Below are 71,291 nucleotides of genomic sequence, written 5' to 3' on the forward strand. Positions count from 1 at the left end.
GTGAAACGTGAAATGATGAGTCATGAGATCACCAGTGTACCTGAGTACACACGGAGAGCCATGTTCACCGTCACAATGATTACCAAGCAGCTGAAGGAGGGTGTGTGCCTAGTGGACGCTACCGACGGGCTCACAGGATCTGCCAGCATACAGTTGCCCCAATATGACGAGTCGGAGCCAATGGAGATTGGCGCCTTGGCTCCGGGTCTCCACCAGATGGGGAAGGTCGCTCCAGATGACAAGGTTCCAGGCCGCTGTTTCCGCTGCCAAGGGAAAGGCCACCGAGCTCGCGACTGCCCGACGCCTATGGAAGTCAGCCTAGAGGAGAGACGCACCCAGCCACGCCGTGACCGTTCTGCCAAGTGTGAGCGTTGCCATTATGCCGGCCACACGGCGGCTGAGTGCAGAGCTGACTGGGACCAGGTAGCTGGCCGCAGGCGCACCGCAGACAAGGGTGCTCCCCCAGGAAAGCCCAGCAGAGTGGCCCATATGGAAGGGAGCGCGCCCCCAGCACCACCGCAGCAAGCAGCCGCACCCAACGCCGCGGGCCGAGCCGACGGGATGCCGCAGTTTGGGACCGTTCCAGCTAGGATCAACGTACTGGGCGGCGCGGCTGAACCCAACCGAGTTGGCCTGGGCTTCAGTCTCAACCACCTGGGGCCGGAGCTTGTGCAACCCAACAACATCGCCGAGCCAGAAGTTCTGAGGCCCCAGCCTTTTAGCCTCAACATGATGGAGCCTGCTAGACCGAGCCTACCCAGCAAGAGTGGAGGGGCGCTACCCAGCGTCACTGAGACGGTGTACCAGGAGGCCCTGGCGGCCGCTGAACGAGAGAGGAAGGAGGCGCTAGCCAGCGCATCAGAGTCGATGTATGGGGCGCCACCCGGCGCCGCCACCTGCGATGACTGGGGGGTGCTATCCAGCGCCTCCAACCTGGTGCCTGGGGCGACAACCGTCGCCGCCACCGAGAGACCTGGATCCTGGAACGAGCCAGCAGTCCCAGAGGAAGGGGTGACACCCGTCACCCCCAGCCAGCCAGCGCCACCAGCCTGCAGGGAGAGCCCAACTACACGCCAGCCAGCGCCCCCAGCCAGCCGAAGGAACCCAGCTGCCCAGCACTTCCAGTCGAGCCAGGATAAGTTCAATTTAACAAATGTATTGTATCCAAACCATTGTAAAACCCCAGCCTTGCCTGTGCCCCCTGCACCAGAGGCTGGGGAGATTGAAATTTGGGGATATAAGGACTTGCCTGTGCCACATGCACCTGAGTTCCTAGGGCAGGGGAGGGACGTGAGTCAGGGCAAGCCTGTGCCACACGCACTTCAGCCCCATGCCACTGGGCATGCCATGGACAAGGGAAGGGACCCCTTGGGGCTAGGGGAGCCGACACCCAGGCAAGCGCCAGTCGCCTGCCAGTCTGTCATTGGGGAGGGTATCGGGGTGCCCCGGCCACACCAAGATAACACTCAATGGAAACTTGTATCTAGCCAGGAGCAGCCCAGCCGTGTCCAGCCCCGAGAGGCAGCCGTGACCCGAGCCGAAGATCCCCAGCCGCGTGCGCGAGGTAGATGGCTGTCTGGCAGCTTCTCACACTGGTGGATGGTCCTGTGGGGACTACTGCTGGCAGCCGTGTGGCCTACAACCAGCTACGTCCTGGTGGGATGGGACTGTGCCAACCCCACCCACGTCACAGCCTACAATAAAGAAAAGATGTGCAACACGGAACCTCTACACCAGGAGGTGCCCCTGGGCCATGAAGTACACGTCCTGCAGCAAGTCAAGATTAGGGAAACAACAGGATACAGTTGCCAGCTCACTGTGTCCCAGTGGACATTCAGGTGTGGGGTATGGGGTCACCTCAAGGTGACCTCGGTCCCCACCCTCATGAGGCCAACCAAGATAGATCCAGAAACGTGCCGAGACCTGGCCAGGAACCGAGTCTACACGCTGCCAGGCAAGACCCAGCCACTGACCTTCCAGCTGAACCATCCCCTGTTCTTCACCCTCGATATGGTGGGCGCCCTCGTCAACAGCCCCGAGGGGGTGGGTTGTGAAGGGGAGGACGTCCACTTCGAGGGCCAGCTGTACCGCAATGAATTAGTGCTCCAGGAACGACGGCTGCTGGTCAAGGAAGAGACCTACGTAGTAGAGGATGGACGAGTGGAGTCCCAATCTGACCACCTGGCCTTGGAATGTCCCCATTCTGAGCTGTCTTGCATCACTGGGGAAGCAACCTATGTGTGGGACCACCTGGGGAGAGATTGCCCCTTGAGGCTGATCCGCAGCCTCCAGCCTAGCCTAGTGATGGATGCGTTCCTGGTTGACCATCAAGCCCAGTTTTTCATCAATATGACCAACCCCACCTCAATAGTGAACTGCGACTTTGAGGCCCATGCCACCAACCACCCAGCATTGTTCGTGGCAGCTGATCCAGCCGCGGCAGCGCTGCCCAGAGTATCGGCCAGGGATGTTGATGTCCCCTTGCAGGCCCAGATCCATGCAGGTTATATTGGATTTACTCTGGAGACACGCATGAAAAGCACCGCAGCAGAAGAAGTAGCGGCCAACTGCTGGAAGCTCCAGCAACTAGACCCGGCCCACCCGGTGCGTGTCCAGGGGAGCACGTTCTCGGTGCTGAGGGGAGATGTTCTACTCCAGCTGACCTGCCAACGCAACAAATATGTTGTCCGTGAACACAAGGAGTGTTGGGACAAAGTACCAGTGGAGCCCACAGGATTTGTAGACGCCGTGACACGAGTGTATAGCGGCCACGCCACCAAGATTCCCTGCTCCTCCACATACCCCCTGACTGTGCACGCGGAGGAAGGCTGGATAGAGTTAACCCCCGATCCTAAGAAGAGGCCACCCCCGCTGGATACGCCCAAGCAGCTGCTGACAGAACCCCTGGATGACTTCAGTTCAGGGGGTTTGTATTCGCAGGCAGAGTTGAACGACTGGCAGCAACTGCTGGCGTTCCCAGCGTATAAAAGCGCCATGCTGACCGGCCTGTCCTATGGCTCATGCGTTCAGCAAGGTAGCTGTTCGGCCACAGGGGACCATGGGATAGTGTCCTACAACATCGACCGACTGGCGGAGGAAGGGGAGGCCGCCCTGGATGTCTGGGCTGGATTCAGACAAGCTATTCACGAGTGGGGAGATGGCGCAGCCATACTGTGCTTGCTGTTGTTAATCCTCAAACTGCTGGGGGACCTGACCATCATTTCCCTGGCAGCCGCACAAGGAGGTGTACAGGCAGCCATGAATGCGATGTCACAAGTGTTCCTGTACCATCCAACTTTGTACAGGAAGGCCTTGGCCAGAGCCCGGCTCACCCATGCCAAGTCCCGGGACTTTTCAGTAGACTGGGATGCCATTCCCATCGGCCGGGAAGCAGCCGAGGAAATGGTGTCCATGCAATCAGCCGATAGCGGGCATGACCGCCCAGGCAGGCCAGGACCGCCCTCTGGAAGACCCCGCGGCCCCTCGGGAGGTCAGGCTGCCGCCCAGACGGTCACCTTGGCAGCCAGTGCCCCAGCCGCTGCCAACAACAACCAGCATGCCCCGCTGCTGACCGTCCCAGCAACAACTGTGCCACCAGCCAACCTGACACCTGCTGGCGCTGAACTACGTGGCCAACCAAAGCCAGCCTCTGCCTTCTATCCCACGTTGGGAGCCCATCAGCCCTGAGAAACACTCACCACTAGGATTCCATTGAATCATTATCAGTTGTATATATCTTAGCCCTAAGGAGCGGACCGAAGGCCTCCACCACTGTCGGAAGTCTGGTAGGGAAACCCTCTCCCAGCCTTCCGAGGGGAGAGTTGTGGTATTCGGCAACCGTGAGCCATGCCTATGGCACCCCTGACCGGGGTTCGGGGAGCCGACCCCCTCCCTCTGTCTAAAATTAATGATTGAATCTGACAAGCTTTATTATGGTTAACGGTATTGTTAATTCCCCCCACCCTTTCCAGGGATGGGGGATCATTATTGCCCAAACTGACTATTGTATATGTATTATAATGCTTTTATGTTATGATTATTTATTCCTATCTGTGTAATTATTGTTTGTTGTATATAGCTTTAGTACTCTTTAGACCTTCAATAAAGTGACAACTGAAATAGATGTTGATTATTATTTGGTGAATGCTAGAGAAGCGTAGCTTCTCTATAGTAAGGTGTCCACGTCTGTCACACTGCCGTAATCTAATTGAACTCCGGTGTCTGCCATTTATCCTCGGCGGATACCACATATAATCCAATAATTTTAATTGACTGGACACTTTTTTCTGCAAAAGTCAACATTAGTATAATTTATAATTTGTTATAGAAAATCGTTAAGCAAACCAAGCTAACAAAAAACTTAGTGCCTTATGGTTTTATAAACCTTCATTCATTAGAAAACAATTTTTATAATCCAAAAGAAACATGTTTTCTAGCCCTATCACTAAACATGGAAGGGCAGAAAATTTCAAAAAAATAACTATAACCATACTTTTTTTTTATAAAAAGGCCTAAAACCATCCTAGGACCCATAAGAAGCTTCACTGTAAAGGAGGACCATATTGGTTCAGCGGTTAGCAAGTTCCTTTGCGGCAGACAAAAAGCTTACTACTTTATATAATAGAATTCAGCGGTTAGCAAGATCCTTCGATACAAACAAAAAATGCTTGCTACTTTATACAAAAGGAAAAGATTTTTTTGTCTGTAGCTTAAGATTTCGATAATTAGTGAACCTAGCTATTTTATTTCTATGTATATTATTTCTATTTATTTTTTAGTCTTAGGGTGGTTTTAAGCTATTCTCATGTCCTATATTACCTCTTGTAATATAGATACAAGGGGAGAAGCAACAATTTAATAATCATAAGTAGTTCTTTTTCAAAAATAAATTCTTAATTTGAAAAATTGACCAGGAGACAAGTATTTTGTACATCGTATCAAAGGCATGTGAAAATATTTCAACAGCACTCAAAGATCTTGGCCACTATCACAGGTAAAAAGGATGAAAGGCTTGTAGATTACTGTTCTCTTCCTTACTTTTTGGAGGCCTCTTATGATTAGACTGTTTGTTTATCATTTAGTCCTTTTGTTATACAATACAATAATTAAAGTACAAGTACATTTGTATATTACTTGATTTTTTCAATGTATCCTATAATATAAAGTTATTATATTTATAAATACAAGTTATTTTAACATTTTATTAATAGAATACAATTGTTTCACTACTAAATAGATCATCAGTTTAATTAAGATGTACAAAATGAGAGTTAAAAATATATATGTCTTTACATTTTGAATCCTTTGAAGAGACTAAATAATAAGCAACAAGTAAGAAATATGTGTTAAAAAAATCTACCCACTGCTTGGGTTTTTACAACTCATATCCTGAATGGGCTTGGGGGGTATTTGCATCTTGATATGAAATAGGGGAGGTGTTTAAAGAGAATTTTTAAAGAGAAAAAATAGGTCATATTTTATCAGAGGCAGTTACAATTTAATACATATTATAAAAAAAAATACTCATTTGGATGTGGATGACATATGTACTTCGAAAAAAGGTATTTGTCTCTGTGTGGGCACTTGCTGAATATTTCACTGTTCAAAGAAAAATTACCCAGTGAAAAAAACACCACTCCATTCTTTTTAAAATCTAAAATTAAAAGTGGACAGTCAACAGTCAAATTACCTCCCCCCTTTTCCCATTTTCATTCTTTGCCTTAGGACTAGAGAAGAAGCCTTTAAAAATAGTTTAATTTGCATATTTATATTTTTAGAGTTTCAATGTTAGACTTAAAAGATGGTGAAAAAGAGAAGCATCAAGTTCTGGCTGATTTACTACAAAATTCTGATAAGGTTCAATTTTTAATAATTAAATATCTTTTTTATTTTAAGTTGTAGTAATCTTTGTATAAAAGTAACAGGATATCTATCTGTCTGTGTCTCCCTAAGATTTCCCTAATCTCTGAACTTATATGGTACTCGACTTTACATAGGTCCGGCCTGTAAAGGTTTATAACTATTATTGGAGAGACTAAATAATCATAGGGCATGGCTAATTATCACAACAAACACCAGTTTGAATAAAAACAAATGGACAGACGAACAATATGGACATCATTAGCCCAGGCCTTCAACACCATGGAAACTGTCCCAATTTTGTATAACTTTTGCGGAACATGTTCCAGTTATGTCATATTTTTCTTTCCCGAAAAAGGGAAGGGGGGAAGAAAATCTCTTCAAAGAGATGGGGAAAACCCCCTTTTCTCCCATCTCTTTTTTCTTCCCCCCTTCCCTTTTTTTTCTTTCCCCCTTCCCTTTTTCGGGAAAGAAAAATATGACGTAAATGGAACATGTTCCGCAAAAGTTATACAAAATTGGGACAGTTTCCATGGTGTCCAGGCCTTCGGCTTCTTGGGGCTAACAAAACTGTTTTTAATAAAAAAAATTTACATGCGACAAATGACTATTATTAGATTTGTGTTTATGGACTATTTGAATGTGATCGTTCCCTACTTCTAAATCTTCTAAATGTTGCTGTTACTTACACTATTATTCTATATCAAACTTAAAGGTAATGAGTTATTTTAATTACTAATATGAATTGATTTTGATAAAGATCCTATCTCCACGAAATTTCTATCCCAACGAAAAATCTTTTCCATGAAATTTCTATCTTTACGAAATCGCTACCCTTGACCAAAGATATCATAATATTGATTATTATGTTAAATGATTGCATTGTTTTGTCTAAGGATTTATTATGCTTAATTTTAATGAGCAATAAAAATATAAATTTTTGTTTTCCTCAAATTATTAATTGTCATACTCTTTAGATTTGTGTATTGTAATGGACTGTTTGAAAATTGTCTTTTCTACTTATGAATCTTAAAGAATAGCTTTATTACACTATCATTTCAAATAGATATAGAATATACGTGGATATTATGACATGGGAAAAATTGTCGTCATCATTTATTGGTCAGTTAGTTAATGCAGTAGAAGGTGATGGGATGGAGTAAAGAGGGTGGATTGGGGTGATCTTTTTTTTAGCCAACTAAACGTTTCACTTTATAAGAGTACGTGATATCTATGTGATAATAAATCCATTGATAATGAAGCTGCCGAGCTCTGAATAGGAAATTTCCGTATAATACAAAGTAGAACGATGTCTGTTTGTCTGTTAGGATCTCGCTAACCGCTGAACCGATCGGGTTCTCCTTTACAGGGTAGCTTCTCATAGGAAGATTTATAACTATTTTCTTGGGGGGTGGGACACCCCGAACCCCCCCAAAAATAAAAAATACCCCCCCCAAAAAAAATTTTTAAAACTAAAATTTAAATAGTGGGGTCGACTACCCCCTCCCCCCCCCATAACAAAAAATTTCCCCCCCCCAAAGAAATTTTTTTTTAGATTTATTATTCTAAAATCTAAATTACGAAAAATTGGTTAAAAAAAAACTCTTAGGGCAAAGTCCCTAGAGGCTAGGGGCGAAGCCGCTAGTATAATTAAACAGAGTTGGAAACTAGAGTTAGATTAAAGTTAGTTAAATACATATGTTTTATCATTTAATATAAATCTATACCTAGATTGGAAGCTCCCTACAAAAATGACGTCATACTGGTCTACCATTGTTCAATTAAAATGTATACTGGCCTACCATTGGTAATTTAGTCTGTCTATTGGCCTATCATTGGTCATTTGTATTGTTTGACGTCATTTATTTAAAAGCACTGTAAACTAGGTTTGGGCCGGATATCTGGCCAACATTCGATATCCGGCAAATTACCGGATATCAGCCGGATATCCGGTATTTGGAAAGTTTCAATATCCGGTATCCGGCCGGAAATTGAAAATGGCTGAATAGCCGGCAAAACCGTATATCCGGCCCAACCCTACTATAAACAGCTTCTACAAGTTGACAAGGACAATACTACTCATTATTAGCGCAGCACAAATATACAAGCCCAAACGGTGTATAACCTGAAGTAATAAACGAACATTCTAAACACCATTCCTTCCCCCTAATTTGAATCCAATTCAAAATAATGGGGATGGGGGGGGGGACATTGCCCAAAATGTCACTTTGTGTGAAAGCAATCCCAAATCAGAAAGGGAGGGGACATTAAACTGTTTATTGCACTAGTCCCAAAAGTCTTATGATAATGTTTTCCTATTCGTTTGCTTAACTACTTTGGTGACTTTGATTAAATTTAAGTGGTTGTTTCAATAAGTTGAGTATCCAAACTTTTCAACCAAAAATTGTAATCTACAGAAAGGGTAATTGTGTATATCATTATTAGTGATGTAAATAAATTTATCGGCCGTTTTCTTATTTCTTTAGACCCCTGCTACCAAACACAAGTTCTCTATTGTATGGAAGCTATACAATTGTCCCGGTACGGTTTTAGGCTGTTTACTTTTTAGTACAACTTAGAGTCTTTGGAAGGTTTTAGGCTATTTTCTTCTTTCCCTATCCGTTCGAATACAGATAATACTAGAATGTTGAAAACTTTATTTATATTATATATCATAATCTCATTTACTCTTGACTAAATCGTACCCTTTTCTTATAAATTCTCTATATCACAATATTTTTGGCAACATTCTCTTTTTATATATAAAATTAATGTTTTTGCTTGTGGTTGTGTTGAATTTAAATGAAATAAAATTTTTATAAAATGCATATTAATTATCTATATTTGTTTTCGTTTTGCATATTTTAATTTGGATCTTACTTAAAACAACCTAAATAAAAGAACATTGAGCACTTGAAATAAATCATTTAGCAAAGTTCAAATTTCAAAAACGCTAATTAACAAAGTTTTAATAAATTTAAATCAGTTGAATCAAAGGTATTTAGATAAAAGTTATCATTTAATGTAAATGCGCACTAAATACTTTGAAAAAAAATATATAAATCAAGCCTGTACTTAAAGGTGTGAAAAATTTTGTGTAAAATTATAATTTCTTTATAGCCAGGTTTAACGAAGAAAAACATGAAAATTTTAAGCTCACTTAGCTAATATCCTAAATCTATTCTATACTAATATCTGTCTGTACCAAAAATAAAATATCTTGATAAGAACTTACTGTTTCAATTTTATTTTTCAGTAAATCTTGAATTAGATTTTAAGACAGTTTTGATTGTCTCGAAGCTCTGACGATATTTGCCTGAGCTGGATCTTTAAATCATGTTAGTGGTGAGCCAGATCGGGATGAGCCGAATTTCAGCCAATCATAGCGTGGCATTTCATAAAATGCTGTGCTCTCATTGGTGGAAAGTTGGCTCACTCCGATCCGGCTCACCACTAAAATGATTTTAAGATCCAGCTCTGGTAATGTGTTGTACTTGGGCTGAGAAACCATCCATTTTCTCATCTCATCCATCCATACATCAGACTTATCAGCAGTAGATTATATTTTAACATCTTTGATATGACGAAGTTTGGTCCAGACTGGAACCTGGCCTGAACCTGACTCGATGCTATTTACACTACTAGCGGCTACGCCTCTATGGGTACTAGAGGGGGGGGGGGGGAGTCTACCCATGCCCATTTTTATATTTAGTTTTAACAGGAAAAAATATATATAAAATTTGGGAGGTCATTTTTTTCTAGACGCGATTTCTCCGTGGAGGGTGGATTACACTCTTCTAAAATAAACCTTACTTGGACCCCTCGAAAACCTACATGGTAAAGGCGAACATATGAGTTCAGATGCACAGACAGACATCTTGTTACTTCTATGTGACCATCGCCGCGGGTTTCAACTATATATGTTTACTTTGAGTTAATATGTCCTCTTTGCAGGGAAAGAGGGGACATTAGATTGTAAATTTTTTACTGGTACCCAAAGTTTTAAAACCACGTCATCTTATTCAATGACTAAATTTTTTTTTGCCACTTTTAATAAATTTTAATTGGTTAATTCCAAACGAGTTAATAATTTCAATATTCTAACATGGGGTAATTTGGTTTATCTTCATTGAAGATGTATGTATATGTATTATGAATTAATTTATCGTCCATTGTCCTTTAAGATCCCTGGCTGTTATAAAAGTTTGTACACATGTAAGAGTGAAATTAACACACATTTATTTTAGTTTTAAATAGAGCTACTATATACTATATACTCTACATGTAATTTAGAAATTAGAACAAGAATAAAAAACGTTCATAAGAAGCACAGTAACAATAAAAAAATTATATTTTAGAAGAACCAATAGTAAAACCTATACCTAAGGATTTATTGCGTTTTTTTCTTAATCCCCCCTCCCCCCATATTTTTAAAATAAATGGAAAATAAGGAAGGAGTTGTTTTTCGTTGTCTTGTTTATTACTTAAAGTTATGTTATAAGGTTCCTTAATTGGTAGCCCACCAGGGTTAGAGCCCCCGCCAGGGATTTGGCATGGGATATCAAATACTTAAACTACCCCCCCCCCCAAAAAAAAAACTTGTATAGTGTCTGAACTGAATAATCAGAATATAAAAGTATAAGAGTCGAAGCAAAATTGTAAGTAAATTTGGTGAAAAACTGCTTGATACAGGATAATGTTTATGGACATAATTACATCTATAGGGCTTGATTATAGAGTTGCTTTGCTTAAAATATTGTTCTTTGCTGTCCCAGGAATCAATATACCAAAAACCAGATCAAACGGATAGATCACATAAAAATTTGTTGATCAAAAAGTAGAAAAATCAACATGTTTAAAATGGACGTACGGACATTCTGGTAATAATTATAGAGTTGCTACGCTTTCTAAATCGTACCTAACTACTAAAGGAATCACCATGCAAAGTTTGAAATCGATAGGACAATTCTAACATGCCTAAATTGACGAAAAAAGCTATCCGTGACGGACGGACGGACCGACCCTAATTATAGAAAAGCTTCGCTTTTAAAAAGCCCCCAGACAGCAGATAAATTGAAAAATAATATTAAGCAAATTGCAGAAGAAAAATCAAAGTTAAAATATCTGGAGTAACACACTATTAAAGTTTTTTTTCTTCCCCTATGCTTTTGAGATTATACCTCATCACTATAAGAATCATCATGCAAGTTTAAAAACTGGACGTGTCTATATATTCGTAACGTACGGACGAACTTACTTTTACTTACTTTTAAAAATGTAAAATACCAAGGGATGGTAGGAATAATGCAGGGATCTAAAGGGATAGGACTATGGCCGATCAATTGATGAACATCCACAATGATGACACACAAAATTACATCTTATGTAGATTAAAATTGATGGTTGTAACGTTTGGACACTAAACTAAATGAACCAACTAATGAAGTCCCCAAGGTTTTTAAGCCAATGAATAAGAAAATGTTATTATAAGACTTTGGGGACTAGTGTAATAAACAGCCTAATGTCCCCTTCCTCCCTGGGTATAACGTATTCCTGCTAATTGAAAAAGTTGAAGCTTTTTACCAAAACTAAACTTTTCAGTTTTACTCCTCTCACACTTTACACTAGAGGGGATTGTTATTCTGGTAAACACAAGCTTTTCAAGCAGCTTATTGTTCCTATAAAAAATGACGTCATACGATAAAAATGACCAATTAAAGGCGTTAGTAAAATTTTAAATGGTTGATTCAACTAATTGAGTGTCCAAACGTTTCAACCACTAATTGTAATCTAAAATTTTGGGCATCACCATTGGGGATGTACATTAATTTATCGGCCATTATCTTATCCCTTTAGATCCCCGATTATAAAAGCATAATCACTTCACAGAGATTTTCTTACCAAAACTATTTTTTTCAGAAGTATAGTTACTATTCCCGAGTTTTGAAAACGGTTTAAGGAATTTTTCCTTGATTATATTTAAAACATAATATTTTTATTTATTCTGTCCTAAGATAGAATTAAGAGGATGTCACTCTGTCTGTGTGTCTTTATGGAGTAAAAGATCTCGCTAACCGCTAAACAGATATGGTTCCACCTTGTAACAAATCTTTATTTACATATATCTTGGGATGATAACTATTTTGGCAGTAGGTACCTCCACCATCCCAAGAGATATCAAACATAATTTTAAATACCCCCTAAAATATTTTGCTTTCTCTATTCAAAACTAAAATTGGTGGATGGTCGACTTTAAACTAAAAGATTTGTTATTAAATCAGATTAAATCACTAGAGGGAGAAAGGGTTAAATAATTGTATCTCCCCATCGCAACCGCCTTGTGCAACCTTTCTATTGGGTCATTGAAAATCAACCAATGGTGTCGCATATATTAACACAGCCAAGTAGCAGAAAAAAATTTAGAAGCAGACGAAAGAGGTCTTTGAAAAAGGAAGGAAGATAGTTGTCCTTATATACATCTATACTATAGATATGTTGTTATTAACCAAATACTAGAGCTATCTAGATTAATCCTTATATAAAATGATAGATTATCTGTTTGTGTGTGCCAAATGATCTTTTTAACCGCTGGACTGATATGGTTCTCCTTTATAGTGAAGCTTACCATAGGTCCTAGAAACGTTTATAACTATTTTGAGGTCGGGTACCTCCAATCTTCCAAGAGAAATCACCCCAAGAAAAAATACAGCCCCCCCCTCAAATATAAATTTGTTTATATAAAAACTATAATGTGAATTGGAGTCCACAAACCCCCCCCCCCTTCCCACAAGTGCCCCTAGATTCCTCCAGGGGCGTAGCCGCTAGTATATCAGCTTTAATATAAGTAATACACACAAGTATTATTCAAAATTTATTAAATCAAATTTGAAATTAAGAATCAATTCATAGAGTTTGTTCTAAAATAGTTTTATATAGAAATTAAATAATTGAAGATCATAAAAAGTTGGAATTATTTAACCGCTGAGGTAAGCTTCGCATCCACTCTCTACTTGAGACCTGAGGCACTCATACTGCTCCACCATGGTCAAGTATTTGGTCAGAATAGCTATCTCATCCTCAGAGAAGTTGTTGGCACAGCTGATAATAAAATGAGTTTATTTGTTGATATAATATGGTTAACTATATTTCTCGTATTCATTCGAATCCTGTGGATAGAAACTGGTTCTCATCCATACGAAAAAACTATGTCTAGCATCGTATTATATCCAGCTTTCTACAAATATAAAAATGTACAATCATAAGATTAAAACCGAGGTACTAAAAAAACTCGTTTTAATCTTATAATTGTACATTCTATATCCGCGGAAAGATGTTTATAATACGATGTGAGAAATGTCTATTCTTTAATTCTGAACACAAAAAGCATGTTGTATGAATCTTAGTCTCCCTCACCCTGTCTTGTATATACCACGACAATTACCTAAGGTTTAAAACATTGCACAAATGTTGGTTATGATTTAGAAATGTACTATATGAAATACTGGGTATAGTCCCTTTTGTGGCAACGCCTCTTAAAGGGCGTTTCTTCGTATTTTTACATTAGCTTTTTCCTATTTCTTTCGGAGCCAAATGCCTAGCCCTGCGGGGCAAACACCTAACCTAATATAACGTAACCTAAACTATAATAACCTATCAAAGGCCATTGTGAAAATATGATGAAACGCCCCTTAAGAGGCGTTGCCACGAAAGGGACTATATCCAAAATACTTTTAAAGAAGTCGACAAACATAAAAAGTTGAAATTATACTTAATAATGTAAAAAAGCATTAAGAAGTAAAAAAAGGAAACTTTTATAAGATATTAAGGTAAAAATTACTCTAATACTTACGGATGGTTGGTATATTCAGCCATAGCTTCTTCAGCACACTGAGCAACAGAATCCTCAGAGACATCAGTAATGACCTCAGCAGGAAGAGAGGCAAGATCCTCAGCAATGACATCCTTGTTGAAAACTTCCTCACCAAGGTTGACCCAGCCCATGTTGTCCAAATAGCAGACATCAACTAAAAGAAAAAAATATGAAATGATTTATCAGCTAAAATCAATAATTCATTCTTTTAAAAAAAAAAAGATAACTACAAAATATCATATAATGGAAAAAAATTCCCAGTATGTCTTTAAAAACAATTAATAACCGCTGGATTAGAACCAGTTCTCAGCCATACTAATAAATCATGCAAAGCATCGTATTGCAGACACTTTTAAACAAATATAAAAAAAAACTGACTCTTGGCCCCTTGTGGCTAACAAAACTGGTTTTAATTTTAATATTCGCGGAAATATGTCTATAATACTATGCAATAAATCTATACTTACCAGCATATTGTTCTTCAAGTTGTGTAAGAAGATCATCCATGGAAGGACAGTCATCAGCATTGCGGAGAAGAGACTTCATACGTCTGCCAGTGGCCATATCTCCTTCACAGGCCTCCCAGGCACCCATGATCTTGCTTCCCAGCTAAACATCAACTCTTAGTAAGTAAAAGAATAAAGTTTACTAATAAATAAATGAACAATAATACTAAGAGAAGCTCAATAATGATGGGAATGTGGATATGAAGAAAAACATGTTCTGGACTCATATTTGAAATTATAGAGTAGGTTTGCAACTAGGAATAGTGTAGCCTTAACAATAATTTTGTCTCCAATATGTATCTGTAATACAAAGTAGGGATCTAAAGAGATAAGACTAAGTCCAATTTTTTGATACAAAAAATACCCTTTCTTTCAATTACAATTAGTGGTTAAAACGTTTGGACACTCATCTTAATCAAATTTAGTAAAAGTCCCCAAAGTTGTTTAGCCAACGAATAAGAAACGTTATTATAAGGCATTGGGGACTAGTGAATAAACAGCCCATTGTCCACTCGCTCGCTGAATACAAAGTCTGATATTCTTTATAGTCTACTATTAATTGGTTGGCTGGACACTCCCCTTCCAAAAAACCTCCCCCCCCCCCAAAAAAAAGCATCTTCTGACATGTACACAGATCCAACCATGAGGCTACAAAGTGTAACCATACCTGAGTACCCTCCATACAGGCCATCATATCCCCTGACATGTACACAGAATCAACCATGAGGCTACAAAGTGTAACTATACCTGAGTACCCTCCATACAGGCCATCATATCCTCTGACATGTACACAGAATCAATCATGAGGCTACAAAGTGTAACTATACCTGAGTACCCTCCATACAGGCCATCATATCCTCTGACATGTACACGGATCCAACCATAAGGCTGCAAATGGCAACAAATCTCAACATCCTTAAAAAATGAAAATGTCATTTACTTTGAAAACACACAGGGGAAAAAACATACTCCCACTACTCTTTTATTTTCAATTTATTTATAGTATAAAGTAGCTTGATGTCTGTCCGTCTCTTAAGATTTCGATAACCACTGATTCTACTCTTCAGGGTATATACCTATTGGTTCTGTGGTGGTTTTAAGCTATTTTCTTGGGGAGTGGGACACCCCAAACCCACCCAAAAAATGAAAATTTCCCCCCCAAAAAAAAAAAATTCTGGGGAAACTACTTCATATAAATTGGCAGCACCAGAAAATTATATTTTTTTTTAATTACCTTATGGTGCAACGCCCCAAGAGGCTAGGGGCGAAGCCGCTACTTTTAAATATAAGTGGGAATTCAGTTATTAAAAAACACTTGAAGGAAAAGCAACAAAAGATTATCAAATAACAGGAATTTGACTACATACTATAAATTATTGTTTTATCTTTATTCATACTTGAAAAATTCTACCTTGGGAAGATTAAAGAGTTGTAGATGAAATAATTAACAAAAGTATTACCTGAAGTTCTTCTGAATAGTCTAGAAAATAAACTGATGTCCTAATCACATTTTAGCATTTATTATATAAACTGAAACAAGTGTTCTATTTTTATGTAAACTCACCTTGCAGTACAATTTTTTAATATACTAGCGGCGTCAGCCTTAGAATCTAAGGACTCTGTGGCCTCTGCATTTAAACAAATAAGTTTTAAAGGGGAAGCATAGCCTAAGACCATCCTAAGGCTAAACTCTTAATGTAAAATAGCCTAAAACAATCCCGGGACCTAGGCAAACCTTCAAAAAAAAGTTTAACTCAACCATTTCAGCAGACTGGCAGTAGTTATCGAAATCTTAAGCTTCAGACAATAAAAACCTGACTACTTTATATAATACTAGCGGCTTCGCCCCTAGCCTATATTGGCTTAGCCACAAGGAGTAAAAAAAATTGAGATGCAACCACTAATTTCAAACTGATTTTAAAAAAATTTAAGTACCTCCAAAAAAAACTTTTCTTATGTTTTGTAATTAGTTTAGAATTTTTTTCTTGTATTTATTCGAATCTGGTGGATAGGAACCGGTTCTTATCCATACGAAAAAACTATGTCTAGCATCGTATTATATCCTGCTTTCTACGAATATAAAAATGTACAATCAAAAGAGTAAAACCAGTTTTTTAGCCCGTGCCTTCGGCACCTCGGGGCTAAAAAAAACTGGTTTTAATCTTATAATTGTACATTCTATATCCGCGGAAAGCGGTTTATAATACGATGCGAGAAATAACTATTCCTTGATACTTTTTGTGTTTTGTGTAATTTTCAATTATTATTAATATATCTAACTTATAATTTACTTATTTGTTTAATCTAAAAAATTATAACACAATATGTTACATCAATAATTTTTTATGTTGTTTACATAAGGTTTCATATGAATTAATTCTAGATTCAGAGTTTTATATCTTTAACAGTTAGGGAGTTGAATCCATTTTTATAGAAGCAGAAATATAATCTATGATTATGGTTTGGACCCTCTAAAACTGTAATATACCCTTCCACTTTCCCCTCTCTTGGTGAAGATATCTTCAACGCCGATACGATTTTTGAAATATAAGATTCCACTTTTGTCTCTCTTGTTGAAGATATCTTCACCAAGAGAGGCAAAAGTGGAATCTTAAATTTCAAAAATCGTATCGGCGTTGAAGATATCTTCACCAAGAGAGGGGAAAGTGGAATCTTAAATTTCAAAAATAGTATCGGCGTTGAAGATATCTTCACCAAGAGAGGCAAAAGTGGAATCTTAAATTTCAAAAATCGTATCGGCGTTGAAGATATCTTCACCAAGAGAGGGGAAAGTGGAATCTTACATTTCAAAAATCGTATCGGCGTTGAAGATATCTTCACCAAGAGAGGGGAAAGTGGAATCTTACATTTCAAAAATCGTATCGGCGTTGAAGATATCTTCACCAAGAGAGGGGAAAGTGGAAGGGTATATTACAGTTTTAGAGGGTCCAAACCATAATCATAGATTATATTTCTGCTTCTATAAAAATGGATTCAACTCCCTAACTGTATAAGAAAGAAAAATAGTGCCAGCCTATCATAACAGACCGAAAGAAGGAACAACCGAAAGGATGACAGACATTAACACTAGGGTTGGACCGGATATCCGGCTATACGGCATTAGAAATCAGCCGGATATCAGGTATTCGGTTTCCGGCCAAAAAAGTATCTGGCTCAATCCTAATTAACACTAAATCTAAATTTTGTTTATTAATAGATTTTTCCCCGTATTTATTGTAAGTTTAACTTTATTGTTCTTTTCTGTACACAACTTATAACATGTGTAAAAGACAATCAAAAGTAAACAAAAAAAGATGTATACATTATTATTTTAGTATTTGACGCGAGACTTTTCTATAATTATAATTAAGGTCTGTAATGTGTTTTTTTTTATTATTCCACCGAATAAGTAAAACTAAATTTATTTGTTCGTTCGTCTATCTGTAGGTAAATGAAATTTACTTGGCCGAAAAAAATGACAAACCCCAAACTGTCCCAGTTTTGAGCAAGACGATTCCAGTTACGTCATATACGTTTCGGGAAAGAAAAAGGGAAGGGGGGAAGAAAATCTTTTCAAAAGTGATGGGAGAAAAGGGAAGAGATTTTCCCCTTCTTCCCTTTTTATATGACGTCACAGGAATCGTCTTGCTCAAAACTGGGACAGTTTGAGGTTTGTCAAAAATCTATGTACATCCCCAATTAAGATTTCCGCTTTTATATATTACAATTAGTTGTTGAATCGTTTGGAAACTTAAATTTGATTAACCAATCAATCAAAATTTTATAAAAGTCACCAAAGTTGTTAAGCCAACGAATAAGAAAAAAACTTTGAGGACTAGTGTAATAAACAGCTTAATTGACTTGACTTACAAGAATATTTGGCTGGCTATCTAATACAAATGGATGTTGTTATCCTTGCTTCTAAATTATTTCTTTTATATTAAACAAATATTCAATAAAAACTGACAGGGTCGCTTTGTCAGCTCTTGGCCTAAGTAATGCAGCCACTCTTTTATATTGTTGATGAATATAATCTATAACTTACTTTGTCTGACTGTTCGTCACATAGATTTTTCTGCCTTAGAGCATCCAATATACAACCTACTTGGTCCGTCAGTTTATTAGTCATGCTTTGAGGGACCTTCAAATACTTTAATAAGAAATGTACTAGTGGTTGCGCCCCCTGCATTTATAACTCTGTCTTCTAATGAGTAAGATATAGAGGAAAATAGCCTTAAATCATCCCAAATCTAAGAATTAAATAGCCTAAAACCTTCCTGTAAACTAAATTGGAGAACTCAATCAGCTCTATAGTTACAGAAACTCTAAGCTTCAGACCAGAAAAACCTTATTATTTTATATAATAGGATTATTCAGAATTTTTGGTTCGTTGTTATAAAGATAAAATATCTATATTCTATTTATTTTAATTAATAAAAAATGTTTGCTTTGTCATAAAGAAATATACATATATTATAATTACAATTCTAAAAGAATTATATATCCTATTGTTTAAAAAAGTAAGTATTTTTGTCTGTTCGTCTGTCTGTACGGTCTTGGTAACCACTGAACCTATTGTGCTCTACTCTTTAGGGAAAATAGCTACTATGTCTGCAATGGTTTTAAGCTATTTTTATAGTGTTTTTTTTTCTTAAGCTAAAAAATCGAAATAGCATGTCCGATTGGGTTGCACTTCAGGGAATCTTTTTAAGTAACTTTAGATGGTTTTAGTCTATGTTCCGGATTTCCTTCGCCCTCCCCTAGAGGCTAGTGACGAAGTTGCTACTTCTATATTATAAAGTAGTAAGGTTTTTTGTTCGCAGCTTCAGATTTTTAAAGATACTGAACCGCTTAAGTTTTACATAGATCCCAGGATTTTATTTTGGGAATTAGTTATTCGGATTGTTCTAGGCTATTTTTTTTCCTTCCAATACAAAATGTCATGATTCTGTAGGCTAGTTATTTTAATAAAAACTTTAATTACCAGGGAATCAATATTATTAGCAGCAAGTCTGATATATAATTAAATTTGTCTGCCCGTCTATCCATCAGTCAGTTCGTCTTAAACGCTGTAAAACATGTTTTTGTGAAGATACCCCTTACTAAAGAGTATCCAGTATATGGTTGGGCCGGATATCCGGCATTTTCCATATCCGGCCGGATGGATGCCAGATATTGAAATTATCTAGATACCGGATATCTTGCTGATTTCATATGCCGGATATCCGTTCAGATACCGGATATCCGGCATTAGAAATCAGCCAGATATTTGGTTACCAGCCAAAAAAAGTATCCGGTCCAACCGTATAGAACTTACTACCGTAAGTAGGTTTAGAAACAGATATTACAAGGGACATTTGATAAAAATGAATATTTTTTTTTATTTGTAGCATGATAGAGTTGTTCTTTCCCTTTAAAACCAAACCTAGCCAACAAACAAATCAGAGATTATAAATTATCTCCAATCTTCTTAATTGATGTTTCATAACTTTAAAATTAAAATATATGTTTAAACCTGTTCTTAAAATCAGTATGTTTAGTAAGATTGTAAAGCTCCCAAATGGATTAAATTTAGCACCTTGTCTTGCGCGGCTGGCGAAAAGTTTCTGAGTCCTGCTCAAATGATCCTTAAGCACAAACCCAATCAAATTAAAATAATTTTAATTCAACAAATGTACAACTTTCTAGCTGTAAGTCATCTAAATTGCACTTTTATGAAATTATTTAGTCTAGTCTTACTAAATTATATTCGAGTAAAAATCCGGGATGAAAGGGACTATAAAGCTGAAATCAATCTACAACGCCTTTCTTTTTCATTATCTGATTATCTTCAAGTTGTCCAAAGGAGTTTAACTCCTGGGCTAATAATCTAACGACAATTGCCCCCTCCCTGTTTAGATTAGACTCAGGAGATCACAAAATGTTTCACTTCATTGTATTACATTTATAGGGTTAGGATGAAGACTAAAATAGACTAAAACCTGTAATAATTCAATTTACAATAAGTGCATATATAATAGAAATATTATATAAAATTTCAGCTGTTTATTTTCAATAGCAGCCGATAAATTGCATTAATCCCACAGCTTTGCGGAGTGACTGTTTATCTTAATACTACGATTTCCTACCATGCAATGGATACCGGATATACGTGAATATATTGACAGGGGAAAATTTTTCGGCAATTTAGCTTGCTAATATGGACCTTATTAATTGGTCAGTTAGTTCATCCAATAGGCTGGGATGGGGTAAAAAGGGTGGATTGGGAGTATGGTTAGTTTAGCCAGCTGCGAACATTACTTTATCAGAGTACATGAAAATCTGCTAAAACATCAAAATAATGATATATCAATTTTCATAACTAACCCTAATAAAAACACTTTTATGTAGTATAAGGCATGAAAACAGTAAAAGAATGAACTTACAATGGCATCATGCTCGGAATATAAATTAAAGGATAGTGTGTCTCAGAGATATAGGAATATGAATACCACGAATTTATTTTTTGTGTTGCGGCAAATTATAGATGATTCTTCGGTTAAGCTTTTTATAGTGCTCATATAAAATGGCCTACCATTGGTATTTTAGTCGTTGTCATATTTGTATTGAATGATGTCATTTTTTATAGGCAAAATATGGAGCTTCTTCTTCAGGGGCGTCCAAGTTTTTTTATTTGGGGGGGGAGGGGGGTAATCTTTATTTCATAGAGGCATTTTCATATTTGGGGGGGAGGGGTAATCACCCCCCTTTCCCCCCCCCCTCCCCCTTGAACGTCTATGTTCTTCTTCGTTTCATTCTTAAACCCTCCTTTCATTCTTTTCATAAGTTAACGAGCATAAATTATCCCCAACAAGGACAGAAAAAAATTAATATCAGTAGACTACACTTTTGAATTACCAGCAATAGATATAAGCTCTTAATAGTGCCTTTAAAATTGGGGATAAATTTAAAAACTTTTGGCTAAAGTAATTCGAATTACGTAAAATTTTAAAATGCATCACTCTATTATGACATTTAGGATACTTTTGCCAAAAAAATTTAATTTATCCCCTTATAAAAAGAGTTTACATTTACTTCTTTCAATTCATAATGTTAGGTTTCTTTTCAAAAATTTCTGTTTAAATAAATCATATAAAGTAGTTTTCAATAAAATCATAATGTACTTACAGACTTTCTAGTAATGATCATAGTGCTTCTCCGCTTACTAAGCTGCACTTATCTGTTACAGGAATCATTATATCAGGTCAGAAAAAAAATTATATTTTTTAACTAATTTTGGAAATAACTTCATAATAAGTAGCAGTTTGACTTCAACAAACATTTGACAATAAAAATATAAATGGTTAGTAGAATTGCTTATTGCTGCTTTATTTTTGACGTTTGTCCGACCAATTCAATTAACACAAATAGATTTACTTAGCTGTAATTCTAGATTTACATCAAAAGTTGTTTACAAGAAATTTTAATATAATAAAAAGGGGTATATATAAATAATAATATTTCCTTTCCCACTGAAGAACTTCATAGTGCCTATAAATGGCAAGTATAATTTTTTATTGACCAAGGGTAGGCCAGTATGACGTCATTTTTTGAAGGCGCAAAAAAAGCTTCTTTCTCGCTTTTTAAAAGTTTAAGAAAAAAGAAAAGTAGAATCTAATTAAGTCAAGTTGACTTCCTCTTGTATATCTTTAACAATAAAATTAGTGTCAAAGCAATCCTACAATTTTTATAGGCACAGCTAATCTAAAATTAGAGTATTTCATTTAGAGTTCGTTCATCCATTGGAGGAGAGGGGATGGGGTACAAGAGTTAGATGAAGAGTATCGTTATTTTAGCCAGTTGTGTGCATCACTTTATCAGAGTACATGAAAAAGTGATTCAACATCTAAGTAATAATATATCGATTCTTAAAAACACGTTTTATCTAGATAATTTTAAAAATTTGATAAAGAAAAACTTTTATTTATTTCGCTCTGTGGATGTACCTTATTCCTGGACTAAAATTTTAGGGTTTTTTTTAATGCTTACTGCAATACACTTCATATAAAAACAAGGATGACAGCATCCATAAAAGCGAAGCTTTGAAATGGAAGGACAAACGAACATTAACACTTGTAGATTGTCAGAACTGAATTACCAGAATATAAATGCATCAGTACAAACAAATAAGTAAACTTGTTGCAAAACTTTATAAATAGATGATACTGTTTAAGGACATACTTACATTTTTGGGACGTGTTTACAGAGATGCTTCGCTTATAACATTGTACCTTGTAATAGAAATCATTTTTTTTAATCAGAAGAATCGGATTTATTTAATACACAGAAATTTGTTGTCAAAAAAGTAAAAATTCGACATGTTTAAAATGGACGTACAGACATTCTGGCATTGATTATAGAGTTGCTGCGCTTTCTAAATTGTACCTAACAACTACTAGAAACATCATGCAAAGTTTGGAATCGATAGGACAATTCTAACCCGTTTAAATTTACGAAAAGAGCTAACTCTCTGTGACGGACGGACGGACCTACCCTAATTATAGAAAAGCTTCGCTTTTAAAAAATGGTAGCTTGAAAATGCTGCTTATAGAGTTATTATAGAGAGACTATTTAGCCTAATCTACGATTACAGGAATCATCTCGTAAACATTTAAAATCGAAAGAAGTAACGTGTTTAAATTACCCTCGACCGTGGCTCAACACATCAGCTCGCCGTCGAAGAGGTGATTGGTTTTAATCTCGGGCCGACACCGCCTCATTACTCAAGAGGTTAAAAATGGTTCCTACTTCTACTATGTCCGGTGCGCGACATGAATAGTTAAAGCAGGGGGAATTACATGGCCAAAAACAGGTGCAACTCAAGAGAGTTGGTTGTCTGATGGGTGTTACTTAACCTAATACCCCGGGTGTTTGGACGAAAAATGAGATATTTGGCTCCCCTGGGAGATATCCTGGGTTGTTGGACCTGACGTTAAAGTGTCATGGACAGCAACCTCTAAACCAGCACTCTAAATCAAATATTAGATAAAATAAATGCGCGAATATAGAAACAGCCTAAATTGAATGTTCCAAGAAACAATCAACATTGAATTTATTCCACAGGGAACACTTTTAGAAAGTCAGTAGTATACAGGGAGGGAGGGGACATTCAACTATTTATTACACTAGTCCCCAAGTTTTATAGTTATGTTTTCTTATTCGTTGGGTCAAAAACTTTGGGGAATTTAATTGGTTGGTTCATTTAGATAAGTGTCCAAATGTTTCAACTACTAATTGTAATCTACAGAAGGGATATTTTTTGTATAATCATTTTGGATGTACATTAATTTATCAGCCATTGTCTTATCCCTTTATATCACTGGTAGTATACCAATGTTGTTTAAATTCCTCCAATGATTCTAGAATAATTTACAATTAATAAATAGAATTGGTAAGACATTTTCAATGGCGTCCACAAGAATTTACCATTAGGGTGTGTGAAGCCTTGTGAGGGCGAAACTAAGGAAAGTCAGTCCTACTAAATTTATAATTTCAAGGAAGTATTGACCCCCCCCCCCCCTTTCACACGCCAACTAAAGTATCTACACAAAGATCTCAAAAATGTTTTCATTAATATTTTACACTATTCTCGTACTATTATGTAATAGTAAGACTAGCGGCTGCGACTCTAGCCTCTAATTCATTGCAAATTTATTTCAAAAAAGAAAGGTAAAATCCTTCCCGGGATCATTACAAGACTTTACTGGAATTAAGAACTCAATTTGTCCATTGATATTTTAAAACACAGACAAAAATAACCTACTTCTTCATATTAAAGACTATTGGTTACTCCCCTAGCCATTACGGGCAGAAATCAACCCAAGAATTGGGGGTAAAGTTTATCCCCCTGAAAGAAATTTCTTATGGCAAAATATTTTGGGAGGCATTTCTCATTTTTTAAAATTTACATTTGCTTAAGATTTTAATATTGCCATCCTTGTTTAAAGATGTCTCAATACATCAATATGTAAATTTTTGTGTTAAAACTTGAGGGAAAACCTATAAACTACATTTAAATGATTAAACCTTTTTCGCTTGGCTTCTAGGGGAAATTGTGTATCAAAACAAGGATGATAACATGCATAAAAGCGAAGCGCAACATATCAAACACCAGACAAATGAACATTAATCAATGCATTAAGCATACAATTATGAACTAAAATTCCCTAAAGGATAGAAAAAAATCACGAAGCTAAAAATCATCAAGTAAAAATGGACATACTGATTTTTATATAAGGATTAAAGAATTGCTCGGATAGGGTTCAACATGTAGTGCATCTGCTCGTCGTCGGTGAGGTAATGGGTTGGAATCAAAGCCGCGTTATAACTAAAGACGTAAAAAAATGTAGCTATTCCTGCTATGTCAGTTGCGCGACACAAATAGATAGAGTAGAGGGAATGCCTTTGCCAAAAATTAGATGTCACATTCCTAATCATCCTTGGATTCGCCATTTAAAGAGCTAACATAAGACCTTCAAATATTTAACCGTTCCGTTTTTTAAGAAATTAATGAGATTTTTATTTTTATTTATTTTTACATGATAATAACATATTTTTAGGATAATATTTAATTAATAAAATTACTGATAACATTTATTAAACATATAAACTCATTTAAATGCTCAAAGCCTAATAGTTGCTTAAAACGTCAAAGGGCAGTTTTTTTCTAGTAATTCCAAATTAAAATAACAATTTAGTAAAAAATAATTAATTTTTTACTAAAAATCAACAATGATATATTTACAATTTTTCTCTTTGGATTTATTTTATGATTTCCTTAAAAAAAGTTACAATTTTAGAGATTCCAAGTCTAACAAAGATATTAAATTAGCAGCGGATACGCCCCCTACAGGCCTCTAGGAGCACTTGAAGGAGGAGAGAGGCAGCCTCCTCTTTTAATTTTAATTCTAAAATGAAAGAAAAAATTTTTGGGTGGTACCTTCTCCCAAAATATATACAAACCTTCCCAGGACCTACTAGAGGCGTCGCTGTAAAAAAGAACCATATCGGCTCAGTGGTTAGCAAGATCATTCAGTAAGCACAGACAGACAGACAGACAAACATGTTGCTTTTATATAAGAATTGATAAGTTTTGTCACAAAATTTTAAAACCTAACAATTAAATTTTGGGTAATAGCTGCTTTAACACCAAAGTAAGTCCGATGACCCAAAGCAGTAGAAAGAATTCTTCAGGGTTCGGAAGCCGCGCCTCAGCCGCGCATAAGCCTCAGTTTTAAACCTGCTTGTGAGCATAAAAAAAAAATTTCAGAAAGAAGGATTGTCTGCTAAAGAGCAGTTTTATACATCCAGCTAATTTTATAGTGATAACATGAAGATTTCACTGCGGCTTACACGCGGCTTACGCGAGGCTTCCGATCCCTGGAATTCTTTTATTTTTCTAAACATTGTTTTTAGTTTGTTCTTGCTGCGCAACATATAATAGTCCTTGTTTTTATTTGGGGATCTAATTTTGCTATTTATGATATATATGCCTTAAGCATGTTTTCACACAATTTTGATTTTAAAAAATGTTTGTACTATTTAGGTTCTAACTAGAAAAAATATTTACATTTAAATAAAAAAAATAAGTTTTTTTTTGTGCTTAGTACAATTTGGCATTTGAAGTAGGGTTGGGCCGGATATCCGGTTTTGCCGGATATCGGAAATTGAAACTATACTGGACAACGGATATCCGGCTAATTTATAATGCAGGATATCTGTTAATTTGCCGGATATCCGGCGTTGGTCAAATATCCGGCCGGATACCGGATATTCGGCATTAGGAATCAGCCGGTTATCCGGTATCCAGTATCCGGCTAAAAAGTATCCGGCACAACCCTAATTTGAAGTACCTAATTTTTTCATTTTGGGTTGTTTAATAAAGATAAATATTTTTTTTTAAATTACAAACAAATATTTTATAATAAATTAACGAAATTATGTACACGAAAAGAAGTTACAAAATACATCGGAGATCAACAAAAAAATGGAGAATACCTACATGAAATATTTTTGAAAAATATTTCATTATACAATTTGAATCATTTTCTATTGTAAGCTATAATACAATTGTTGAACAAATTTTATTATAAATATAATTCGGGCCATTTTAAATTATAATCTGAAAAATCAACCAAAAGTAAAGTTATCTTAGCTATTATGGATTTCAGCCATTTTTGGATTTGAAAAGAGAAAATTTAATTAGTTTTTTTTATTTTAAAACAAATGTCAGTCTGCCTAAGAAAAGTATGAGTATTTTTCTGATACAAAAGTGTTATGGTGTTGTGCAATTTTCTTTGTGCTCCTTCCTGGGACGTCCAAGCTTTTTTTATTTTAAGGGGGTTAAAAAAAAGGGGTTTTAAAATACTGAATTGGGGCAGTATAATGTATTTTTTTCAATTTTTAGGGGGGTAAAATGAGGGGTAACAAAGTTTAAATAGGGAAACACTTGGGCGTCTCTGAACTTTTTTGAAGCCAATAAAAAATTTAAAAACACCTCGATAAATATTATAAAGGTTAGGTTTCTTATGTTCAATTTTCACTAGATATAACCAATCAGGGGTAAGGATTTTACTATTAACAAAGCGTCAGATAGGATATCTAGTCATGTTAGTCATTCAATGCAAATTAACTTTTTTCATCTCATACGACCAAGTAGGCAACAAACTCAAAATTTCTCAAATAGTATTTTTAAATATCCAGAAATAATGTTAAGTTAAAATGATATTTAGTTTAGGGCCTAATTTGATGATATTGCAAAAAAAATGTTGAATTGCATTGAAGAACAACATGTATTTACAATAACAAAAAAAGCTAGAACTATGCCCATATTCTTATTGATGCATCCCATGATGTTGTTCCTATGCCCGTTCCATCCGGAGACACCTAGCGACAAAATAATCAATCAAAACATATTTTTATTTGAGAATTTGAAAATTTTTAAACATTTGTTGAAAAACAATATAGGTTTGAAAAAATAGCGTTTCACACATAGAGTAAGGCGAAAAGTGAAGCATTATCGTGCCTATATAAAAGTAACTGGATATTTGTAAGTCTGTCTGTGTGTTTGTAGAATCTCGCTAACCAATGAACCGATATGGTTCTCCTTTAAAAAGTTGCCTTTCTTAGGTTCTGAAAGGTTTATAGCTATTTAGTGGATTTCCACCACACTCATAAGAGAAATCACTAAAAATATAGTATGCCTATATGTTTTATGTATGTATGTCTGCTAAGATCTGTATTTATAAACAATAATGTTGTCGGTTTGTTTTAACACTTTGTTCTTATTGGTTCCATTTAAAAGTTTATAATTAAGACTTTTTTTATCTATTTCAAACAGTTTACCTTCAAGCAAGTAACCCTGTTTTCATGACCATAAAGCACGGTGATACGTTCACATTTTAGAGTGTCCCATAGGTTTACTGTATAGTCATTATAACCTAAATATATGTTTATATTTTAGAGTGTCCCATAGGTGTACTCTTTAGTCATTATAACCTAAATATATGTTTATATTTTAGAGTGTCCCATAGGTTTACTGCATAGTCATTATAACCTAAATATATGTTTATATTTAAGAGTGTCCCATAGGTTTACTGTATAGTCATAATAACCTAAATATATGTTTATATTTTTGAGTGTCCCATAGGTTTACTGTATAGTCATAATAACCTAAATATATGTTTATATTTTAGAGTGTCCCATAGGTTTACTGTATAGTCATTATAACCTAAATATATGTTTATATTTTAGAGTGTCCCATAGGTTTACTTTTTATAGCAATAGCGGAAGCGCCATTAGCATCAAGGAGCTCTATATTCGAAATGACAGGGAAAGATTTAGATCTAAAAATTGAATAGCCTAAAACCATACCAGAACCCATGTGGAGCTTCTCTAAAATGTAGAATTTAATCGGTTAAGTAGTTATTGAAATATTAAGCTACATTAAAAAAAATACTACTTTTTATATTTTTCTGATTTTCTCAGACAACTATATGTGGCAAACAAATTTTCACAAAAAAGGGGCTCTACCCCCAACCCCACAGGGCGGGAGGGGACTTTGGACTGTTTAGTCCCCAAAGTCTTAAAATTACGTTTTGTTATTCGTTGGCATAACAATGTTGGGGACTTTTATTGAATTTTGATTGGTTGGTTTATTCAGTTCAGTTTCCAAACGTTACAAACACTATTTTTAATCTACAGAAGGGGTAATTTTGTGCATCATTATAGGCGATGTGCATAAATTTATTGGATATTGTCTTATCCCTTTAGATCCCCGAAATTTTTGGTAATATAAACTTTACCTGCAAACAGAAGCCTGCCAGAAACACTGAAGTCGACAGCATTAACCCCAAACAGGATGGCGTCCTTGGAGTACACAGCTATCTCTCTGTCCGCCCGCAGGTCGAATAACCTAAATTAAAGTATTAAAGGGTATTAAAAAAATAATCGCCTTACATTTAAAAAAAAAATTAAATCTTTATCCGGTTTTTTAATTCTCAAGTAATGTCATTAAGAAAACAATGTCAAATAGTCAATCCTGCATATTATCTAAAAAGGGTTACTGCAGCTATTTTTGAAAATGACAGCGATTATTTTTTTTTGGACACCCTTAAGATGTAATTAATCAAAATAGAGTAAAGCATTATACAATATACATACGAAAAAAATAGATACTATATTTGCAATTTTATATGAAATCACATAAAAACTATGTATACGTTATGATTGATATACCTATAAGATAGATAGATAGCCTAACTTTAATGGATATATTATTACTTGGATCTTACATAAAATTTTTATGTTTTCTAATAAAGTGAAACACGCAGCGGGCTAAAATAACGATTATCTCCTTCCACCCATCTTTACCTCATCCCTTCTTTCCTACTAGATTAAATAACTGTTCAATAAATGACAGGGAGAATAGCAATTCAAATTGACGACATGTTTTTCTACTGTTATAATATCCACGTATATTCTACATCCTTTCCAACTTTATATTTACCTGCAGGTGGCATCGTCACTGCCTGTTGCTAGAGCGTCCCCGCTGGGGTGAAATCTTACACTGTTAATATCAGATGTGTGTCCCTAGATAGTAAAGATATGCTTATAGTCCCAACTCTAGGGTCAATTCATTATTGACTTCAGTAAAAACTTATTCATTGAATTGACATTAATATTTTCCCCAATGAATTAATTAAAAATGTACTTGAATTATAGTAAAATTATGTGAATTTGAATATTTTTAGTAGCGAAGCTACTCTATAATTCAAGTAGCGAAGCTACTCTATAATTCACTTTGTCCGTCCGTCAGTCAGTCCGTCAGTCAGTCCGTCAGTCCGTAACGCTATGGGGGAAATGGGATTTACTCAGCTCCTATAAAAGATAGAATGCTGAAATTTTTTGACTACATTCCCATCATTAAGGAGCACAATTGACTATAAAACATCATTGGCGTTCGGACCGATTTTTAGCAGGTTTTAGGCTATTTTTATATTTTTCACATTTTTCTCTATATCTTCAGTGTTTATGGTCCGATTTTCAAAATTTTTTCAGTTACAGATATCAAAATTAAATTTCCCGTCGTTTAAAGAAAACAACCATGACGGCCAGACTGCCTTTTTAGCAGGTTTTAGGCTGTTTTTTATATATTTAACATTTTTCTCCATATCTTCAGTGTTTATAGCCCGATTTTCAAAATTTTTCAGTTATATATATCAAAATTAAATTTCCCGTCTTTTAAACAAACTAACCATGACGGCCAGACTGCCTTTTTAGCAGGTTTTAGGCTATTTTTATATATTTAACACTTTTTTCCATATCTTCAGTGTATATGGTCCGATTTTCCAAATTTTTAAGTTAAGGATTTAAAAATTCAATTTTTTTGTCGTTTTAATAAAACAACCATGATGGCCAGACTGCCTTTTATCAGGTTTTTGGCTATTTTTATATGTTTTACATATTTCCCCATATCTTTGTTTATTTTGATGCAATTTTCAAACTTTTATGGGATATCTGTATCAAAATAATTTTTCCCATTGTTATGAGCATCTTTAATATAATTTACTTTGACCATCGTCATCATGCAAAATAAAACAAGGTTTCATGTTTATTTTATCCAATAAATCTATTCTTGATTTTAGTAAAAACCTTTTAAATCTACCTGTACTTATTCCAATCGACGATTTTTGTGCTTCGCTACTTATGGATGTTGTCATCCTTGTTAAAACTAAAATTGACAAAGGGAATAGTAGCTTTCGCAATATTCCGTAAAATCTTAAGCAAGCTTCCAGTCAAATGCGCTTATTAAGTCTAACTGTTTTTAATGTTGACCAAACGCATAGTATACTTAAACGCATATTTAATAACAGTTTGACCTAATAAGCGAATTTGACTGGAATCTTACTCACAAACTTTGTTAATCTATTTAATTTTCTATGGAAACATTAAAAGCAAAGGTTTTTTATACATTACCTCAAAATATTGAACATAGTCTCCTTTTCTCATATCCCAGAGGTAGGTTGTATTGTCACAGGCCTATAACAGTAAAGATAATATAAAAGTCATAAATAAAATAAAATGATCAATATGTAGATTTGCTAAGATATGTAAAAGGTTGTACCTTTATCTTATTGATATGGAATTATACTATAATTTGGGGGGGGGGGGAAAGTCCTTAAATAATGATTATAAAAAGCATTTGCCAATTTCCCAGCTATTTAATAATGATCTTATAAGCATTCCAACTATTAATGGAACTACAAAAAAAATTATTGGGATATCTTGCATGTTTTGCTTTGCTTTTTTGTTGTCATGCTTGTTTTATTTAAAATTTAAAAAGAATAAATCAGTAACTCACCCCAGAGGCAAAAACATTGAGATTTGGTCCTGGTGCTAAGTCCACGGACATTACATCTGAAATAATATATTACTTAAGTTAAATGTGAATTTGTTGCCAGTAAAATTATGTAGAATTTACAATGATTGTCCATCAAATCTCTAGAAAACTCTACATGAAGTTTATGAATGAAATGTGTATAAATCCTATATGAAACTATACATAAAGTGTTCATAGAATGTCTGTAGAACTAGACTTTATCAGTTTCTGTCTGTGTCCATAGAATGTCTGGGATCTAAAACTATAGAGTGTTCTTAGAATGTCTGTAGAACTATATCTACATTCTCCATAGAATGTCTAAAGAACTATACTTAAAAATTAAATATAAAATTTATCCAAACATTGTCTATTGAAAGTCAATTAAACAATATCTAATGGAGTGTTCCAAGGGAATTTATGTAGAACTGAAGACCAAGTATGGAATGTCTGAATGACCATACCGGAAGATAGCCTGATTATCTATACCTGATGTGTGTTCATGGAATGTCTGTATAACTGTGCCTGAAGATATTCTAGTAATATATACCTGATGTGTGTCTATGGAATGTCTTTAAAACTGTGCCTGAAGATATTCTAGTAATATATACCTGATGTGTGTCCATGGAATGTCTGTAAAACTGTACCACTCTCAATATCCCATAATGCAACAGTTGCATCACCAGAACCAGTTAGAATCTAAAATAAGGGAAACATTTTTTTTTCAATCATGTTTCCAAGAAAATATCTTGTTTTTAACAATGCTAGGCTCATTTAAAACAGTAAACTTATGAAAAGATAAAAAATATACATTCATGTTTAGTAAATAATTTAATTTTTAGCATTAATTGTCAATAATATAACAATAAAAACATAAAAAAAACAGAGGTAAATTTATTTTTGATAAAGAAACATTACAGCTAATTTTGTATTTTTTAAGCTTAGTATTTGGCAAATATATTTGAAAACTCATAATACTTTTAGACATAAAACTGAAGAAATTTTGGTTTATTTTTTTAAATTGGTCAATAAACAAACCTGGTGATCAGAACCGGGAAAGAGACAACAGGAAGTATAGGATGTGTGGGTACCAACTACTTTTTTCCTGAATAAAAAGATTATAAGATGTTTGGATACCAACTACTTTTTTCCTAAAATACAAAGAGTATAGGATGTTTGGATACCAACTACTTTTTTCCTAAAATACAAAGAGTATAGGATGTGTGGGTACCAACTACTTTTTTCCTAAAATACAAAGAGTATAGGATGTGTAGGTACCAAATACTTTTTTCCTAAAATACAAAGAGTATAGGATGTGTGGGTACCAAATACTATTTTCCTAAAGTACAAATAGTATAGGATGTTTGGGTGCCACCTACTAAATTCCTATAATACAAAGAGAATAGGATGTGTGGGTACCAACTTCTTTTTCCTATAGTTTTTTAGTATAGGTGTGGGTTCAATCAAATTTTCTCCACAAAAGAATACTTTAAGTTTGTCACTTTAACTTACCTGGAACTATTGGCTCCACTTTCATCTTCAATACTGAGAGGGAAAACTGTTAACTTATTATCAAGACCTCCACAGGCTACAGCCTAAAAAGTATATATGTTTAGTGGAGAATTTGCTAACAAGAGTATCCTTGTTATTTTTTCAGTCTGTTTGTCAGGTATTCTGTTAGTCTGATAGTTTGTTGGTCTGACATTCCTTTGTTCTTCCAGTCACTTTGTCTGACAGTCTGTTATTCAGACAGTCTATGGGTGTGAGAATCTGTTGGTGTGGTGTGACAGTCTATTAGTCTGACAGTCTCATGGTTCTGACAGACTATTGATTTGATAATCTGTTGGTGTGATCTCATAGTCTGTTGGTCTGACAGCCTGTTGGTCCTACAGAAAGTTTATGTGCCAGCCTGTTAGATAATTTGTCAGTCAGTTGATCTAAAAGTCTATTGGTCTGGCAGTCAGTTGATTTGACAGTCTTCTGGTCTGACATTCTGTTGGTCTGACTGTCCGTTGGTATGGCAGTCTGCTGGTCTGACAGTCTGTTGGTATGGCAGTCTGCTGATCTGACAGTCTGTTGGATTGTCACTCAGTTGGTCTGTCAGTCTGTTAGATGGTATAACATTCTATTGATCTTTAGTCATTTTTTTGACAATCTTTAGTTATACAGTCTAATGGTCTGATTGTTTGTTGGTCTATGAGTTTCATGGTTCTGACAGTCTTTTGGAGTGAGAATCTGTTGGTGTAGTCTGACAGTCTATTGATCTGACAGTCTGCTGGTCTGTCAGCCTATTGGTCTAATAGTCTGATAGTTCTGACAGTGTGTCTGAGAATATATTTGTATGAGAATCTGTTTGTGTTATCTCACAGTATATGGTCTGACACTCAGTTGATCTGCCAGTCTGTTTGTCTAACAGTCTGTATTCTTTTAGTCGGTTAGTCTGACAGTTTGTTAGTAAAATAGTCTATTAGTCTGACAGTCTGTTGGTTTAACAGTCTCATGGTTCTGGCGGACTGTGGGTCTGACAGTCTGCTGGTCTGACAGCCTGTTGTTCCAACAGTCTATTGATCTGTCAGTCTTTTGGTCTTTCAGTCTGTTTGTCTGCTATTTTTTAGTCTGACAGTCTATTGTTCTGTAAGCCTATTGTTGTGAGAATTTGTTGGTCTGGTCTGACAGTCTATTGGTGTGATTGTCTGATGGTCCTAAGGTCCAAAGGCCTGTTGAAAATTTGCTGTTTGTTGGTGTTTAACAATTTTTTAAATAAACTTTTCTCTCTAGTCAGATCAATCAGTAAAAGGGTTAACAATAATATTTACCTGTCCATTAGGTGAATAAGCACAGGCAATGACCCAGGTTGTTGGCAGTGACAGAGCATGCTCTTTATTTGTTGTAAATGCATCCTGAAATTTAATAGTATCAGGGGCATGCCTGTCTATTATATAATCTTGATTAAAAAGGAGTTTTAATCTTTTCATTGGTTTATTTTGCTCCAAAATAAGTTTAAGGTTGCTACTCTAAAAAAAAAACTTTTAATTTTTAAATTTTTTAATTTATATTTATAGAGAAAAATCGACTTAAAATTTTTGCATTTGTTGATTTCAGGAAAAGATCTTTATGTATCCTGTTTGACTTCTGGATAAGCAGAATAGTTTTTTATTGAATCGTATTATAGACAGCTTTCTGCGGATTTGAAAATGAAAAAATAAAAGACTAATCCCAGTTTTGTTAGCCCCGAGGGACCTAATGCCCAGGCTAACGAAGCTCGTAACAATCCAATAATTTTTATATCAATATGCGTGGAAAATTGTCTTTAATACGAGGCTATACATGATTTTCAGTATGACTGAGTACCGGTTCTAATCCAGCGGATATTAATCGGTTTGAAAGCCATACTTGAAAATAGACTTACCCAAACTATTATTTTTCCATCTTGTGCACTAGTGACCAAATGTCTTTTATCCTGACACCAATCCAAACATAGTACCTAAATTTATTCATGTTAAAAAGTTTAAAATCATGAATTCATATTTTTAAAAGGTTTTCTATAATTAGGGTCGCCAGTCCGGTTAACTCTTTTTGTTAATTTGACATGCTAAAATTGTCCTATAAATTTTCATATTTGCATGATGATTCCTAAAACTGTTGGTATGATTTTGAAAGAGTAGCAACACTATAACCGTTACCAGACAGGTACAACAAGGTACAATGTTATAAGCAAAGCATTTCTATAATCAAGTCCTTGAAATGTTTTAATGTTCGTTTGTCCTGTCGTTTTAGAGCTTCGCTTTTATGGATGTTGTCATCCTTGTTTACAGTTTATAAATGATCAACAAGTGCTTAGTAACTTTTTTTACTTCCCTTCTCTATTGGGTCTTTATTTATAAGAGCAGCTTTTTGTAACTTTTTTTTAAAAGCACAACTACTCTAAAAATAGAGTCTGTCTGTATATCAGTCATAAAAACAGTGTAGTATATCATAAATATTTTCAATTTTGGAGATGTTTTCCTAAAATATTTTCAAATTGTTATGCTCTAAATATAAGCAAGTCTATAAGCAAATATTGACAAAGACCAAATTGTGTCAAAAATGATCCATGTGACGTCATAAAAATGTGGGAGATGAGAGGAGAAGTGGGAAAGAAAACTCCTAAAAAAGAGTCGGATAATCCCTCATTTTTATGACGTCACATAGATGATTTTTGACACAATTTAATCTTTGTCGCAAACATTCCCTCCAATAATTACAGGATATTTTGTATTATGGGCTGAATTTTATAAATTAAATTTGAAGAATTTTAATTCATTGTCCATTATCTTATCCCTAACAACTTAAAAACAACTTACTTTAGAATTGTGGCCCTTTAAACTTCTTCTAATCTTGATGTTAAGTTGTTCTATAGAGAGGACATTTCCTAACTCTGCTACTTGGGCCAGAGTCCGGTCCTAAAATATAAATTGATGTTAAATTGTTCTATAAAGGACATTACATAACTCTGCTACTTGGGCCAGAGTCCGGTCCTAAAATATAAATTGATGTTAAATTGTTCTATAAAGGACATTACATAACTCTGCTACTTGGGCCAGAGTCCGGTCCTAAAATATAAATTGATGTTAAATTGTTCTATAAAGGAAATTACATAACTCTGCTTCTTGGGCTATAGTGAGATTTTACCAACAAGGAAATTAATTCGAAAAGAATCACGAAACCTATATGTTTTTTTCGGCTGTAGTTGGGGGCAACATAATATTATTTAATATTTATTTCGCTGGTTGGTTATACCATACACCTAGGCTAGAGCCAGTCCGGTCCAAAAACGTATATTGATATAAGTTGTTCTCCAAATAACTTTGCTTAATAGGCCAGAGTACGGTTTTAAAATTTACATTAATTTAAGAACGGACAAACAGACAAGAAATTTCTTAGATAAATCACAACAAATCACAAAGTCTACAAAATTCTGACAAAGTAGAATTGCAACAAAATCGCTTTAAATGGATATATTATTACTTGGATGTTGCACCAGATTTTCATGTACTCTAATATAGTGACACTAACAGCTGGCTAAAATAACGATAACCAACATACATACCCGTTAACCCCGTCTCCTACCATCCTACTGGAAGAACAAAATGACCAATAAATGAAAAAAAAATTTCCCCTGTTAATATATAAACGTTTACTATATCCATTTCCGCAAGAAATAAAACTGTACCTGTAGTCCCTGTCTAGTTTGACTAATTCGTGCCTTCAATACCTCAATCTCATATTGCAAACCTAAATTAATTCAAATAACAGATCTATAGTATAGATGTATAGTATATACAGATAACTACCTCCCTCCCTTTTTCAATGACCTTTCTTATCTGCTAGCAAATTGTTTTCTGCTACTTGGCTGTCTTAATACTCTTGACACTATTTTGGTTGATTTTCAAAAGCCCAATTGAGAGTCAGCACAAGGAATTTACGATGGGAAGATTAACCCCTTCCCCCACTAGTGTTTTACTCTTATCAGGGACAAGGTAATGATATTCTGACAAAGAATTCTAAAGGAAAATTTCCCATAAACCCCCTTCCCCTTTTCCTCCCCTTCTTACCCACCCCTCTTCAGTTATATGAAAAACAAAATATACTTCAACAGTACTTTAAAAGGTTTCGTGATTTTTTTAAAGAATTTATTGTTAGACTGGCTACCCAGGACTCTAATATTTAAATATTATTGATGACATTCGCATTGGAAGGTATTAGCATAATTTAAATAGTAGATTAGAGGTTTCATATTGCTAATCTAGATTTGTAGTATACCACAGTTATCTAATTTACTTTGAACAGTATACTGTACAGAGTCCTCTCATAGTCTACCACAGTTCTCTGTCTATCTATTTACTTTCAACATTATACTGTACAGAGTCCTCTCATATTCTACCACAGTTCTCTATCTATCTATTTATTTTGAACAGTATACTGTACAACAGGGCCCAATTGTAGTCTACAGCAGTTTTCTATCTATTTACTTTGAACAGTATACTGTACAGAGTCCTCTCATAGTCTTCCACAGTTCTCTATCTATCTATTAAGAACAGTATACTTACAGAGTCCTCTCATAGTCTACCACATTAATATATCTATCTATTTACTTTGAACAGAATACTGTACAACAGGGCCCAATTATAGTCTACCACAGTTATCTATCTATTTACTTTGAACAGTATACTGTACAGGGTCCTCTCATAGTCTAACACAGTTCTCTATCTATCTATTAACCATGAACAGTATACTGTTTACTGTACTGTACAGGGTCCTAATTAATGTATGTACTTACTTTGAACAGTATCCTGTACAGGGTCCTCATTAGAGGCAGCCACAGCACCCTGTAAATAATAGAAATTGAAATATTTAGACTGGATTAAAGATTTCTGAAACTGTCAGGGTCCATGTATATTAATTTCTGACTTTTATATAAACCCCTCCCCCCCCTCTACTTATGATTTTTGCCTGTTCATAAATTATTTCTTTCAGTTTACATTTGACATCCAGCTAAACTAATCTAAACCCCGAGGGGCCGCATGCCCGGTCTAAAATAACTGGAATTAATATCATGATTGTATTTTTTTAATTCGTATAAATCAGTTTGAAACTACTCACCAGAACTTCTCCTCCTGCCGCCATCTCAGAAAACAAGTTCCAATCTTTTAAATGCAGTCCTGACAAAAAAAAAGATATATTCAGATTAAGTTAGAGATTAAATAGATTTAATAGTTTAAAACCTGACTTGCAAGTTCTTAAAATGCTTACTAATAAAATTGAGAACCAATTTGGTTTAATATTTGGAAACATTTTGATAAACAGACAAGAAAAACTTCATCTCTAGTATCTGGAGGCTATGTATTTGTAGGGTAGAGAAAGTAGACATAAAAATAGCCTAAAACCGATGGTTTAATTTAATTTATGTAATTACTTTATAATAGTGGCTAGCTATGCCTCTAAACTTCTCTAGGGTAACTTTAGGAAAGATCAAAGGGGGAGAGTTATATCGGTTCAGCGGTTGCAGAGATCCTTTGGTTCAGACAGACAAAAACAGATCCTGTTACTTTTTTATAAGGACTACAAATGCTGCAATTGAAAACATATTATTGTAATAAGTATAAAATAATTGTAACCTACAGCTATATGTAGACCTCTGTACAGCTGATACAGTTGTGAACACTGTATACAGCTGGGCAGAGATATGTACTAGTTAGAGAGATATATCTACAGCTGTATGTAGACCTCTGTACAGCCTATACAGTTGTAAACACTGTATACAGCTGGGCAGAGATATGTACTAGTTAGAGAGATATACCATACAGCTATATGTAGACCTCTGTACAGCCAATACAGTTGTAAACACTGTATACAGCTGGGTAAGAATATGTACTAGTTAGAGAGATATACCTACAGCTGTGTGTAGACCTCTGTACAGCCAATACAGTTGTAAACACTGTATACAGCTGGGCAGAGATCTGTACTAGATAGAGAGATATACCTACAGCTGTATGTAGACCTCTGTACAGCCAATACAGTTGTAAACACTGTATACAGCTGGGCAGAGATCTGTACTAGATAGAGAGATATACCTACAGCTGTATGTAGACCTCTGTACAGCCAATACAGTTATAAACACTGAATACAGCTGGGCAGAGATGTATACTAGATAGAGAGATATACCTACAGCTGTGTGTAGACCTCTGTACAGCCAATACAGTTGTAAACACTGTATACAGCTGGGCAGAGATGTATACTAGATAGAGAGATATACCTACAGCTGTGTGTAGACCTCTGTACAACCAATACAGTTGTAAACACTGTATACAGCTGGGCAGAGATCTGTACTAGTTAGATAGATATACCTACAGCATTAAAGTAATATATATAGAGTGATAAATAGCTATGAAACCATTTTACCTTTTCAAAGGCCCCTGACGCTGCAGAAGGTTGTTTATCGATAAAAATTTTGCTTTCTCACTTAGCTGCTAGAAAGCTCATAAGCTGTCATTGGAATAAGATTTGAAGGAACTTTACTAATTAATCAAAACCACCGTATATTTTGGTATAAGGATTTGGGGGACCTTTAATATTAATTAAAGTCATGTGACCTAATGTACAAGAGTTAAAACAATTAAATCAAAAGATTTTAGTGTAAAACTATTTGTAAATAAGAGTATAAGAATAAGATATTGTTATCAACGACAAAAAATAAATGTTTTGCCTAATTTTTGTAAAAATTTAGAGCATATTTATCATTTAAAATCAATGCTATCTTTTCAAAAGTGTTTCCATTAATTTGATTGTGTTTTGTAAGCAAAACCTGTTTTTTATTATTTGTACTGTGTAATTTTATTAGAATATTTTATTCAAAGATAGCAATTTTTAAAAAAAATAACCTAAGATGAATGTCGGAATTTTCTTATTAAACATAATAATGTATATATAATTAGAATAGTAAGACCTTGAAAATAAGCAAAAAATTATTATATGATAATTATCAGTAAATCTAACAGAATTTAAACGTAATTATTAAAAAGCTAGCTTCAATAAATAATAATACATTTTTTATTCAAATACTATAGTACATTCTAACAAGGATGATGATATCAAGTTTAGCAACATTTAACAAATATGTCTTTCAAAAATCAGTTGATTTATTGCATGAAATATTGAAAATGTATATAGCAATTTACAGATTTGTATGATTTTCAGGAATTTAAAATAATTAAATTCATTTGGTAACTGTAAAAGCAGAGTATAGCATGTATAGTGTCATAAATGAGCTACAATTTGAAATAATTTACATATATTTATTAGGATGTAATATCCTTTTATAAAAGGCAAATACAGATTGATTTTAATTACAAGTTCATTGAAAAAAAATCCGGACTTTCTGATGGATAGACAAAGTGAATTATAGAGTAGCTTCGCTACTAAATATGACATATACACAGACATGCGTTCTGGTTCAGTTCACATTGCTATGGACAGTTAAACTATTTAGGAAAGTTGTAAGGAAGAAAACTATCTATCTAGTACTAAGATAAAGATTTAAAAGCCTCCTAAAAAAAAGAAATATATTTTTAAAAACAAATTAAATCTATAGTGCTGTTAACTTGAACTTTAATATTGTTATTATAAAAAATGGAAATAATCTCTACTTTCCGAAATAATTGTACTCAAGACAGCTTGTAATGAAATTACTATCCAGATTTTTACGATTTTATAATTTTTTGACAACGCCAAAATTGATTTTTTTTACTTTATTAATTTTAAGATATATGCATTATCTATAAAGGACAAACACAAATACATAATAAATTTTATAGTTAGGGTATTGTTTCTAAAAATGAAAAACCCTGTATAAAACTCAGCCATTTTAGAGTCTAAGCTGTCAAATTTCTTGAGCAATGGGATTGTGTTGGTAGGTCTTTGCGATAGTTCTATATAGTCATGTACCCTTGCTCCCTCTATTCTCTAACTTTATTCCTACAGCTGTATGTAGACCTCTGTAAAGCCAATTACAGTTGTAAACACTGTATAAAGCTGGGCAGAGATATGTACTAGTTAGAGAGATATACCTACAGCTATATGTAGACCTCTGTACAGCCAATACAGTTGTTAACACTGTATACAGCTGGGCAGAGATATGTACTAGTTAGAGAGATATACCTACAGCTATATGTAGACCTCTGTACAGCCAATACAGTTGTAAACACTGTATACAGCTGGGCAGAGATATGTACTAGTTAGAGAGATATACCTACAGCTATATGTAGACCTCTGTACAGCCAATACAGTTGTAAACACTGTATACAGCTGGGCAGAAATCTGTACTAGTTAGAGAGATATACCTACAGCTATATGTAGACCTCTGTACAGCCAATACAGTTGTAAACACTGTATACAGCTGGGCAGAAATCTATACTAGTTAGAGAGATATACCTACAGCTGTATGTAGACCTCTGTACAGTCAATACAGTTGTAAACACTGTATACAGCTGGGCAGAGATATGTACTAGATAGAGAGATATACCTACAGCTGTATGTAGACCTCTGTACAGCCAATACAGTTGTAAACACTGTATACAGCTGGGCAGAGATCTGTACTAGATAGAGAGATATACCTACAGCTGTATATAGACCTCTGTACAGCCAATACAGTTGTAAACACTGTATACAGCTGGGCAGAGATCTGTACTAGATAGAGAGATATACCTACAGCTGTATGTAGACCTCTGTACAGCCAATACAGTTGTAAACACTGTATACAGCTGGGCAGAGATCTGTACTAGATAGAGAGATATACCTACAGCTGTATGTAGACCTCTGTACAGCCAATACAGTTGTAAACACTGTATACAGCTGGGCAGAGATCTGTACTAGTTAGAGAGATTGCAACCAATAGTTCAGCTTCACTGTCTAGAAAGCTACAAATTCAATGTCACTATTTTGTTGATGTCAAAATGATGTAACTTTTGTTTTGAGCTTTACAAACTTATACACATTATATCTGAAAGAAAAACAATCTTAATTTTTGGAGAACTCTTGAATCAAAATTAAAACACAGCACAAATTTCTATAGCCGATTCAATTTTAAAATTCATTGTACTAACTATTTTTTTTCAATGGCACAGTATAATGGTAATTTTTACACCCTTTTAATATGTAAAATAGTTATTTATATTATATTCTTGTAGTTTCTGATTAATATCCGTTGGATTAGAACTGTTTATCAGCCTTTATGTATAGCATTGTATTACAGACAATTTTACACAAAAAATATTAAAATAAAATCATGAAACTAAAAGCAGTTTGTTTTAATATCCGCGGAAAGCTGTTTAGATTTCGATGAGATAAATTAAGTATTACTAATAAGAATTACGTCTCTGGTAAGTAGCAGATCTCTTTAATAACTACAATTTTATCACATTTTTAAATTTGTTATTAATTTTGTGAAAAAAATCTGAGAATTACGATTGATTATTTTAAGGTTTAATTTTTAAAAAAAGAACTACTAAAACATTTAGGATAGCTATTAAGAATATTTAACAGACTATAAAAAGTATACAAATTACTTAAATAACTTTTTTTAATATTTATATTAAATTTACACGTTGTAAAAAGTGTAAATCTGGTGAATTATTTGATTAAAATTGGGTAACCAAGTAAAAGTACAAGCTGTGTGTGTGTGGAGGAAACTGGAGGATAAAAACAGCTGTTCATTATAGCAGGAGAAGGGGGGGTGGGAGGTTACAAAAGGCCCTTCGGAGTAGGCCGCACTAGCATAAATAGATAGATAAATTCCGAGGCCCTATTATTTTCATAACAAGCTTTCCTATATGAAGGACTGTTTTGAATGTCGTCTTAGTTGTGAAATCAGCTGATTTTGTTTTGGAAAAATCCGTCTGCTGATGAATGTAAACAAAAACAAAATCACAAGTTAGATTATCGAATTTTGTTTTAAAAAATAATAATATAAGGTAAACCTTTACATTTTTCTTAATTTCTTTCTATAATTGTATCACCAATGCATTAAATAAGAATGATTTTAATAAAACAATGTATAAAATAATAGAATATATAACTTTTATGGCAAATTATTCGAATTGTATAATTTAAAAATTATGTAACTTTTTGAACCCAAAACATATTTTTACTTTCAAGTTATCAACATTGAGAGATTGACAGGAGGAAAAATTAACAAATGTTAGCCAAATTTAACAATAAAAGTAAGAAATATATATATAATTGTGAGATAATATATAAGTGTTTTATTTTTTGAAAATATTTTCAAAATTAAGGCATTGGGATTGTTTTAGGCTATTTTTATGCCCCACTCTCTCCCCCTTTCGAATTCTGTGCCCCTAGATGTAAATCCGTCGTAGCAAAATGTAAATTTATCAAATTAAAAAAGTTTAAAAAGGATTGTCTGTACGCTAAGATCTCGATCGCTAATGATCGACTGATTCATTATTTCAGGGAAACTTTAATTCCATAAACGCTAAGCGGCTGTCTTCTGCTATTTTTTTTCAATCAAAATATGACATGTCCTTGTATCTAGGGCGGTACCTACTGGATAATATATGTGAGAAAGGATGTCTTTGTGTCTGCGCGCTAAGGTCTCGCGAACCACTAGAATAAGAAATGATCCTTAAAGAAAATTGATAAAATGTACCTAACAAAAAACTCCTCAACTTTCTCAAACTTTCAATGTTAGTGAAAAGATGACCCAATCGATATAAAATAGCTTAGATCGTTGCCACGATTTAAAAAGTATATCTATTTCAGATTTATTATCTGTCTGTTTCCGATTTTCAACTAGGTAAGTTTAATTTTATTATATGATCATATAAAGGAGTCAAAACTATTTTTAAAAGCGAAGGTTTTCTATAATTAGGTTCGGTCCGTCCGTACGTCCGTAACGGATAGCTTTTTCCGTTAATTTAGGCATGTTAGAATTGTCCTATCGATTTCAAATTTTGCATGGTGATTCCTTTAGTAGTTAGGTACGATTTAGAAAGCAACTCTATAATCATTACAAAAATGTCCGTACGTCTATTTTAAATATATTGATTTTTTTACTTTTTTAACAACAAATTTTTATGTGATCTAATCATGATTCCTGGGACAACAAAGTATAATTAATGTAATAAGCGAAGCAACTCTATAAACAAGTCCTAAAAATGTAAGAATGTCCATAAAAATTATCCTGTATCAAGCAGTTTTTCAACAAATTTACTTACAATTTTGCTTTGACTCTTATAAATTTATATTATGATAATTAAGTTCTAACACTATACAAGTGTTAATGTCCATTTGTCCTACCGTTTCAGTGCTTCGCTTATATGGATGTTGTCATCCTTGTTAATATCAAAGCTGCTCTGTAATTAAGAATAAATATTCGTTTGTCTGATTATTCATCGTAATCTTTTTGAGGGAAACATTGTTATTCTGCGGCTGATAGAGATCTGAAATTTAATATCAGTAATCGCTCAAAATTTGTAAATTACTCGCTGCTTCTATTAAATATATACTGGATATATGAGCTTCTACTACAAAAGTTTAATTTCTAGTTTTTCTATGTTGTACACTTGTAGATATGGAAATAGGTAGCTAAAATGCTGAATAAAATTTGCTTTGATATTACCTATTCAAGATTCCTCTGATTTATAAGCATCTACTTTTTATGTTATTTGTTTATATCTTTTAATATATTTGAGCTGTGCTACATTTATGGATGTTGTCGTCCTTGTTTTACATTAAAACTTTTCACAGTTCTTGTCAGACATAAATATTTCATGCTTTCCTTTAGAACCATGAGTATCGATATCGGAGGAATGAGAAAACCCTACAATGACAAGGAAAATACTTTTGATGTCAAAGACCTAGGTATGTAGCTAATTTCTTTATATGTGTGTTTTTAAGCTAAATGATTTAGCGCAGCTGTTGTATATATAATTATGGACTGTCTGTTAATCATTAGATTCATACAGATAGAGAGACATAAAGATACTGACAGTATGTGGAATTCTTAGCTGTATAGAACACACTGTGTGCGTAAAAAACTGGAAGTTTGATTTTAACTGCCCAATAATATTTAAACTCTATTTCAGTTTCAAAGAATCCATTTGATCAGTTTAAAGTTTGGTTCGAGGAAGCTACAGCTAATGACAAAATAGGAAATTATCTTATTTAGTTTATGAAATTTCTAATTATGAAAAAGTAAGGAGAATCAAATTTTAAATGATACTTTTGATTTTCATTATTAGTAATCTCTAAAATGTATGATGAAATTTATTTAACCCCACTTTTTCTTCTTTTCTAAAGTTATCGTAGTTTTTAAAGGTAAATAACTTTGCCAAAGTGGTAAAATTAATTCAAATCTTTCTGAATTTTGAAAAAGAAACAACTTTGCTTTTGAGTCTGTCTTGATACCTCTTATAGTCTCCGAGATGGGGACATTTTGCCCCAATCCCCCCCGGAATAGGATTCAAATATCATTTTATACCCATTTTGAAACTAGCCCTTCCACATCTCAAGAATATCAATAAGATACTATCCATTGTACAGAAGAAGCAAACGCCATGTGCCTTGCAACTGCCACAGCGGATGGTTTTCCATCTGCCAGGTAATAATCGTATTATAAACAGCTTTCTGCGGAAAGTTAAATGAAAATTTTAGTTTTGTTAGCCTCCAATGGACTGAAGGCTCGGGCTTACAAAATTGGTATTCATGATTTGATTTTCATTCTATTATTCGCAGAAAAATGTCTGTAATACATAATTTTTCAGTATATCAGGTTCTTATCCAGCGGATATAAATCGGTAACGAAGTCGTACTGGAATAATATTTATTTACCTAGTATCAGGGTGGCAGAGGACAAGAGTTCCCCTCGAAATTGAACAGCTAGCAAAGGCAAAATTTCTTGCTATAAATTTTCTTGTAATATTTTAGAGAGTGTCCTCTAGGATTAATGCTTCATTCATAGGCTAGAAATAAGATGTAAAATCATGCGGGTTTGTTTATGTTTGTTTACTGGCGAACTAAGTTATTCTTCTTGGTCATTTAAGGAGGGTGTCGCAAATGCTAAGTATTCATAAAGTTTTGTGTTTTATGGCTTTAAAATGAACGTCTAGTTTTTTGGGTACTATTTCTTTCCAAGTTAAATATAGTTAAAGTTAAAAAATATATTTGGTCGATGACTATCTTGACGGCTTAGAAACTGTTTAAAGTAGGTTAAAATCGCGAAGCTAAAAGCTTTCTTAATTTTTATTAAATCTAATACATTTATTTTAGAATGGTTTTATTGAAGAAGTATGGACCTGAGGGGTTTACATTCTATACAAACTATACAAGCAGAAAAGCGGAAGAGCTTGATTCAAATCCAAGGTTTAGTTTATTTTTAGTAGCGCAGCTACTCAATTATTATGGTATGTACGTCACTACTGCTACGTCAAAGTAAGGTTTGTGTTGTTGTGTTTGGTATAATTTTTTTATGTATCATCATCAGGCGCATCTCTCTTTTTGACTGTTGAGTCCAGAGAATACGGACACCTTGTTCCTCCATGAATTTCTTTTTTTGGCAAGTGCTTCAGCTTCTCCCCATGTTAATTCCAAATCAAAGAGGTCCTTTTCAGTGCTCCGCCTCCAGGTCATTTTTGGTTGTCCCCGTTTACGTTTACCAGTGGTGGGGTTCCATTTTAAGCACTTTTTTGGAAACCTATTTTGTTCCATTCTGAGCACATGTCCTAGCCACCTTAGTCTTTTATATTTCACTTCTGCTTCAATACTATTGCACTTCGTCTTAGCATGCAGCTCAATGTTTGATATTTTGTTTGGCCAGAATATTTTGCAAATTCTTCTTAGGCAGCTATTGTGAAATGCATTAAGTTGATTTGTTTCAGTTTTCACAGTTCTCCAGCATTCAGCTCCATAAAGAAGAACTGATTTCACATTACTGTTGTAAAGTCTGATTTTTGTTTTCAGAGCAAGTTTCTTTGAATTCCAAACGTTGTGTAGACTGTTGAAAGCAACCCTAGCCTTATCAATCCTGGTCTTAATATCAGCTTTTGAGCCATTTTCGCTGCTGATAACACTCCCCAGATAAGTGAATTTGTTGCTTTGTTTCAATTGTTCACCATTTATTGTTATATTTTGATCAGGGTTTGTAGGTATATTCATAATTTCGGTCTTCTTGATATTGACAAAGAGCCCGACTTGTCCTGCATATTTGACTAGTCTATCTGTTTTAGCTTGTAGATGTTTGATTGTTTCTGAAATCAGTGCCAGGTCATCAGCAAAGTCCAGATCCTCTAGGTGTCCTAGTATGCCCAGCTGGAGACCACGTTTTTTGTCCTCTGTGGTTTTCTTCATCACCCAGTCAATGACCAATATAAATAGAATAGGTGATAAAATGCATCCCTGTCTAACTCCAGTGCTTATTCTAAAGAAATCAGATGTCTTATTGTTTCCAACTGAAACACAGGCTTGGAAGTTGTCATAGAATTTAGTTATCATAATTATCATCTTTTCAGGTATACCATAACTTCTTAGTATTTTCCAAAGTGTTTGTCTGTGTATGGAGTCAAAGGCCTTAGAGAAATCAACAAAATTTACATGGAGTGGCTTGTTAAATTCAACACATTGTTCAATAACCGTCCTAAGGGTGAAAATTTGGTCAACACAGCCCTTTCCAGCACGGAATCCAGCTTGTTCTTCTCTTAGTTTATTGTCAATTTTTTCATCAATTCTGTTTAAAATAACTTTACATAAGACCTTGCTTGGGATAGAAAGCAGCATAATTCCTCTCCAATTATCACAATTGTTCAAATCTCCCTTCTTAGGTAGTTTTTTATGTATAGGGAAGAAATAAGACCTTAAAAGACAGGAAAAGTTTTTTATACCTATACAGAAAATAAATTTTATAATTTATGAGCATTACCCAACTATGAAAGAGAATTGCAAGTGTCCTAATTTAATCAACCCTAATAACTTAAAGCTTACATTAGGTATGGGCGGAATAAATTAGGGAGGTAGGGGACATTGGACTATAAATATAACTAGTATTAGTTTTATAAACGCGTTCTCTCATTGGTTGGTTTCAAAACTTTGGGTACTTTTATTAAATATTGATTGATTTATTACATCTTTTCTTTCTTTAAATTATACCTACCTATTTGTTCAGTTTGTTTGTTTTTTTCCTACGCTTCAACATAATTATCTTTGTTATTATATTTATCTATTTATGTTATCAGGGCAGCCTTAGTATTCTATTGGGAACCTTTGAAAAGAAGTGTAAGAGTTGAAGGACAGGTAAACTTACTACCTATCTGTTATGCTCTGAACCTGCAACTGTGGCGTAACACGTAGATCATCCGCTCTTCGCCGAATCTCGGCTCAACGTTGCGTCATAATTAAAGTCGTTAAAAAAGGGTTCCTACTGCCGGATGCGCGACATTAACAGTCATAGTAGGGGGGATGCCTTAGCCCAAAACCGGCGCAACTCATTACCATACACTGTTAGGACTTCCAGACAAAGGTTGTGTGTTTCTTAACCTAATATCCCATATGTTTGGACAGAAAAGGAGATATTTGATTTAATTGAAGGTTAATCTGTTATACTCATTAGGACATAAAATTGTATAAAGAAAAGTAGATAGATATATTGCTATTTTTAAAAGCGAAGCTTTTCTATAATTAGGGTTGGTCCGTCCGTACGTCACAGACAGTTAGCTTTTTTCGTTAATTTAAACAGGTTAGAATTGTCCTTTCGATTCCAAACTTTGCATGATGATTCCTGTAGTAGTTTAATACAATTTAGAAAGCGTAGCAACTCTATAATTGTTACTAGAATGTCCGTACGTCCATATTTAACATGTGGATTTTTAACCTTTTTAACAACTAATTTTTATTTGATAAAATTATGCGATTGTTCTGATTTTTGGAATACTGATTCCTATAACAACAAAATAAAATATTATAAGCGAAGTATCTCTATAATCAAGAATTCTGACACTCCACAAGTATTAATGTCCGTTTGTCTTACCGTTTCAGAGCTTCGTATTTTTGGATGATGTCATCCTTGTTTTTGCAAAAGTTAAGGTATGGTATCTACACAAAAACTCTCATTTATAATTTTGTTTCATAATATTGTTTATATATATGAGCTTCAGAGGTTTTAAAGGTTACTATATTTGTTTTTAAATATCATAGGTATCCCGAGTGCCCATGGAGGAGAGTAAAGCATATTTTGAATCCCGACCTGTCTCCAGTCAAATTGGTGCATGGGTATCTGATCAGAGCAAGGTATTATAGGATGCTGTCAAAGACAACAAAGCTTAATTTTGAAGGGGGTTGGGGGTGGGGAATGAGGGGTTTCAAAGGCTTGAGGGGGGCTAAATATAATGTAATTGTTAATATTTTCAGGGGCATAAAATGAGAGTTTTATACTTTGAGGGAGTTTAACAATGCTTTACCTCCCCCATGAACTTTTATCGATGTAGAACCGTTTCATTTAATTTAGAATATTGATTCGAGCCTTATGAGGGTTATATGCTATTTTGCTGTCCTATCTCCCTTACCAATCTAATACAGAGCCCCTAGATGCTAGGGGCAAATGCACTGGTTAATATAATAATATTAGCTTGAAAACATTTAAGGAGCAGTTGAACGAAATGCATTTGAACTTAAATTTAGTGAACTGAATATTTTTCCTGTTCAATGGTTTAAAGTACATTTATAGGGAATATATTTGAATGTATTTTAGTTTTCTACCATGTAGTTTTAAAAATATCAAGACTTGAAAATCGCATTCTTGTGATTCCTATTGTACTAGGCCAGAATCATGAGGGCCAGTATTGATTCTGGCCTAGTACACCTATATGCAATTTATAGCTGGCTTATTTAAAAAAAAAAACATGATGACTAATATAGTGAAGTCTAATTGTTTGTTATTTATTGTCATACAAAATTATAAATGTTTGATGATATACAAAACTTGTAACTTATGTTTAAAATCAGTTTTCTGAAATGCACTTCATACAACTATCCCTTTTGTAGGTTATTCCGGATAGAACTGTATTAACAGAAAAAGAGGCAGAATTAACTACAAAACATCAAGGAATTTACTGTTTTTGTCAATTTATTCAACTTTCCAGTATGGCTTCGAAACTTATTAATATCCTCTGGATTAGTACCCGATTCTCAGCCATACTGAATAATCATGTATCGTTTCGTATTACAGACAATTTTCTACGAATAGTAAAATTAAAATCATGTTAGCCCTGGCCATCGGGGCTAACCAAACTGGATTAAATCATATAATTTTGCATTTTACTTTCCGCGGAATGCTCTCTATAATATGATGCGATAAATAACTTTTCTTAATCTTTTAAGATTGTGCACTATTTTAATTTATTTTTGGACTGTATTTTGTGAATTTTGTATTTTTCGATAATACACAAAAATACCCCTTCTGTAGATTGCAATTAGTGGTTGAAACCCTTGGATACTCAACAAATAATTAAAGCAACCAATCAAAATTCAATAAAAGTCCCCAAGGTTTTTAAGGCAACGAATATGAAAACGGGACTTTGGGAACTAGTAAAATAAAAAGGCCAATGTGTTAAGAACTTTAGATTAATGAAACAGTAAATCACTTGTAGACAAAGTGGAACCTCTACCGTTTCCTAACCATTGGGGAGGATATAGGTAAAATATTTATGTGCTTACAACATGGTGCCTATTTTCTTCATTTTTTTTATCCTTTGCTTAACCCCTGCGGGGGTCCATAGCCAAGTGGGGCCTATATCTGAGTTTGACTAGCCACGTGGGTTTACTCTTTACCCAATATAACCTAACCTAAAGTAAGTGAAAACAATTACACACCTAAAACTAAACCGCCTCCTATTTTAAAGGGGGGGGGGGGGGGGGGGCGAAAGTGACACTTTTTGAAACCAAAACTAAAAGTCAACAAAGGAGCTCAACTAAAAAAAGAGTTACAGGTCTGAGATTTTACATGGCAGTTGCTTTATAGGGGTAAAATATGGAACTGTGAAGAAACGGCGGCGCAACCGCCGAAAACCGCCGTTTCCCAACGAAATTTTTTTTGCCTTTTCTTGGCGGTTTTCGGCGGTTGCGACGCCGTTTCTTCAGTTCCATATTGTACCCCTATAAAGCAACTGCCATGCAAAATGTCAGACCTGTAACTCTTTTTTTAGTTGAGTTCCTTTGACTTTTAGTTTTGATTTCAAAAAGTGTCACTTTCGCCCCCCCCCCCCCCCCCCTTTGTTTCAAGTAAAATGGTTTACTTTGGAGAGGGGAGGGGGGTAGTTTTAGAAATTAAATAATAGTTATTACTCGCTTCGTATTATAAACAGCTTTCCGCGGATAAAGAATGTACAATTATAAGATTAAAACCATTTTTTTAGCCCCGAGGTGCCGAAGGCACGGGCTAAAAAAACTGGTTTTAATCTTATGACTGTACATTTTTATATTCGAAAAAGCTGGATATAATACGATGCTGGACATAGTTTTTTCGTATGGATGAGAACCGGTTCTTATCCACCGGATTCAAATTAATACGAGAAAAACTATCAATGATGTCCCTAAAAGCATTAAAGTTTGATGTTTTAGGGTTGTCCCAAGAAGTATTGAGTTTTGGCAGGGACAAAGTAACAGAATCCACGACAGATTAAGGTAAAGTAAGTCAGGTCTAACATTTATAGGAGCTCCAAAGCCTAGGCACTTACATACCTTCTATTTTGGAAAATAAACCCTTTGACTGCACGGCCTTTGTCTTATCGCTTAAGATCCCAGCCAGCCGGTGTGTTTGTGTGTGACTGTGTGTACTGTGTAGTTTCTTAATGTTTGGACCTAAGTAGTCATGGAGAAGGACGAGACACTTTTGTATTGCCAGGTCAAGCTCCACATTCAGGTACATTATGATTTGACCCTCTGTCTCATGGGAGGTACTCTTTATACTTCACCCTCGCCGAGTATGGCAGGTGTCCCAAAGTAATGAATAAAGCTCTTCGCAGAGGAGCTTAGGATAAGGGTTGTACTGGTATTACATACGTGACTATTGAGCTTGCCTGGGGACATTAATATGAACCCTCATTACCGTAACTCAGTGCGTTACCACTAAGCTTCGACGACCCTGCGTTATTATCCACTACATAGTATCAAAGCTAATGTTAATGTTATGGTCAATTACTTGAATGTAATTTACGGTCCAATGAAACCAAAGAGAAGTTCTAAAATTGTAGGACAAACGAAAATTAGCACTTGTAGACTGCCAGAACTGATTAAGCAGAACATTATTTAATAAGTCTAAACAAAATTTTAAGTAAATTTGTTGCAAAACTTCTTAGATACAGGATACTGTTTAAGGACATACATTCATTTTTAGGTTTTTAGAGACGTTTCGGTATTAGCATTGAACCTTGTGGTAATAGGAATCAGTATTCCAAAAATCATTATTTTAATTTTAGGTTCCGAGTGGCAGAGACTGAAGAGGAAAAATCAAATAAAGAATCATGGGTCATCGAGAGGCTGGCTCCTTAATTTGTTTCCGCAAGTTATCACATCTGCAAAATGTTTTATATTCTCACAAAATGGATAACAAATAAAAACTTGTTAATGAGTTGTATTAAGTACAGGGCTTTTAAATTATATAAGGGTGCTTTTACTAAAGCCTTTATTGGAATACCGAAAACCCTCCCCCCCCCCTTATTATTTAAGAAATATATTTTTCAGCCCCTTGGGAAGTGAGGAGGGGGGGGGCTCTATTCCTGCAATTACCAACTCATACGGATTACTATCCATTCGGGACTCTTTTAACCTTCACCTAACATAAACTAACCTAAGATAAGCAACAACAAAAAATTAATAAATATGTTTGTAGTCCATATTCTATATGAAGGTTTTTTACAGGGATCGGAAGCCGCGCGTAAGCCGCGTGTAAGCCTCAGTGAAATCGTCATTTTATCACTATAAAATTTAGCTGGATGTATAAAACTGTCTCTTTAGTAGACAATCCTTCTTTCAAAAATTTCTTTTTCTGCTCACAAGCAGGTTTAAAACTGAGGCTTATGCGCGGCTGAGGCGCGGCTTCCGAACCCTGGTTTTTTAATGATTTGGAAATATAAAACATTATACGGGGTTGTATGTTTTTTATATAATTTTTTTTTAATAAACATAATTTTATCTCGAAATTGAATTTCTTTCTGTAACAAAATAAAATATTAATAAAATGAGCTACATTTTAGATAAACAAGGATGACGACATCTAGAAAATATAAGCTCTGAGTCGGTAGCTTGTAGACTCAGGGTGTTAGAACTGAATAAGGAGAATATTAAGCAAAACTCTAAATGGAATTGTAAGTAAATCTCGACCTGACACTGCGAAATAACTAAAGACGTTAAAATAATGCTACTATATCAGGTGCGCGAAATAAGAGGGGGGAAAGTTTTGACAAATTTGCGTAAACAGTGAGTATAGGCTTTATCTCTAAACTGAGAGGATAGGTTTCAAAAGAAAAAATCATTCTTATATGATGAATTTTCCAAAGTTTAAAGATTTTTTGGATAGGCCCCCAGGTTCAGTAGCTGCAGGCCTCCAGGTTCAGGAGCTGTAGGCCTCCAGTTGGTCTCTGGACAGGTAATAATAAAAATTATTTTTTTAAAGAGATAAGGGTCAACTTATTTAAACAAAATATGTATCTTTTTTTTTGTTCAAATATGTAAATAACATTTCAAAATATGCATATTTTTTTATATAAAATGACCTCTAAAAATGAACTGTTCAATATTTTTTTTTTTATATTTACCTGTCCAGAGACCATCTGGAGGCCTGCAGCTCCTGAACCTGAAGGCCTATAAAAAAAATCTTAAAACTTGGGAAAATTTATTATAAAAGAATGATTTTTCCCTAATAACCTATCATCTCAGTTCAAAGATAAAGCCTATACCCACTGTTTACACAAATGTGTCAAAACTTCCCCCCTCTTAATTAGAGTAGGGGGAATGCCTTAGCTCATGAACAGGTGCAACTCTTTAGGTTAGGATGATCCTTTAGGTTCTTTAGATGATCAAATCAAAAAAAATCAAAGGAAAATACCGCCCTTACGAGGGAAGTAAACAGCTTAAGAGGTGGTACAACAAAAGAATTAAAAATATAATAACTATGCTTAAATATTTTATTATCAAAATTATATCCATTTGTTTCTATCAATTATTCTTCAATAAGAAAACAATCAAAGAATTTTAAAATACAAGAAGTAGGCCAAATGTTTAGCACAAATAACTGAGATGGGTTTTTAAAAGATACCGCGTTTTTTCTCGACATTTTTTACGCTATGAATAACAAGCGCGGCATTTGCGAAATCTAAACAGAGTATACAACTTAAGAATTCAAAATTTTAAAATTATTGTTCTAGTTATTTGTATAATGTCTAATATAGCTCTAAAAAGATATATTAATTAATATGCAGCAAAAATGGATTTAAGATAATTTGTTTTTCTTTTAAAAAGGCTGTACCAACAAAAGCGAAATAATTAAATAAATAGTTGTACACTCTGTTTTGATTTTGCGAATGCCGCGCTTGTTATTCTTAGCGTGAAAAATGTCGAGAAAAAACGCGGCATATTCTAAAAACCCATCTCTGGTATCTTCAGATTTAATACCTATATTTGAGATAACTTATAATAAAGATCTGCAGAAAAAAAACTTTTTGTTTGAGCTATGGGGGACATTGATTTACATAGGTGAAAGGATATAGTAAAAAGGTATTTCTATTATTAAATATAAAATGTGACACATATCAACAAGGCTATAGTTATATTAAACGTTCTTGAATGATGTTGTGGGGTTGAATTACTGGTATCTTCAGATTTAATACCTATATTTGCGACAACTTTTACTTCAGAGAAACTGTCATTTTTCAACAATTACAAAAAATCCCCTTTCTCAGTGGGTTCGAACTGGTGACATATAAGTAATGTATCCAATATTTTATGGTTGAGCTATGAGGGACATTAATTTACATAGGTGAAAAAATAGGGTTGACAAAATTTTTATTATTTAGGTAATATAAAATATGACACATATTAACAAGGCAATAAGTATAATGAATATTCTTGAATTATTGTGATGAATTATTGGAGTCTTCAGATTTAATACCTATATTTGCGATAACTTTAAATAAAGACCTGCGGAGAAACTCTATGTTTAAGCTTTGAGAGACATTATTTTACATAGGTGAAAAAAATAGGATTGACATTATTTTTTATTATTTAATATAAAATATGATATACAGGCAATAAGTATAATAAATATTCTTGAATTATTGGAATCTTTAGATTTAATACCTATATTTGCGATAACTTTTAATAAAGATCTGCGGAGAAATTCTATGTTTAAGCTTTGAGAGGTGAAAAAAAATAGGATTGACAATATTTTTATTTTTTATTATAAAATGTGACACATATTAACAAGGCAATAAGTATATTAAATATTCTTGAATAATGTTGTGGTGTTGAATTACTGGTATCTTGAGATGCCAAAGGACGTGGTGGTACAAAGTATTCTAAATATCATTATTTATGTGCTTTTACACAAAAAAAAACTTTGTTGATCAATGATAATTCTAACATGGGGAAAGAGGGGGAGGGGGGTAGATTTTCGCTTCTTTGTTTATTACTTCAGGTTGGGTTATATTGGTTACTGGTTGACCCCGCAGGGTCCCCCTTCCTCTTATTTTTAATTCCATTCAAACATAAGGGGGGGAGGGGGCATGGAGGGATCAGTGCTAAACAGGCACTTTGTGTTAGATAACTAACATTAACATTGTTTATAAGATCTTTTACGAATGGAAGTATTTAGAATTTTAGATATGGAAGTATTTAGATATTCAAAAAGTAGGGAAGCACAAAAAATTATAGAATAGACAAACGTACAACGTGAATTATAAAGCAGATGTTCAGTTCTCATAACATAGAAAAACAGAAAGAATACACAAGAACTCGAAGAAAATCACAAAACCTTTAAAATATTTTTTATCTTTTGAAGTATGACCGATAGACAGACAAAAAACAATGAATAGATTAGATGCGAAAGTGCCAAAGAAATCTTCACCTAAGGTTTCAGCTGTTTATCCTCAAGATCAGACTAGAAAATTACTTTACTGCCAGACTGATGGACGGACAGACAAAGTGAGTTATAGAGTAGGTTCACTGCTGAAAATAGTTATTTCTCGTATTGTATTATAAACGGCTTTCCGCGGATATAGAATGTACAATTATAAGATTAAAATTAGTTTTTTTAGCCCCGAGGTGCCGGAGGCACCGGCTAAAAAAACTGGTTTCAATCTTATGATTGTAAAATTCTATATTCGTAGAAAGCTGGATATAATACGATGCTAGACATAGTTTTTTCGTATGGATGAGAACCGGTTCCTATCCACCGGATTCGAATGAATACGAGAAAAAAGAATACCTGTAGTTTGTAGTGATTTATATATATCTAGACCATTCAAACTACTCATTGATGTTACAATCTAAAGGGAAAAGATAACTGAATATAAATTGATGTACACCCCCAATAATAAGAAACAAAATCACCCAATCTGTAATTGTATATCAAATGCTTGTACAACCAAATCAAGATTAGGTAGGTAAATGATAAAATTCTTAAATCTAATACATCTTGGGAGGGCCAGTATATCTACAGTCCAATGACTCTCCCTCCTGCCAAATTGTTCCCATAACTAAAGACAAAAATCAGCTAAAAAAGTGGGGTAGAATCGATATATTGATTACAAACTTTTGTTATATTGAGAAAACTGATTATGTGTAATTGTTAACGTTCGTCACGTCACTTTTTAAATTTCTAAAGCTCTTGTTTTTATCCCAGATTACATAATATTAAAATAATGGACTATTCTAATATGACGTTATTCGGGATACTTTGGCCAAATGTTTTTAAAGTTATCCCCTATTTTTTAAGCACTATAAAGAGCTTTTTAACTCATATATTACCTGAGACTTATCATTTACTGTGATAGTAACACTCAGCTTTACATCTACATCTCCATTTCCTTCATTCTAAAAACTTCAAGATTGAACATGGACAAGGTCTAACAAAACTGGTATTTAGTTCATGATTTTTAATTTTAATATTCATAGAAAATTGACTATAATACGATGCCGTATATGATCTTTAAGTATGGCTGAGAACCTGTTCCAATTCATCAGATATTAATCTGTTTCGAAGCCATACTGGAATAATCTTTTCAAGAACAATAATGTCCATAAGTTGCATAGCAATAATAGTTACAATAGCTTGGATAGAAAGCACATTAATTTGTTATTTCTAACTTCAGGAGGTTGATAAAACTAAGATAATAGGCAGTAGGATTAAATAAACTTAAATGGATTAATAGTTATTTTTCGCATCGTATTATAAACGGCTTTCCGCGGATATAAAATGTACAATTATAAGATTAAAACCAGTTTTTTTACCACAAGATGCCGAAGGCACGGGCTAAAAAAACTGGTTTTAATATTATGATTCTACATTTTTATATTCGTAGAAATCTGGATATAATGCGATGCTAGACATAGTTTTTTCGCATGGATGAGAACCGGTTCCTATCCACCGGATTCGAATGAATACGAGAAATCATGTTAACTTATTATAAGTATTGAGTCAAATTTAAAATACCTGTTCACAAGTATAGTTTCCAGTATCAGACTCAATCAAATTAAAAACCTAATTAGATATTTAATTACTTGGATGTTGCAACAGATTTTAATATACTCTAATAATATTATACCTCCAGCTAGCTAAATTAACGATACACCTCATCCACCCCTATTACCCAATCTCCTTCACTCATACTGCACGAACGAACTGACCAATAAATGAGGTCCATATTATCATGCTAAATTGAGGACAAATTTTCCACTTATTCAGGGACAAGGGAATGTTATTCTGACGAACAATTCTATTGGAAAATTTCCCCAAAACTTCCTTCCCCTTTTCCTCCCCTTCTCTCCCACCCCTCTTCAGTTAAATGAAACACTTTAAAAGGTTTCGTGATTTTTTTATAGAATTTATTGTTAGAAAATCTACCCATGCACTTATATTCTATATATAATTTGATACCTTGATTTTATATTTTGTAACATCTTCAAATCTTTGAGCGGAAGAACGAAACCTTTTATCCTAAAAATCATTTTAAATAATCATTGTATGAATATATTATGGTTATTTACAAACAGGAAAATATTTATCTTTATGTAAATTTTATATTATAAATCTCAAAACATGAATTTCGGCGGCCGCAGCTGTACTTTGCAGATTCCAGCCTGCAGTCGGCGGCAGATCTTTATTAAATTTTAATACGTTATGTAGAAGTGTTAAAAATTTGTCAAAAGTAAAAAATTGCGGTCTAAGGAGACTTTTAAAGATTTCTGGAGACCTGGAGGATCAGGACCTGCAGGATCATACCTGGAACCTGAAAATGACTTTAACACCTATATTTTATATAAGTGTTTTTAGTAAGATAACATGCTTTGTTTAGGTCCAAAAAATAGTTAGCTCTTTTAATGGATGACCCTGTCAGGTTTACTGGCATCCTGTGCCCGCCTGGATTGAGATATTCAAAAAATTCCAACTTTCAGTTATGTGTTATACCCATACTTAAAAAGTCACTCGGTTATAGCCCTCTATCTTTCACACACAGAAAATGTGATTGAAAAAACTGTTAAGGGTTAACATCCCTGAAAATTATTGAAAAATAATACCTTTATCAAAATCATATTTCCATTGGCTAACAATTCTGGTCCATGTTCTGTTGATCTTAATAAAACATGGTTTATTATATCCATTGCATTGTAACGAAGATCTAGAAGAGCGGTAGTTGTTGTGCAATTAAATGGTATAATCCAGTTCTGGGTAGCCGAGCGTCACCCACGACTAAGCCTCAAATTTCAACCCGTAGGGATGCAATGAAATAAATTTCGTAAGAGGGATTGCCATAGTTGCATCTGTTTTAAACTTCCAGTTGATTTTAAAATTGTAAAAGGGTAAATGAAGAAAGTCGCTCAATGTGACGTCATAAAAATAAGGGAGATGAGAGGAGAAGTTGGAAAGAAACCCCCTAAAAAATAAATAGATAATCACTCATTTTTATGACATCACATGTCTAATTATTGAGCGTTTTTCTCCATTTACGAAAAAAGGTTGATTTTCCAGGTGGCTGACGAGCCCTGGTAGTAGCAGAGTCGATACTGCTACAGGTTGCTGACGAGCCCTGGTAGTAGCAGAGTAGATACTGCTACAGGTGGCTGACGAGCCCTGGTAGTAGCAGAGTAGATACTGCTACAGGTTGCTGACGAGCCCTGGTAGTAGCAGAGTAGATACTGAAGCTTACAGGTGGCTGACGAGCCCTGGTATTAGCAGAGTAGATACTGCTACAGGTGGCTGACGAGCCCTGGTATTAGTAGAGAATATATTGCTACAACCCTCTTGAAATAACCTTACCTATGCCAAATAACAAAAGTGTTATTTTTATTTGGTATATCACATGACAGGATCAGGTTCTAAACACAACTAATTATTTGGATTGCAATATGTCAATATCTATCAATGAATACAAGAAATCATGCCACTTTAAACTTAAATTGAGAAGAAATAGAAAAAAACGTAATATTATTTGTTTTGAAAATCTATCCCGGAAAAAGATAATTAAAATAAAAACAATTTTGGTTTAATTTTACCTCCCCAACTTGAAGATCTTTTCCAGGTGCCAAGGCCATTTCTATACCTGGAGATATTTATATTAAAATAGATTTATTATTACTTGGATCTTACACTAGAGGTGAATTCTTAAAAACTTTTTTAGCTTACTGCCTCACTGAAATAGTGAGGCAAAATTACTCCCTCTAAATTTTTAGCGAGCCTCACGAATTTTAGTGACGCAAAAGTTTTTTAAGAATCCACCTCAGATTATCATGTATTGAAATGGACGGTAGGAATAGCCGCGCCTCAGTCGCGCATAAGACTCAAATTTAAACCCGCTTGTGTGAAAAAAATTTTTTTTTTTCAAATCGTCTGTTAAGGAACAGATTTAGCTATCCAGCTGAATTTTAAAGTTATAATATGATAATTTCGATGAGGCTTGCACGCGGCTGCCGAGCCCTGGGATTGACCATATTTTAGCAGACCTATCTCTTCTATCTTACCTGTCGCCAACTGAAGGAGATATAAATTGATGAAGGGTAACATTTCTGAAAAATCTTTTTACATTTTTTTTCTGAAATTAATTAATCATAATGTGTTGGACTAGTTTTAAAAGATTTAGCTTAAGATCTCAATAACTACTGAACCAATTGAGTTCCCTTTTTTAGGAAAACTTTACATAGTTCCTGTGATGGTATTAGGCCATTATATTTTCAGATTTATTTCTTGAGACAGTTTTAAGCTATTTTTCTATTCCCTCTCTTTAAATACAAAACCCCTAGAGGCTAGGGGTGTAACCGCTAGTAAAATTATATAGCAGAAACTACAGCTAATTTTTATATATTCTTTAATAAAAACTTTTAATTGTCACTCAAAAACGTTATAAGAACTCAGGGATCCTTAGGGATAAGACAAAACACGAAATACATCCCCAATTATGATAATCAAAATTATTTGCTATAAAGTTTGGACACTACTAGTTTTAACCAACCAATTAAATTTTAATAAAAGTACCCAAAATGAATAAGATATTGTTGTTATAAAACTTTGGGTACCAGTGTAATGCCCCCTGGCCTCACGCCTTGAAAGAACTGAAACTTATGTGAGTTTTTTTTCTAAAAATTACAAAATATACAATCTAAAAGTCATATCAATTTGCCATAATTTAACTTTTTTGCAAAAATAATAAAAAGTGATTACAATAAAGGCGTCTGGAACATTTTATCTTAGACAGTTGCAGTTTCCAAGGAGCTAGGAATTGATAATAGTTATTTATCGCATCGTATTACAAACAGCTTTTCGCGGATATTAAGATGAAAAATTAAAATAGGAGACGCAGGCCTGGGCTAACAAAACTGTTATTAGTTTTATGATTTTTATTTGTTTGCAATAGAATGCTATAATTTTTCAGTATGACTGAGAACCGGTTCTAATATAACGGATATTAATCGGTTTCGAAGCCATACTAGAAAAATATGTAGTTCTAATGAAATTCAAACATTTACAAAACAAGGATTAAAACATCAACAAATAGCGAAGATTTAAAAATCATTGATAGACAAACGAACAATGTGAAAAAAAGGAAAAGAAATACAATGAATAAAGAATTATTTCGAAATATACATATAAATATAGCATAACCGATCAGAATCTCAGATGGTGATTATTGCTAGAGGGAACATTCACCAAAAAATAACCGTTTATCTTTTATAGAAGCCGAGAAAATCACGTTTCCCCCAAAATGTTTCAGACGTTCAGGAATACAGACAGACAATTTGAATTATAGAGTAGCTTGGCCACAAAACCTAAAAAAACAGATTGGAAGTGGCTTAAAATTGTAAAAAAAAATGGAAAGGGCTGCTAAACGAAGCCCAATCTGTACCACTTTTGATTCCTGTTACGTCATATAATGTGGGAGATGAGAGGAGAAGGGGGAAAGAAAACCCTTAAAAAAGAGATGGAGAATCCCTCATTTTTATTACGTCACAGGAATCAAAAGTGGTGCAAAAGTGGCACATATTGGGCTTCGTCAAAATTAAACTTCACATTTTTAATCTCCCCCCAAAAAATCTTGAACCAAAATTGACTAAAATATACATTATTATCATAATGTTTTTTTTCAGTGGATGTATTCCTAATGTCCTAAAATAAACACATTTTATTTTAATGGGTTTTTCGATTTATGTATAATTGCCGTTTATCAAAGCAATAAAATTATCATCTTTATTTAGATTTCACAAAAATGTTCAAATTTTAAAGTTCTTATGTTTTCAAAATGACAAGGACAATAAGATGCATAACAGATATATAGTATACAAATAACTACCTCCCTCCCTTTTCCAATGACCTTTTTCGTGTGCTAGCAAATTATTTTCTGATACTTGGCTGTGTTAATATTCCCGAAATTATTGGTTGATTTTCAAAGACCCAATTGAGAGTCGGCACAAGGACTGTTAAAAAATAAGATGAGAAATTTTAAGTAAATAGTTCCTAATAAAAATGACGTCATTCAATACAAATAACCAATGATAGGCAGTATACATAGAAGTTGACCAATGCAATGGTAAAATATATATCGACATATCATTGGTCATTTGTAATGTATGACGTCATTTTTTGTAAAAGTTGTAAATTTGAACCCGGTATTAGTGTCTTAGAAATTATCTTAGTGACGTAAAAAAAATAGGATGTGTCGATACTACTAGGATTTTTAAGAATTGTTAATAAAGGCCTGAAATCAAGATTTTTTGTGCTTTTAAAAGATATTAAAAATATTTCTAAAATTTCTACATTATTTTTGCTCACTTTTAAAAAACAAAATCAACTTTTTTTTATTCTTTTTTTATAAAATTATCTTTCAAAATTGAAATAAGATCTATCAGCTGATATTGTACTTCTTACATAACTCAAGAGTTGACTTACAATGTGTAAATATTTTATAGATTATTTAGCAAAATAATAAAAAACCTATATGTAATTTCGTGATTGGCTTAATCTTACATTAAACATTGAATGATTTTAAATAATTTTCAAATATTTGCTTTTATAATTATACTTATTGTATAAACACCCTCATAAGTTAGCGCAAAATGCTATATATTTTATCACATATGAGCTATTTTTTAAGCCAGCTTTTTAGTCAAAATTTCAAACCAATAACAATTAAATCAAAAGATATTAGGTTAAAACTATATATAAACGAGAGTAAAGAAATAAGATATTGCTATCAACAACAACCAAAAAGGGTTTTGTCTAGTTTTTGGTAAAAATAATGCATATTTATCATTTTAAATTAAAGCTATCTTTTCAAGATTACATCTATAAATTCGTCTGTATTTTCTAACTTATACATGTTACCATGAAAAATAAATTGATTTTCCATAATAATTTTATTTCTATATTAAATTTAGAGACAGCTAATTTTTCTTTAAATATAATGAGATGTTTATCAGAAATTTTTAATTAAGCATAATAATGTATATATAAAAAAGACAATTACGAATAAAAACAAAACAATCAATTATTAGATTATTTATATCAATAAATTTAACGGAATTTGAACGTAATTGTTAAAAAAGCTAGCTTAAACAGTTTTGCCATTAAAAAATAACCTTCTTTATGAATGGTACATTCTAACAAGGGTAATGATATCCAGTAGAGCAACATATTTAACAAATATGTCTTTAAATAATCAGTCTATTTAACAAATATCTTTTTAAAATGCATAAGTTATATTACCTCTCACAAGATTGTTTAGTCCTTTGACACTGTACATAATTATTATTTGATTGATCTATCCTTAATTTTTATTCATATTCAATTTTATTGTTTGTATATAAATATTTAATACCTGTATTATAATACGGTTATTATTTTTTTTTGCTATGTTTTTATAAAATAAATATCTAAGCAAATGTTACCAATTCTTATAATTATCTGGAATTGAAAAGAATTACTTTCATTCGGTTGCTAAAAAGAGGAGAAAAAGAAATGTATTGAGTCAGATAGTAGCCTTAACCTGTACAGCTTTACATTTATTTCATAGATAAATTGAAATTGAAATTAGATAAAATTATTAATTGATTTTAGATTATTAAACAAGACATGTTAGAATTATCCTATCAATTTCAAACTCTTCATGATGATTCCTATGACAGTTAGGTATAATTTATAAGCAACTCTATCATTGTTAACAGAAAGTCAGTACGTCCATTTAAAACATGCTTTGTGTGTTTTTTTGGCTGCTATTGAAGAAAGACAACTGAAATTTTTAGTGAAAATGTCTTTTAAGGGGTGTTTTAATGTATTTTTTTTACAGTAGCTTTTGATGGATTATTTTAGGTTAGGTTAGGTGATTGCCCTGCAGGGTTAGGAAAATGGCCCCGCATGGATAGAGCCCCCCCCCCCCCCGCAGTGGCTAGAAATAGGATAAAATCTACTGTGAAAATACCAAGAAACGTCCCTTAAGAGGCATTGTCATGAAAGGGACTATACCCAAGATATATGTGCATCTACTTAACGACTTCCAAAATTTGAGGGTGCCCTCAAGTAATCACCCCTTCCCCCCCCCCCTGCATCTACTCTATACATTATTTTGTCTGTCTGACTGTCGGTCATGCTTAAAAAACCTTATTGTTGGAGAAATGTTATTTTCACGACTGCTTTTTTAGATAGCCAGCTGTAAGTTTTAGTCAAGATACCTTATATTTATACAGATCTGCTCCATATAATTGTCTGTCTGTCTGACAGATATACTTAAAAGGACAATTTAGTTTTAAAAGAAAAAAATTTAAAAAATGTTGGTGGTTTTTTTTCTAAGCGCGTGAGGGTGCAGGTACCCTATCCTAAAATAGTTATAAACCTTCCCATGACCTATGACCTATGTCCCTGCAAAGGAGAATCATATTAGTTAGGAAGATCCTTCCATATAAATAGACACACACACACAAACATTCTTTTACTTTGATATAAGGATTAGCATTTTGTTACTGTATCCTATTACTAGCGGCTACGCCTTAGAGGCCTCTTGGGGCACTTGAGGAGGAAAGAGTCCAATTTAATAAACCAATTTATTTTTTTAGATTTTAAAAGAAAAAGACAAACAAACAAACAAAGAGACAGACAAACAGACATCCTGTTACTTTATTATATCCTATTATATAAATTAGTAAGCTAAGCTTTTTTTGACTGTAGCAACGGATCTTGTTAACCGCTGAACCTAAAGGGTTCTTCTTTACAGTGAAGCTCATTATAGGTATAGAGAAGTTTATAACTATTTAGGAAGAGGGCTCTCCACTCTCAAAAAAAAATAACACTTAGAAAAAAAGTACCATCTCCGCAATTTTACTTCTTTGTTTTAAAACTTAAATTGAAAATTGGAAGAATGAACTTTCCCCCTTACCACCCTAAAAGCTTCTAGTGATGTTACTGCTAGTGATAATATATTATAGTTTTTATCAACATAATATGCGGATTTTAAGAAAAATTTAATCAAATATGCGGACTTTTTTCAACCTTTTTTTGACAACATTTATTAGACATATTAGAATTATACTATTGATTTCAAATTTTGCACAGAAGTATGTCCTTTTACTGTATGCTATATTTACGCAATTTTGCAACAAATTTATGTGCAATTTCATTTAGACTTCAAAATTAATATTCTGCTTATTAAGTTCTGACACTCTAGCTATTGTGCGTTTGTTCTACCTTCTGATTTTTGTGCTTCGTTTTTATGGATGTTGTCATCCTTGTCTAGAAAATACAAATTTATTAATCTATGGTAGAAAGTACAGAGAGTATAAATTATTTCCTACATTTTCTTTATCAATTATCAATTATCAATCACCTCTATTATCCATCTCTTTTTTAGGGGTTACCTTTCCCACCTCCCCTCTAATCCCTCGTTTTTAGTTACGTCACTAAGATAATTTCTAAGACACTAATACCGGGTTCGTAAATTTTGGGAAATGTTTTTAAATGTCTTTGACTGGTTTTATGCTATTTTCCTGCAGTCCTCCTTCCTTCCCTCAAAGTAGTTTTGTTTCTCCGCTAAGATCTCGCGACTGAACCGTGTGAGTCCTTTCTTTTAGGGAAAACTTCTCATAGGTTTCGAGATGGTTTTAGCCTATTTTACTTTTAGATTTAGGTCTTGAGATTGTTTCGTTTTATCTTCTATCCCCCTCCTAACCCTTCGTATAACTAAATAAGGCCCCTGTATGCAAGGCGCAGTCACTAGTTAATTAAAATTTGAAAACTAAAGTCAACGTCTGCTCAAATGTAAATATAAGCAATGAGTTTTCATTTTTTTAAAGCGAGGCTCATCTTTAATTAACTTTGTCTGTCCGTCCGTAAGTCAGTACTTAGTGAAACAGCATAAAAAGCCTCAAAAAATGACGTCATACAATAAAATGACCCACGAGAGGCCAGTATAAATTTTACCATTGGTCAATTACAATGTATACTTGCCTTTCATTGATTATTTCTAGTGTATGACGTCATTTTATTGTCATATGCTGTTTTGTCCTCAGTCAGTATGGAAAGCTATGTCCGCTGCTATTCAAGACAACGGCTAATATTTTGTGTAAGTTCCGTATACCAACGAGCGACCAGTATCTAATTTACTTTGTCCGTCGGTCTGTCAGTTATACTGCAAAATACAATCATTGAAAAATGTAAAAAGAAAACTATTTGAGATTTTTTGTTTCGCTACTTAGTATTTATATGTAGATGTTGTCATCCTTGTTTAGACATGTTAATATGAAAAAGATATTTTAAGTTTCTTTTTAGTTGTGAAGATACTCTATGACTAGGAAATATCCGATTGAACAATCTATAAGACAGAGGAGAAAGTCTCTTTGTCCGTCCGTCTGCCTGTCTGAAGCTTAAGATCTCTCAGTAACCACTGAACCGATCGGGCTCTACTAACGCCCCCTTCCCCCCCCCAAAAAAAAAGACAACTTTATTTTGCTTTTTCTTTTTAATCTAAAATACAAAAAAATGGGTTTTCAAATCATGTGCCCCAAGAGGCCTCTGGGGAGTAGCCGCTGGTAATTAAAATAGTATGAATTTAAGACATTATTCAAAGCGCTTCAAATTTTTTTCTCTATTTCACTATATTACATTTTACTCATAGAGTATGATAGCTTGTTGCTGCGCTGCCCGTGGTCATAATTGTCCTTGTTCTATAACGAAAATAGAGACAAATCTTAAGGTCCTTTTTTTAAAATGAGGTGATTGTGAGGGGAGGGGGTGGAGGGCATTAATTGCAAAACAAAGTATTACATTAATAATATTTTTTGGCTGCTGCGACCGGCAGATAAATGTCCCAAATCGCGTGGCTGTGGCTGCGGAGCCTTGTTGTTAAACAATATGTGTTGCCGAGCCTTGGTGTTGAATAGTATTTGCTGCAGAGCCTTGGTGTCGAACAATATTTGTTGACGAGCCTTGATGTTAAACAATATTTGTTGCCGAGCCTTAGCGTTGAACAATATTTGCAAATGTCTTAAATGTCTTGACATATTATTTTGATTTATTAGCAATTAAGTGGGTAGCGTCTAGATATTAGAAAGAAGGTTTTCCCGCATTTAAACAAAAATAATATCGTTATAATAATGTAACATAATCTCTGTATGTCTGTCTGTTAAACTGTTTGTCTGTGAAATCAACGTTGGTATTATATTGTTAAAAATATTAGGTTAATTTCTTTTCATATCTTTAGATTTATTAATACTATTTTGCTAAACATAGAATTTTGCAGATTTATATAAAATGTTAAGAGAGTAGAGTTTATCAAATAAGGTTATTTATATCTCTTTGAAGCTAATTTTTTGATATTTTAACAAGAACATAATAATGCATAAAACTTATTATTATAAAGTATTATTTTTAAAAGCCTTACAAATTCTTTTCAAAACTATCTTATTGCATCCAATACTAACTTTACCCTATCCCCTCTTCTCCTACTGACCAATAAATGACAAATTACCCCATGTCAAAATATCCATCATTAAAGGTTTTTTTATTATTTGATCAATTTTTATCCTTATCTAAAAGTAACAGGATCTTTGTGTGTGTATTTGTACCACATGATCTAGCTTACTGCTAAACCGAAATGGTCCTCCTTTACAGAGAAGCTTCTCATATGTCCTTAAAGGTTTAATTGTTATAGGGGAGGGTACCAAAAACCTGCCCCCGAGTGAGATCGCCACTATATAAACATACTCACGAAATTTTTTTAATATTTTTTTTAAAAACTTAAATTGAAAGGAGGGTTATTCAACTTTTCGGGAATAGTCACTTTCGTGGCAACGCCCCTAAGGGGCGATTCGTCGTAATTTTAAAATGGCTTTTTATAAGTTATTTTAGGTTAGGTTAGGTTATATTGGGTTAGGTGATTGCCCCACAGGGGTAGGTAATTTGCCCCGCATGGTTAGAGTCCCACGTAGGGGCTAAAATAGGAGAAAAGCTACTGTGAAAAATACTAAGAATCGCCCCTTAAGGTGCGTTGCCACGAAAGTGACTATACCCAACTTTTCTCTCCTCCACCTTAAGTGCCAGTAGAAGCCCCTAGTGGTTGTGAGGGGGGGGGGGTAACCGCTAATGATTATTATAGAGATGCTACGTCTTAAATTGAAAAATATCAATATAAAAATTACAAAATGCATAATCATAAAAGTTGCATTTTCCATATCAATGTTTTAAAAGTTTTTTGATTTATGATTGATAATCTAAATTTGTTTTTAAAATACTTTTTTACTCTAAAATATGATATTTTCAAACTAATAAAGTTAGTAAACTTAATAAAGATTACAACAATCGCTTTTTATTTTTACTTTGCTGTACTATCACCATCCCACGAGAAATCACCCCTTGAAAGAAGGTGTATCAACTATTTTTTTTATAGCTAGCCGGTTCTTTTAGTAAGTAGTAGATGTAAAATTTTTCATAGAATTCAGATATGCAATCGGTTTTTTTGTAGACCTCTTATTTTTTAAGTAATTTAAGTTTAAAAAAAAAAAAATTAAGTCGATTTTAAGGTACTAAAATGCAACAAAAAAAAGAAAGAAAATGGTCATTATGAACAAAAATAGTAAGATCTTTAATTTGACACCTTACTTTTTCAATTCTGTCAGGTAATTATTGAAAAAATCGATTTTTTTAAACCCACGAGAATAAAAACTTTGAACTTAATTTTATTATTTCACAAATAAAAAAATATGGGTTCATATATACCATTAGAATCAGAAAAATATTACGAATCCATTGTAAGCAAAATTGAAAAAAAAAGTTTACAATATAGTATATAAACTACAATAAAAGGAATTATATGAAAATATCATATTATGTTGTACAGGCAACGTCTTAATTCTTCAATTGAGTATAAAAATGGGAAGGGGGTAAAGAGGGGGTAAAAAAGGGAAGACAATAGTGTTGTCTGAACAAAAAAAATAATTGGCCATTTCTGTAATTTTTTAATTTTTTAATTTTTTTCAATTTTGCTTACAATGGATTCGTAATATTTTTCTGATTCTAATGGTATATATGAACCCATGTTTTTTATGTCTGTTTGAGAAAATATTTAGGTCTAAAGTTTTTATTATACCGAGGTTAAAAAAATAGATTTTTTCAATAATTACTCAACAGAATTTTAAAAGTAAGGTGTCAAATTAAAGATCTTACTATTTTTGTTCTTACTGACCATTTTCTTCTTTTATTTTGTTGCGTTTTAGTACCTTAAAACCGACTTAATTATTTTTTTTAAAAACTTAAATTACTTAAAAAATAAGAGGTCTACAAAAAAACCGATTGCATATTTGAATTCTATGAAAAATTTTACATCTACTACTTACTAAAAGAACCGGCTAGCTATAAAAAAAAAAGTTGATACAACTTCTTTAGGAAAAAATTAATCACTCAAAAATATATCTTTAAAAAATTAAATTTAAAAGAAATAAGCAGTGTGTAAACTTTTATACCATTCAGTTTTTTCTACAGAAGGAAAAATATTTCATTTAAAAATAGGACTGGGTCATTTTCATATCACTAAAGATCAATACCTATGTTACACTAACTCCTTCTTTTATAAAAGAAAATTGATGCTTGTCTGTCTGTACCAAATGATCTTGGTAACCGCTATGTCGATATATTTCTCCTTTTACAGTAAAGCTTCAACGTATATTTATAACTATTTTGGGAAAATAACCTCCACCCTCAAAAAAGAAAATAGTATTCCATCAAAAAAAAACTTATATGTAAAGTTGAGGGCCAAGACCCAACCCTGTAATACCCCTAAAGATCTCTAGAAGCGTAACTTCTCGTTCTATATAATAAAGTAAAAGGATGCTTGTCTGTCTATTTGTTTGTACCGAAGGATCTCGCTAACCGCTGAACCGATCGGGTTCTCCTTAACAGGGTAGCTTCTCATAGGTCCTGGGAAGATTTAAAACTTTTTTGGGGGAGGGTATCACCGCCCTTCCAAGAAAAAAATTCACCTCCCCCCGAAATATCTTTTAAAATCTAAAATAAGAAATTCGACTCTCCCCTCCTCAAGTACCCTAGTGGCCTCTAGGGGCGTAACCGCTAGTATAATATAATTAAGTGAGTATATGAATTATATATTTGTATTTGCTTATCTTTTGAAATTTATCATTTTGCATTGTATGGTCGAGTGATGTCCCGTTTAATATTTTTGCTAAATTTTCAACTCCCCAACTGTAATATGTGCCATTACTCACAAGGATAAGACAATGGCTGATAAATTGATGTACAACCCCAAAGATGATGCACAAAATTTTCCCTTATCTAGATTATAATTAGTAGTTAAAACTATTAGACACTTAACTTAATGAAACAACCAATCAAAATTCAATAAAAGTCCCAAAGTTCTTACGCCAACGAATAAGAAAATGATATTATAAAACTTTGGGTACTAGTGTATTAAACAGGAAAATGTCCCCTTCCTCCCTGCATTACTCATGTAAATAAATATTTATGTTCTTAGTAGAAGCAATAAACATAGTAGACCTAGATGGTCAAACTGGCCCCATAATCCGTCAAAGTTAAAACAAAACTCTAACAGACAAACATCTTTGTTTATTTTTTGTTATATACGATTTATCTCAATATTACGAGCAACGTAATTTTCCGACAGCCAACTTTAACATAAAAAAATGAATTTATCAATAGCTGACTTTTTAAACATAAATTTTGTGTGGTACACCGACAAACCTCAAAGGACAAACCTCCTTATGGGACAAACGTCCTTAACCTTTTAATAGGACAAACCTCCTAAACATAGGCGTCCAAGGGGGGGGGTAATGGGCCATTTGGCACCCCCAAACGATTTTGGGGGTGCCGTAGGCACGCCCAAAATTTTGTGAACAATACCCCCCCCAAAAAAAAATTACCCCTACCTTGGGGGTGCCGTAGGCACCCCCAACGATTTTGGGGGGGGTATTTACCCCCCCCAAACCATTTAAGGGGGGGTAATTACCCCCCCCCCAAAATAAATGTTCTTTAAAAAATTTTTCTTTTGGGGGGGTATTTACAAATTGAATGTTCTTAAAAAAAAAATTTTACTGAAAATTTTTTTTGGGGGGGGGGAGGGAGTAAACTAGTTATAAAACTTACCAGGACCTATAAGACGCTTCACTTTAAAGTATAATCATATTGGTTCATTGGTTAGTGAGTTAATTATTGTATTTTTATGTTCTAAAGAATGAGATACTACTATATATTTGAATAGTAGTGGCGCCCTAAGCATCTAAGAACTCGTGTTTTTTAAAGGGTAAAAAGGGAGGAGAAAAATAGCCTAAAACCACTCAAAGGATTGACCTATAATAGTGTGGAACCATCATGGGATCTATGTGA

General features: G+C 34.0%; 4 protein-coding genes across 11 annotated transcripts; 1 reads left to right on the forward strand and 3 right to left on the reverse strand.

The window, feature by feature from the left end:
* Positions 1 to 12,717: 12,717 nt before the first annotated feature.
* Positions 12,718 to 15,741, reverse strand: LOC145331711 (uncharacterized). Of its 3 annotated transcripts, XM_080176523.1 has the most exons (5): positions 15,696 to 15,741; positions 15,063 to 15,150; positions 14,197 to 14,338; positions 13,709 to 13,883; positions 12,718 to 12,957 (listed from the first exon to the last, which is right to left on the reverse strand). In XM_080176523.1, exons 2-5 carry the CDS (start codon positions 15,147 to 15,149, stop codon positions 12,834 to 12,836), a joined length of 528 nt encoding a protein of 175 aa, XP_080032649.1. In that variant the 5' UTR covers position 15,150; positions 15,696 to 15,741; the 3' UTR covers positions 12,718 to 12,833. The 3 variants fall into 3 exon arrangements, with proteins under 3 accessions (XP_080032649.1, XP_080032651.1, XP_080032650.1); XM_080176525.1 differs by lacking the exons at positions 15,063 to 15,150; positions 15,696 to 15,741 and adding an exon at positions 14,983 to 15,024; XM_080176524.1 differs by lacking the exons at positions 15,063 to 15,150; positions 15,696 to 15,741 and adding an exon at positions 14,903 to 14,944.
* Positions 15,742 to 24,976: 9,235 nt separating this feature from the next.
* On the reverse strand, positions 24,977 to 41,699 carry Gbeta5 (guanine nucleotide-binding protein subunit beta-5). Of its 3 annotated transcripts, none has more exons than XM_080176518.1 (16): positions 41,484 to 41,699; positions 37,793 to 37,851; positions 37,470 to 37,518; positions 36,363 to 36,424; positions 35,494 to 35,592; positions 34,560 to 34,634; positions 33,967 to 34,050; positions 32,663 to 32,745; positions 32,189 to 32,255; positions 31,762 to 31,849; positions 31,136 to 31,191; positions 30,751 to 30,813; positions 29,282 to 29,364; positions 28,578 to 28,687; positions 27,619 to 27,713; positions 24,977 to 27,159 (listed from the first exon to the last, which is right to left on the reverse strand). In XM_080176518.1, exons 2-16 carry the CDS (start codon positions 37,814 to 37,816, stop codon positions 27,094 to 27,096), a joined length of 1,104 nt encoding a protein of 367 aa, XP_080032644.1. In that variant the 5' UTR covers positions 37,817 to 37,851; positions 41,484 to 41,699; the 3' UTR covers positions 24,977 to 27,093. The 3 variants fall into 3 exon arrangements, with proteins under 3 accessions (XP_080032644.1, XP_080032643.1, XP_080032642.1); XM_080176517.1 differs by lacking the exon at positions 41,484 to 41,699 and adding an exon at positions 38,673 to 38,759; XM_080176516.1 differs by lacking the exon at positions 41,484 to 41,699 and adding an exon at positions 38,582 to 38,677.
* Positions 41,700 to 42,566: 867 nt separating this feature from the next.
* LOC145331994 (pyridoxine/pyridoxamine 5'-phosphate oxidase-like) lies at positions 42,567 to 52,890 on the forward strand. Of its 4 annotated transcripts, XR_013883991.1 has the most exons (15): positions 42,567 to 42,657; positions 42,842 to 42,906; positions 43,466 to 43,499; positions 44,490 to 44,566; positions 44,791 to 44,854; positions 45,246 to 45,305; positions 45,974 to 46,066; positions 47,932 to 47,989; positions 48,890 to 48,982; positions 49,736 to 49,794; positions 50,339 to 50,386; positions 51,311 to 51,373; positions 52,168 to 52,329; positions 52,581 to 52,597; positions 52,799 to 52,890. XR_013883991.1 is itself a non-coding variant. In XM_080176894.1 (13 exons), the coding sequence occupies exons 2-13, from the start codon at positions 42,882 to 42,884 to the stop codon at positions 52,238 to 52,240; spliced, it is 747 nt and encodes a 248-aa protein (XP_080033020.1). In that variant the 5' UTR covers positions 42,567 to 42,657; positions 42,842 to 42,881; the 3' UTR covers positions 52,241 to 52,890. The 4 variants fall into 4 exon arrangements, 2 of the variants coding, with proteins under 2 accessions (XP_080033020.1, XP_080033021.1); XR_013883990.1 differs by having other exon boundaries at positions 52,544 to 52,890; XM_080176894.1 differs by having other exon boundaries at positions 52,168 to 52,890.
* A 2,203-nt stretch (positions 52,891 to 55,093) lies between these two features.
* On the reverse strand, positions 55,094 to 59,996 carry LOC145331404 (uncharacterized). The gene is made up of 9 exons (XM_080176034.1): positions 59,924 to 59,996; positions 59,459 to 59,505; positions 59,223 to 59,281; positions 58,484 to 58,538; positions 57,843 to 57,902; positions 57,399 to 57,446; positions 56,714 to 56,779; positions 56,172 to 56,232; positions 55,094 to 55,263 (listed from the first exon to the last, which is right to left on the reverse strand). The coding sequence occupies exons 1-9, from the start codon at positions 59,964 to 59,966 to the stop codon at positions 55,136 to 55,138; spliced, it is 567 nt and encodes a 188-aa protein (XP_080032160.1). The 5' UTR covers positions 59,967 to 59,996; the 3' UTR covers positions 55,094 to 55,135.
* Between the last annotated feature and the right edge of the window lie 11,295 nt (positions 59,997 to 71,291).

Source organism: Acartia tonsa, chromosome 11 (assembly GCF_053477335.1).
Source record: "Acartia tonsa isolate MP-2025a chromosome 11, ASM5347733v1, whole genome shotgun sequence".
NCBI lineage: Eukaryota > Metazoa > Arthropoda > Copepoda > Calanoida > Acartiidae > Acartia > Acartia tonsa.

What these genes read in the sequence shown, in the direction of transcription:
- Gbeta5 (XM_080176518.1), bottom strand. Translation starts at nt 37,816, where the DNA reads ATGGCGGCAGGAGGAGAAGTTCTG. An exon ending in TTCCCGGTTCTGATCACCAG is followed by an intron (nt 31,850 to 32,188) that starts GTTTGTTTATTG and finishes CCCTTATTTTAG; the next exon opens with ATTCTAACTGGTTCTGGTGA. An exon ending in TCAATGTTTTTGCCTCTGGG is followed by an intron (nt 30,814 to 31,135) that starts GTGAGTTACTGA and finishes TTACTGTTATAG; the next exon opens with GCCTGTGACAATACAACCTA.
- LOC145331711 (XM_080176523.1), bottom strand. Translation starts at nt 15,149, where the DNA reads ATGTTGAGATTTGTTGCCATTTGCAGCCTTATGGTTGGATCCGTGTAC. An exon ending in CCTGTATGGAGGGTACTCAG is followed by an intron (nt 14,339 to 15,062) that starts GTATAGTTACAC and finishes GTTGATGTTTAG; the next exon opens with CTGGGAAGCAAGATCATGGG. An exon ending in GCTGAATATACCAACCATCC is followed by an intron (nt 12,958 to 13,708) that starts GTAAGTATTAGA and finishes TTTTATTATCAG; the next exon opens with CTGTGCCAACAACTTCTCTG.
- LOC145331994 (XM_080176894.1), top strand. Translation starts at nt 42,882, where the DNA reads ATGTTAGCCAAATTTAACAATAAAA. An exon ending in GAGCTTGATTCAAATCCAAG is followed by an intron (nt 46,067 to 47,931) that starts GTTTAGTTTATT and finishes TTATGTTATCAG; the next exon opens with GGCAGCCTTAGTATTCTATT. An exon ending in AACCATTGGGGAGGATATAG is followed by an intron (nt 50,387 to 51,310) that starts GTAAAATATTTA and finishes TTGATGTTTTAG; the next exon opens with GGTTGTCCCAAGAAGTATTG.
- LOC145331404 (XM_080176034.1), bottom strand. Translation starts at nt 59,966, where the DNA reads ATGTTACCCTTCATCAATTTATATCTCCTTCAGTTGGCGACAG. An exon ending in ACTTTTGTTATTTGGCATAG is followed by an intron (nt 58,539 to 59,222) that starts GTAAGGTTATTT and finishes TGTTTTATTAAG; the next exon opens with ATCAACAGAACATGGACCAG. An exon ending in GAAACTATACTTGTGAACAG is followed by an intron (nt 56,780 to 57,398) that starts GTATTTTAAATT and finishes TGAAGTTTTTAG; the next exon opens with AATGAAGGAAATGGAGATGT.